Raw genomic sequence first — 60948 nt, forward strand, 5'->3', positions numbered from 1 at the left:
ACTACTGTCGTGATCTAGACAAGAATGATGGAAGCTTACACTTAGTGGCAGAGGTGGAAAAGGGGAGAAATGGTAGGATCTGCAACACCTTCTGGAAGTATTTGTTGATAGTGGAGTAAGAAAGTATGAGTCCAAGATTTTTGGCCTGAACCACTGAGTGAACTGTGGTACCAGTCAGCGATAAGGAACACTGGGAAAGCAGCAGATTTTTATACAGGAAAAGAGACCAATTTTGGACATGTTAAGTTTCAGAAATCCACTAGACATCCAAGGGGAGATATCTGTTGCCTGTTCCACCATGATGACTAATGTTTTCCATTCCAGTAAATGGCACCACCATCCCCCCAGATATGGTGTTCATTCTTCAATCACCCCATCTGGTCACACTAGATATCTGACACTGATAAAACTTCTCTAAGCCCAAATTTCTAAATCTGTAAAATAAAGACATCACCTGCTTCATAAGGTTATTATAAAGATTAAATGAGGTAATATGGAGAAAGCATCTAGTAGAGTGTTAATTTCTCCTAAAATGAAAGATGCGCCCTAGATAAAGAGAGCAGCCAACTGGATATATTCAGAGGAGAATAATCTGGAGGGTGAAAGAAGATAAATTAATGTCCTAGGAGGAACAGTACAAAGAAAAATGGAAGTGTTGGAAAGAAAAGATTCACAGGACACAAGGCAGCTACCTTTCAAAATAAAATATAAAACAATTTAAAGAATCCATAAAAAATAAAATAAATAAAAATGGAAAAATACCATGTCTTCATGGTTTTAATAAACAGAACTAGGCCCAGAACAAGGAAACCTCAGGCTGACAGGATTCAGCTTAATATGTGATGGTGAACTGTATTTTCTAATTTGGAGGTGAATAATTATGAGATATTATTCAAATAGTCTTTAGACTATTTAATTTTCAGAAAGAGATATGTTAAAATCTCCATGTGATTGTAAGATATGTCATTTCTTTTTGTAATTATGACCATCTTTGCATTATGCTTCTGAGTCTATGTTATTAGGTGCATCTAGGTTTAGGACTTTTATCTCTTCCTGGTGATGTATCCATTTCACCATTACTTCATGACTTCCTATCCTGCAAAATGCTTTTTCCTGTACATATACACAATGGAATATTATTAGTGTTTGCTGGTATATCTACTTTCAGTCTTATACTAGTTGTGTCTTATTACCTATATTCTTCCTCCCTAAAGGTAACAGATGTCTTGACTTCTAACACTGGTTTTAAAATGGAATCATAAAGTAATGGGATCATACCATAATACTACTACTAATGGGATCATACATAAATGGAATCATACATCATGTTTTATGTCTGGCTTCTTTCATTCAGTATTGTGTGATTCATCCATGTTGTTGTATATAGCTTTAGTTTGTTTACTTTCATTGCTGCATAGTATTTTGTTGTGCTATTTTGTGACATCTATTACTTATTTGTCATTAGGCTGTTTTGATTTTTCAGCTATTATGAATAAGCCTGCTATGAACTGGAAAGTAAGACAAACAGGGACAGTTCAACTAATGAAACTGACTAGGAACAGGGATGAGGCAGAGGGGACTAGACCAAGCCTTTAAAAAATGATTTTATTTATGATACAGTAATATCTCACACCTGACAGTGATTCATTTGGAACAGAGCTGAGAACCTAGGAAACCAGAGGCATTTCTAAGAAGCCAAAGTATTACTGGAAAGTTCACATACTTTACTCACAGGAGAATTTCTTCCCCAGTTTATTTACACTTATTTTACAAAAACTTCTAAATACTTTGGTTTTCTGGTAGCCTGGTCCTCAGCAAATTAGAAGTTGCCTGTTAGAAGAAATTGTTCTGGGAGGCAGGCATATGAAGGTCAGAAAAAGTGCCAATTAACAACTAGGGACAGGACAATATGTATTTGTAAAAAGCAGACACAGGAATGCAAAAGGCACAGCAGTTTGGAGTGATTCTTTGAAGGGCCAAACTATCTAATAATTTCCTAAAGGCATTACCACATTATTAGCCAGCACAGTAACACATCATAATTATGTACAAGTTTTTAGAGCAAAGGTTGAATTATATGTATTATGTTTAAAGTGGCCAAGTGTAGCAAGCATTTTATAAAGATTACTAAACAAATGGTTAAGACAAAACAAAACAATAAAAAACATTTTAGTACATAAAAAACTAGCATTGTAAATGATGCTAGATAAAGTGCGTTAGTGCACTATCAGACATTCCTGATAATGGCTAAAAGTGCTGAGGACAGAGTAGATGCTCAATCAATTAAGTGACTGATTGCAAGCAAAGAAACAATGGAGGTCATCTAAAAACACCCCATAGCTAACATCATACTCAGGGATGAAAGACTGAGTGATTTCCGTCCAAGATCAGGAATAAGACAAGAATGTCTGCTCTTACCACTTCTATTCAACATTGTACTGGAAGTCCTAGCCAGAGCCATTAGGCAAGCAATTAGCAATTAGCCAGAGCAATTAACAATAAAAGGCATCTAGATTGGAAAGGAAAAAGTAAAAGGTCCTGCAAGTTTAGATGACATAATTTGATATACAGAAAATCCTAAGGAATCCACTAAAAAACTATTAGAACTGGTAAGTGAGTTCAGCAAGATCAATATACAGAAGTTAAACGTATTTCTATATAGGTGCAACAAACAATATGAAAATGAAATTAAGAAAACAATTCCATTTTTAATAACATCAAAAAGAATAAAATACTTAGAAATAAATTTAATAAAAACAGTACAAAAGTTATACTCAAACTACAAAACATTGTTAAAAGCTAGTTAAGAAGATAAAAACAAATGGAGAAGACATTTCATGTTCATGGATACAAAAGGTTAATATTGTTAAGACGGCAATATTCACCATATTGATCCACAGATTCAGTGCAATTCTATTAGAATCCCAGCTGGCTTCTTCGTAGAAGAAGTTTAAAAAATAAAATAAAAGTTTAATAGATTTTTAGGGGATCCCATATAACTAAAACAATCCTGAAAAAGAATAAAGTTGGGGGACTCACACTTTTTGATTTCAAAATGTAATACAAAGCATTTACAATAGCCAAGAAATGGAAGCAACCTAAGTGTCCATCAGTAGATGAATGGGTAAAGAAGATGTGGTACATATACACAATGGAATATTATTCAGCCATAAGAAAACAAATCCTACCATTTGCAACAACATGGATGAAGCTGGAGGGCATTATGCTCAGTGAAATAAGCCAGGCGGAGAAAGACAAGGACCAAATGATTTCACTCATCTGTGGAGCATAAAAACCAAGCAAAAAGTGAAGAAACAAAATAGCAGCAGACTCACAGAACCCAAGAATGGACTAATAGTTACCAAAGGGAAAGGGACTGGGGAGGATGGGTGGGAAGGGAGGGAGAAGGGAAATAAGGGGCATTATGATTAGCACACATAATGTGGGGAGGGCAAGGAGAAGGCAGTATAGCACAGAGAAGACAAGTAGTGACTCTATACAGGCATGTGGTGGGGAATTAATAATGGGGGAATCTAGTAACCACAATGTTGCTCATGTTATTGTATATTAATGATACTAAAAAAAAAAAGTAGTACAAAGCAATAGGAATCAAGTCAGTGTGGTAATGGCAAAAGGATAGACATACAAGATCAATGGAACAGAACTGAGAATTAAAATTAACCACATTTGTCTGCACTCAATTGATTTTTGACAAGGGTGCCAAGACCATTCAACAGGGAAAAAATAAGTCTTTTCAACAAATGGTGCTAATACAATTTGATGTCCATGACAAAAAATAAGATTGGAACCTTACCCCCACTATATGCAAAAATTAGCTAAAAAGTTATAAAAAATGTAAGGCAAGTATATTGAAGACCTAAATATAAGAGCCAAAACAATAAAACTCTTGGAAGAAAACATAGACGTAAATCTTTGTGACCTTAGATTTGGAAATGGATTATTAGATATGACACAAAAACATAAGCATCAAAAGAAAATACATGTAAATTGGACTAGATGAAAATTAAAAACTTCAGTGCTTCAAAGGACATTATCAAAAAAATGAAAACACAATCCACAAAATGAGAGAAAAATTTGGAAATCATGTATCTGTTAAGGGACATGAACCCAGAATATATAAATATATAAATAATGTAGAATGCAATCCAGAACATTTAAAGGATATATAACCCAATAAGAAGATGAAAAAATTCAACTTAAAAAAATCAGCAAAATATCTGAATGGACATTTCTCCCAAGAAGATATACAAATGGCCAATAAACACAGATAAAGAAACTTGACATTAGTCATCAGGGAAATACAAATTGAAATCACTGTAAGATGTAACTGTATATCTAGTAGGATAATCAAGAAGTCAGATAATAAGTGGTAGCAAGGATATGAAGAAATTGGAACCCTCAGACATCGTCAGTGGGAATGTATAATGGTACAGCTGCTTTGCAAAACAATCTGGCAGTTCTCAAATGATTAAAAATAGCTACCATATGACTAAGCAATTCCACTCCTAGGTATGTAGCTAAGAAAAATGAAAACACATGTCTACACAAAAACTTGTATATGAAAGTTCATAGCAGCATTATTAATAATAGCCAAAGTGTGGAAACCCAAATGTCTACCAGCTGATGAATGGATAAACATAATGTTGTAGATCTAAAATTGAAATATCATCCAGCCATGAAAAGGAATATTTGCTATAAATTCAATGAACCTTGAAAATATTATGCCAATTTAAAGAAGCCTGTCACAAAAGTCCACATATTATATGATTCCATTCATATGGAAGTCTAGAATTGGAAAATCTGATACAAAAATTAATGGTTTCTTAGGGATAGGAAGTAGGAAAATGGGAGATGAGAGAATGAGTCTAAAGAGCACGAGTTTCTTTTTGAGGTGATGAAACTATTCTAAAACTGACTGAGGTGATGGCTGCACACATCTGTTTATATACTAAAAGCCACTGAATTATATAGTTTAAATGGGTGAATTATATGGTTTGTGTGAATTGTATCTCAATAAAGCTATTTTAAAAGGCAGCAGCACCACTAAGGATAAGCCCATAAACAAAAAATAGGAAGGAAAAAAAAAAGAATAGAAAAATGCTAGTTTAACTAACTTTAGATTTTAATCCCTTAGTCAGTGGCACTATATTGCATTCTAGCGCTTTTCTATCTTTGCTTGCCTGTACGCTCTCCTGCTCTGACGCTCTTACCTTCCTCATTTCAGTACATGCATACTCTGTATGAATATTCTCTCCTCCTCTCTTACATGGATGCTGGTAACTAAAATATCTGTTTAAGTATGTTAGATGAATATGCTCCCTACATTATGTTCTACAGCACTTGTCTGTGCCTCAAATCATCTTACTGGTTTATATGCTCATTGTCTGTCTCCCTCCATTGTCTTGTTCAGTGTATACCTATTGCTTAGCAAAGTGGCTGGCCATTGGCAGATGCTCAAAAATTATTTGTTGACTTCTTGATTAGCAAAATATTTTTGGTACAAGGCAACAATGCTTAATAAGCACCATTGTTAAGTCTCACTGGTAGATAACAGAGACACGAAAATTAAGCCTGCCCTTTCAGGAACAGGAGTGATGGATGAACGAGTGAGTAACAACATGATTTGGTAAGAACGATACCAGTATTCTTGTTTTAATGGCATAGCATTAGCATTTTTCCTGCTTTCAGTCTCCTAAGCTTATGCATTTATTTCTCAGCTCCCTTCTGCCTGGATACATACCACACTTCATTCAGATCAGACTAAGATAGGAGTATATGTATCATTTGTATTTAATGTGGTGAAATTACTAAGGTATTAAGTTTTAGGGAAGCCACGTCTTACTTTTTCTCAAAATACATAGTGTTAGAAGGACTACAACTTTAGGTACTCTGGTTTAGACAAAACCAAAGTTAACACTATACTCCATGTCCCTCAATATACACACTCCATGGACAAATATTTAGAGTACTCGTGATAGTGCCCAGGCATAGTAGTGGTGATGAGGATTCTCAGCTCTTCATCTATTGAGGGATGAAGTAAGTAAAAAGAGAAATACAACTTCATGCCAAAGGGACTTTAGGGTGCTCTACCCAGGGTATTACTTTCCAAAACTACCAAAGAAATAAAAATCCAACAGAGACCTTTGTGTCAGGGACATCCTTACCCAAGCTTGACACTCAAATGAGGGGACTGTTTTTTTTTAACATGGGCATTAGTGCATAACTCATACCTTGGAGAAAGATGTGAGGGCTCACAGACTTGAAAGAAGTTGAATTCCTGGTAATAGGTTGACCAAATAGAGAATCCAATCTATTTTCATTGCCTGCATACTGAATCTACCTTCCATTTTTGATAAAAGAGAAATAGTGCTGGTAAGTTTTTGAACTTATTTGCTAAGTTGCTTATTAAACTAAGCAATCAAAACCACCCAGTGACTATAATACATTCAATTCTAACTTTAGGTCTTTTGGCATATTATACCCCTCAAGTCTTCCCTTGAGAATAATAGGCTCACTTCTAGGAAGATAACATGGTTGTGGGAAAGGATGGAATTTGAGTCAGAAGACCTCTGTTTAAGTCCTACTCTGTTACTGGCTGTGTAACATAAATGAATAATTTAACCATTCCAAACCTGTCTCTATACCTGTAAATGAAAATATCATCTGCCCTAATTCATCTCAGAGGTATGAAGTAAGTACTAAGATAGTAGATGCCAGATTGTTAGAAAACTAAAGCAATATATAATGATTATTATTCTTATCTGTATGCCAGGGCTTAGCCAAGTGCCTGGTACAAATGTACTCAATAAATGTTTGCAAAATAAATTAGTATCTCAAGTGCTCCCAGAGCACAGATCCATGAAAGCTCTAGTTGGCTACAATTTAGCAGCCCCAATAGTTACATTTTTTTCAAGTGATGTTGAAAGATTTACTTGTTTATAACCCAATCACTTGTTTAGTCTTGATTTGAATTGATATTTAAATTCATGGGTTGTCAAAATGCCTTTTACTTTTGTTGATTTTTAATCATTTTTATGCCTATCTGCACTTCCACCAGATGGTGAATAGAAACCAGAGAGTAGTTCAATTGTGGATCAGTCAATTTTGCAAGTTTTTATAAGTGTCAACAAAGACCAGTGAAGATGTGGATGCTACTGGCCAAAAACTGTGTCCTTTGTTTCTCTGACTTCAATTTCTATTGATATTGAGAGTAACTGGCTTTATTATCTGACTAAGAGATTATAAATTATGGAGAACAAATTAAGAATTCAGGCATATGCTTGAAGAAATGAAGTGGAAGAGTAATTTCAGCAAAATACTACTTACTCCATTTTTTGCTTTTACAGATTAAAAGGGTGCCTCAAGGTAGTGCTCCACCAAGTCCAAGCCACACTTCCTATTCATAGGTGCTCACTGAGTCTAAAAATGCTTCTTTTTTAAATTTAATTGGGAACAAATTTCACTATGCATCTCTTGACAGCAGTGATTTAGAATGAAAATAATAGGAGGCTGAGGCTGACTGCAATGCCCTCTGGTGGCCTAAGGTTTCTCCACATCTGCAAATGAAAAATAAGAAGCACACAAAAAAGCCATTTTCTATCAAATAGGAGATTTTTTTATAAAATAAAAAGTCAACAAAATAAATTATAAAAGTCTTCTATGGTTTTCATAACCATCACAATCATAAAGCATTTCTACAAAGGCACCCAATGTAACCTCTCCTTCATGGTAATTCACAAAAGGATTACTAACAAGTCCCTGCTCTCTAGAATTTGACATCTAACATAGGCGAGGGAGCTAAGAAGTGAACTTGGAAACAAAGCTGGAAGGGGAGAAGTGTATAAAGCGCACAGGCTTTGGAGCTTTTGCAGGAAGACTAAATAATATACAAAAGTATCTAGCACGGCAATTGGTGCATAGTTAGGTGCTCAATAAATGGTAGCTTGTTATTATTATACTTTAGTATGTGATATTTCATGATCTCAGCTACCTGCTGGAAGAAATCTAATTTTTAGCTCTAACTCCTAAAATACTTACTTTTGATAATCCTCATTTAACTATGTAGTTCATAGGACTTGTTCAGAGAATTAAAAGAAAAAGCACGTAAAGTCCAGGCCCCTCATCTTACTACACTGATGGACAGTGACTGCAAAGGGTGTGGGTGGGGACTTGATAATATGGGTAAATGTAGTAACCACATTGCTTTTTCATGTGAAACTTTCATAAGAGTGTATATCAATAATACCTTTATAAAAGATTAAAAGAAAAAAAAAAAGTCCAGGCCCTGGTGTACACTTCTTCGCGATCACACTCGAGTGGGGCTCTTCTGCGGCTTGCCAAAGCAGAGATGAAGAGAGAAATGAAGCATTTACATAATCCAGTGTGACAAGGAACATAAAGGAATAGACAGGATGAAGGTTAAATTTAATACACATAATGCCACAGTAGGCATACCTTTTGACCCAATAACTGGATTCTTGGAAATTTTTCTTAAAGAGATTATCAGGGAAGTATAAAAAGATGCATATATTAAGAATTTTATAATTATATTATTTCTAAAGGCAAAAAATGGGAAACAATCTATCAATAAGAGTTCAACTAAATAATACATTCACACCATGCAATTCTATGAAGTAACTAAAATTATGACATATCAACATTATATTTGAAATGAAAATTCACAAAATTACACATAGTTTGATCTCATTAAAAAAAACCTCTATAAAGATAGCTAAGTATGTATACAATTAAATCTGAAAATAGATAGCCTGAAATATTAGCAGTGATTTCTAGGCAGTAGGAATATAGGTATATATTTCTACACACATATGTATAGGAATGTATCTTTATTCTCTTTATTCTTTTCTGTATTTTCTGTAATTTTTACAATGACTGTATTATTTTTATAAGAAAAAACAAGAGTTACAGGAAAAACTTTAAGCCAAAATAGAAAGTACAGGTATCTCCAAGCAGTACAAGCCAGTAAAAGATTATTGGATAGAATATCAAGAGGTTTGAATTCATTTTCGACTCCTAATCCTTTGCTTTGTGACCTGATTCATATCTGTGTCTCAATTTCCCCATCTATACAGAATAAAAGTAATTAAAATAAATCTCACAATAGAGAAGGAAATGAAAATGTTAGAAAAAAATTTGCAAATGTCACACCTATAAACTAGCTGTAAATTAAAAAAGAAATAAAGAGGACTTACTCTATTTTAAAATTTCCCTTAAGTCTTCACTGTATTTATGACTTTTAATATACTAACAAACACATGCTAAAGTACTCCAGAGTTTTAGCCTCTACTAGGCTCTGCAATATTTTCCAAGTAAACAGTTCCTTATTGATCAAGATAAAGTGCCAAGTCTAGACATTAACAGAGATTCACAGTTAAGCCTAAACTGCTCTTGCTGGCAGAACATTCCTATTACGTCTAATTTTCAAAGTAGTTTAAAATTAGATTTTAAACATGCAGAGTACAGGGAATGTATCTTCTCTCTTTGGATCCAAGTCTAACTGTAGATAAAACCGGTAAGTAGGACGGGTCCTGATCACCTCTTCCCTCCTGCTCAGGCCAACATGTACTCAACGCAAGAGATCTAGGTTTTGGATCTAACTCAAACCAGTGTACAAATAATGAAGCATCATCCTCTTTCTACTTTGCAAGGTCCTCTACTTACTACTTGGTGTGTTCTTGATCCAAATGTTGCTTTCTGATCACTTAGACCAAGAGAGAGTTGGGCTGGGCCCCTCCATACTTCCAAAGCAACCCCCATTTATGTTTCTTATCAGAACTTACCAGGGGTAGAATTCTAAGTTGTTTTTGTCCGATTCCCATGCTGAACAATGAACTACATGAGGGCAAGAGTGAGTACTATGCATCTGGATAATCCCAGCAATTATAGTGCTTGGATATGGTAAACAAAAAGGACTTCTTTAAGAAATGGAATGTTATTCCCAAATTGCAATTTAATAAGGCCTTCCATACAATGCCCACGTAGGGAATCATCTCCATGGCTGGCCAACTACTCTGCCAATGGGATCTACAGAAACTAAAGCAAAACAAAAATGAAGTACACACGAAAGAATTAGATAATGATATCACTAAGGTAGACAATTTTGGTGACTAATTAAAGCAAAGAAATAATGAATCTTTAAAGTTTAAAAGAGCCAGCTGACTAGTAAAATATACTTCAAAAAAGTGTCAATTAATTAAGGAAATCTGAAAAATGGTAATCAGTAACCAAGAAAACACCAGAGTGCAAGAGTTCTAAAAACATGTAAACTCTTAATTACCAGTATTGATTGGAGAAAGGTCAGTACTGTCTTTAGCCAAAAACAGTTATGAAACAAATGAGTGCCTACCGTGACCTAACTAGAAAGACTCATTTCCTGCCCTGAAAGAACTCCGTATTGAGGGGAACACAGAGATACAGATGGACTACTGCAATTCAAAATACAAAGTAGTAGGTATGATGATAGACATATGCCTAAAATATTGCAGGAACACAAAGGTCTTTAGGGATGGGTGGGTGGGAGGGAGCAAAATCTCAGAAAGGCTCCCAGGAAGAGCTGACGCCTGATCTGAGCCAGAATTTACCAAGAAAGGTAGAAAGAGATTCTTGACCTTATAGAAATGAAAGCATAAACACAGGCACTAAGGCAAGGAACAGCACGGATTCAAGGAGCCATCCTTGGATAGGAGCCACAGGTTTCTCTTGAGCCTTGTGACTTCACATTCCAGTACAGATAGTCCGTTACAGAAATAATCATACATCTTCGATTATACGACCCTCTAGGTTGTAAAAGAGAAGTCTTTTAAGGACATCTGAGGGATGTAGTGTAGCAGAATAGAAAGTTCTAGAGTCAGCCTAAATTTTAAATCCTGACCCCCTTTTGTTAGGTACGTGGCCATATACATCCCTCTTGAAGCCTCAACTACCTCATTTGTTAACGGGGATGAATCTTATATATTTAGAGTTATTACAAGGATATCAAGATGTACGTAAATCAACTATGCCTGGCATTTAGTAGGCACTCAATGTATGGAAGTTTTATTACCCATTCTCATTAGTTCCAAACTGAGTTTTCCTTTCCTTTCCATGTCATTACAGATTGGACCTCAGTTGATAGGTTCCACAGTTCACTGCCCAGTTTATGTACCTGTCACACATTTTTGGACATGTATTCTTTGAATACTGGGCTAGGTATCAGTGCCGTGACCCTCCCTCCTCCAGACCCACATATCCATCTCCTAATTTCTTTTTCACTTTCTGTCTTTAAATTGTAATTTTCTTGTCTTCTCTCACCCAGGCATGGAGAACTTTTTTTCTTGTCCCTTATGTCTCACTGAATATACTTTTCAGGGGCTACCAGTATTCCCCACAAACTAGCATTAACCCAAGGTCCTTTCATTTCTATAATGGTAAAATATTATCTCAATATATTCTATAATGTTATAATATATCTCAATATAAAACCCCTGCAGAGTCACAACCAGCTATGTTTACTATTACTACAAACATAAATATCCTATAAATGAGCTTTCATGTATATTTGGTATTCTGGTGACATTCAACACTGCCAGGTAAGTAATTCACCTGCCCAGAGGGAGGGCTCTCCTTAGATGGGTGGCATTGACTCCATGAAGTCACTATTCTTTTCCAAGAGCCAAGATGAGACACTACTTCAGCCATGTGACTTCAACTTCTGTTACTGAACCAGCTGATATTTTACTGATCAACTTGTAAACATTTGGGGGCTTAATTTGAATACTCAATAAAACATAAAATTACTAGATTTGGCTTCTCTTCTGAGGAGATAACACTGAAAGGTTCCCAGAATTGTTCACAATTAAAACAAATGCCCCAAAGTAAAACCTAGTTGATTTTCTTGGTTCAAACAGCATTCAGCTGATGGATATTTTGATAGATGCTAACTAGACTTATTGTAGTGATCAATTAGCAATATATACATATATTGAATCATTATGTTGTACATATAAAATATGTTAGATGTCAATTATATCTTAATACAAAAAACCCCAGCATTTATTAAGCACATATAAAGGTCATGTACTATGCCAGTCATGGGCTATTCATCTGTCCAATAGAAATGATTACTTCACAAGGCTGTTTTGAGGATTAAAGAATCCTCAGATTAAAAAATCTGTTGGACAGATGAGGACATAAACTCAGAAAAGTGAGGAGGCTTGTCTGTGGCCATAAGGCTGTTAAATGATAGAATGAAAATCTGAACCTAGGTCTGGCTCAAAATTCAGAGTGGTTTCTACTGAACCATAGTTATATTGTTCAAACTGCCACATCCCTCATCAATAATAATATTATAATAGTTGTTGCTAACATTTATCTAGGTCTTCTCATGTGGCAAGCACTGTGCTAAGCAATTTATGTATACAATCTCATTTAATCCTCACAATTACCCTGGGAAGTAGGTTTATCATCATCTCCATTTCACAGATGAGGAAACTGAATTTTACCCAAGTTCAGTAATTGCTTTGTTCCTATAGCTAATAAGGAATAGGGTTGAACTGGGGTCTAATTCTAGTACCCATTGTTTCCATTATTACTTAGACTGCAGGAAACCCAACACTAGTCTTGGCTCCAACCAACCAGGCAAGTCATTTGATATTTCTGTCTCAATTTCCTTGTTAATTAAATGGGGGATATTGTTACTTGTCCCTACCTATTTCACAAAGATATTGGGATTATAAAATAGGAAAGTGTACAAGCTTTAAGAAGGGAAATTGACTATATAAATCTATGCACTGGTCACAAGTTTCACTTAGATCTTCCCTCTTCCACTATCATAAAGGGATTTAGCTGACCTCATTAGCTCTCAAACGTCCTCTGAAGTGGTAGCAAGTATTATTATCTACACTTATCAAAAAGCTAAAGCACGAGGAGATGATGTCATCTGCTAGTTAGTGGCAGAGCTGGGAATAAAACTGACGATCTGAACTCCCACTACTCATGTTCTTATGGTAAATCCTATTTATGCATTTCAAACTTAATTGCAAAATAGATGGGGTAGAAATATTAGTATCTACTTCAAAACACAGATTAAATACTTACAGAAATTAAATTTGCTACTGCAGTGACACTAACATAATCTCTAAGGCTCTTACTCTCACATTCTAAAGAAACTGCACAAAGAATCAGAAGGAAAAATTTTCCATTTCCGTGGTATAGACTTTAGCTCTTTAGTTTTCTCAAATAACTTATTAATCAAGGATTACAAAACTGGGTGAGTCATTACCTAGCTTCAGCTAGTGAGCCTGTAAGCTTCCAGAGGGGGCATAAAACCTCAATATTAAATTGTTCCCTCATAAAGTGAGAAAAAAGCAGCATCAGATACGTTCTCACATCAAAACACCTAATTTAACTATGTAATCTGACTTGGCAATTATTCTAACACACCAACCCATAATACCCTGAGCTCAAAATTCAAGTTCCAAAGTGAACTGCATAATTAAAACAACAAAAGTGCACACAGCACCTTTATGATCATTCTTCTCCTATACAAAAACCAAAATCAGTTTTGTACCTCCCACCCAAGTCCCATCACACACACACAAAACTTAAAGTAAAATAAAAAGTAGTAGTGGGGCCAATTCTCTATCTTCAACAGGGCACAGGTGTTCAGTCTAGTGCCCAGATTATTGGCTGCTCCTAATCCTTGTTTTCTAGAACACGAGAATCTTTCAATTATTATTAGTTTGATAATCATGTATGTTGACATTACCACAGAGACCAGAGGAAATAAGAGAAATTTCTATTCTTGAAACAGAACTATATTTTGGAGTGAGAGAAACTTCATTATTATTACTCTGTCTGACTCTGATTGAGTTAGACTTAAGTGAAAACTTGTCACTTTGTTATAGGGACAAAAACTAAGTCACAGGAACCCAAAGAGCTGTTCTACGAATGTCAAGAGAGTTTGCTTCTTGAGTAGCTTGAGATCTGAAGCTACTCCTAACTTCTTCATAGAAGTCCTACCACCCGTGCCACATGCTCTGAGGTGAAAGTAAATGATGACACAGGATGCCTCATTTTTTCAGAGGTTGTTTTAGTACATCAGTCTATCTTCCCTTTGAGAAAAGTCTTTGTCTTAGCTTCTGTAATGAAACCAATCAGACCTCTGTTGTGTCAGGGGCTCTAAGGTCTCAAACTTTAATGTGCATATGAATCACCTGGGGATCTTGTTAAAATGCAGTATATGATTCAGAAGGTCTGCGACTGCATGTGCAATGAGCCCCCAGGTAATGCCAGTGCCCCTGCTGGGTGTAACACACTTTGAGCAGCAGGGCTCTACAGAATGTTTCCAAATAGAAATAATCTCAACCGAATGTTAATTCTGAAAATACAGAGCCTCCACCAAGTCTGTAAAGGGAGATAGTATTTCAGAGCCTAAACAAGGTATGCGCTCCTTCTCCCTTTTCTGTGATTTTTACCAGCTGGTTGTAAACCTAATGTAATACCTTAATCAAGGGCAACTTTTAAGAAGGTCTTTTGAGCTTACAATTTATTAGGGCTTAGACTTGATTGGAGCTTGTATAGATGAACATAAAACTTAAAGCCTGTATAATGAAAGGGTTGATTAAAAATAAATAATTTTTAATTATGTCAAATACTAATGAATAAGTGATGTTTACAAATAGTTTATACCAAGATTAAGACATACAAAAGTATATGAGGAGAATCACAGGGTATTAAATTTGTCCTAGAAGCTGAGGGAGGGTGCGGAGAAAGGGAACAGCTGGAAGTGGAAGAGTTTAACTGGAAAAGATTACACCCGGGAGCGATAGCCCATTCCCCTTAAGAAAACCAGTAAACCTCCACAAACTTTCATTTTTTTAGGTTTTCAATGTTTCTTTTCATATGACCATTAGTTCAACCTCCCCCACAAAATTCTAACCACCATCATAAAAATTAAGTTGGCAATAGGTCCAGCTGGCTACATTCCCCATTTACCCTTAGATGTTTTTCAAGCAAATAAGGATAAAATTCACGGTGGAAGTAGCGAGAGTAAGGGGATAATCACTTCTCTTTGCACAGAAGGAGCCCCATCTCGAGCACTGTTCTGTCTGCCACGTTAGGTGTCTCAGTGCTTGCGTGCACTCTTCAGCCCCATAACCGTGAAGGTAGCCGCCGTCAGTTTCTCATAAACAAGGAACATGAGTGCAGCAGTAAGGACTGTCTGCAGCAGTTTGGCTTCAAGGCCTTTGTAGAGTCCCATTATTCCAAAACGCCTGAAGGGACAGAGGTTTGAAAAAAAAAAGTTTTCTTTATTAGAGTCAATTCCTGCATCAAAGAAACATGCTACTGTAGTCTCTGCTTACCTGTGGGGCATATGTTCCAAGAACCCCAGTGGATGCCTGAAACCACGGATAGTACCCAACACTATATACTGTTTTTTCCTACACAGACATGCCTATAATAAAGTTTAATTTACAAATTAGGCACAGAAAGAGATTGACAATAACAATAAAATAGAAAAACTATAGCAATTTACTGTAATAGAAGTCATGTGAATGTGGTATCTCCCTCAGAACATCTTATTGTACTGCACTCAGCTTTCTTGTGATGATGTGAGGTGATAAAATGCCTATGACGACAGGAAGCAGGTGAGTGATGCAGGCACTGTGATACAGCGTTAGGTTAAGCTACTCTTTGCATCATCATCGTCATCATCGTTATGATAACAATCGTTACTACTCTTTCTATACCCCCCTCCTTGCTCACTCTGACTACTGCCCTGTATCTGCTTCTCTCTGTCTACCAGAGAGAGGTCGAGGGAATGCCACTGATGGAAACACCACTCAGGCAGAGTAGTCTCTCTATTAAATCACTGGAGCATTCCCTTTCGAAAGTTCTGCATGTTTGTTGAGTAACAAAGAATAAGGGCTTGAGCTTTTCCATAATGTCCCCACATGTTGTCATACGCACTAAGCCCCTAAAATGCAAGGTGAGCATAGAACACAAGGGAGAGGTTGGTAGGCTGCTACTGCCAAGGCAGTAGCACAAATGCAGCAAATCCAGTCCTCCCTGGAAAAGACGGCTGTTGCAAGAGGACAGAATGTGAAGCCTGCACAAAGCTCACTTTATTCGTTGGTGAAGAAGATAGAGAACATTCCGAAGACTCCCCAGTGTTCTGTTTTCTGGATTTAGTCTGTGACGTCCAAACTAGGGAAGAAGAAAATAAAAATAATTACTATTTATTACTGCTTTATCTTGATTTCTCCTGCAGAAATTATCTTGGAGCAATGTCTTACAGCATGTGGTAATAAAAATACCACATTAGTATGGAGATTTCATTAATAATAATAATATTTCATTCATAAGGAGTATTTTTTCAATGAAACAAGCATGAGAATTTCCATTTTTCAAGGACCTCTGGGGAAAATTCTATCTCAAAAGAAAGTAAACATGCCCACAATGGAGATTTAGATACCGATGGCCTGGCTTAACTTCCAGTTCTTTAAGAAGTTCTAATAAACACTAACCAATTAGGACCACTGCAGTCTACATTCTTCACATTATATGTTTACAATATAAGTGTCAAATACATTTAACTGGATACTATTGAATTCCTTTATATTAAATACCAATTTTAAATCCGTATATTAGTAAAAATCCTTTTAGCACAAGGTAATTTTTTTAACTGAAGTAACTATCATCCCCATTCTGTCCATCAGTAAGTCCTCTGAATGTTTTCTCTGCATCTTCTCTCTACTGTTACTGCCTTAGTCTAGGCTACCATCACTTCTCACTTGTATTGGTCTCCTACCTGGTTGCCCCTCTTCGTTTCTCTGAGCCTTCAGACCAATTTGCCACAGTAATCTCAAATTGCAAAATCACACCTTAGTTTAAATCCTCTCAAAGGCTTTCCACTGCAGTAAGAGTAAAATCTAGAATCCTCACCTACAGCCTACCTTGCTGCATTTCTAATCACATTCCTAGGCACCCTCCCACCATAGTGGCCTCCAATCTGTTCCTAGGAGTCACCAAGCTCTTGGCACACCATACTCCCTCCCCCTAGACTGCTCCTCACATGGCTGGGTGTGCTTAATGAAGATTTCAATGAGTGAATAGCCGAATGAAAAAAGCAGAAATTTGAAAGTGCTTCAGAAAAACTAAACATTAATACCTTCTGAATGAACTAAAGGAATCAACCTCTGCTTTTGCAAAGAATAATACCTAAGCAAATCAACTAGAATGAGAAGGAAGCGAACTTACACATTTCTAAAGTCCTTAAAGAATCTTCCTTCATTTTTGGGTTTTCTGAGACTCTACATTACCTAGGAAATTGCAAATCTAAACTTTATTCCAAATCAAATGGGAACCCAACTGAGAGCCAGCCTGGTTAGGAAAATATCAAACAAATGGAAAAATAGATAGTGAATGTTTATTGCTATATTAACATTGCCTTAAACCGAGGAACCATGTATTTTAGAAAGCTGTTTGACCACATGCAGGGAGAACCCCAGGACTCACCCTCAGAATTGACTGTACTGTCTGCATGGGATAGGTGACTGTGGTAGCAATTGCCTTGGCTACTGCACCAATGATGAACACATCCACAGAAGAAAGCTGGCAAGAAAAGAAAGAACCAACTACATCAATCCAAACAAGAAAGTGTCAGAGATTTTTATTTGCTGCTTTCAAAATCAGGAGTTACCTTCATTCGTTTCTTTAAAAGCTGCCGTTTTAAACCTTCATAGAACATGAACTGGATGGCAGGATTGAAGACCAACAGCAAGGAAGGAAACGTGCCATTCCATAAAGCCAAGATTCCTTCATCTCGAATGATTTGGTGAAAAGCATCTAAGAAAGAAATCAAGGACTTTTGATGACAATCCCCTAACTAGAGAAGACAACATGAATTCTGTTCAGATGTACCCAGAACACAAACCACACTTGGTTCTATCCAGGTTTCCTTCTTGCAGTGATATTTTCGGGACAAATTCATCAGTTAACTACTTTCCGATAATCATCAGACACTGGCAGTCACCAAGTTATTGAGAAACCACCTTCAATCACTGGCAATTCTTCCTGACAATCCGGGGTTAGAATGTTAAGTTTTCCTAAGTGATGACTTCCACTCCCGGGAACTCTGTGTCACAGAGAACTGTGAACTGGTACTTTTGTGTTTCACGACAAAGTCCAGTACAACAAAAGATAAGATACTTCCCTAGAGTCCAATAAATAGGATTCAACTTCTAATAAAACAATTTTTCTCATTACAAAGATGGAAACATGAGAAAAGGGAATCTGGCAATGTAGTACTAGTAAGCTCAAAAATATCAGGTGCTACCTAGTATCTTTGTCCAAAGATAACCCTAGGAAAAAAACATAGACTGTTCTTTAGAAATATTCACCCCTTCCCACCTACACTCCATGGGAACAGTACATTTCTCTAGCCCTTGTCCTTGGGCTAGGCCATGGGATGTACTTTAGCTAAGAGGATGTTAGCAGACAAGATGCAAACAGGGGCTTGAAATATGCTGTACAATGGGGCATGTCCACCTGTGCTTCTGCCACGACCAAGAGAAGAATAAGCTCAGGTTGGTCCCAGGAAAAGGATGAGAGACATGTGGAGCCAAGACTCCCAGACTGGCTCAGCCTAGATGAGTCAAATCCTTGTCAACCCATAGACACGTCAGCTGAGCAGATTCTTACTGTTAGGCATTGAGATCTGAGGTTGTCTGAGATGTGGCAGTACCATGGTAATAAACTCCAGAAAAGAAACCTCTTATATAGGAATTCATGCAGGAGACACTTACCAATAATTCCTTTGTAGTTGGTTGGTACAATGTCTTCATTCCTAAATTTTGCCCCCTGCAGCTTCAGTCTGGTGTTTACCACCCAGAGTGGAGTTGTCAGCAACACATTCACCACTCCTTTAAAAAGAAAGAGGGAGAGACAAAGGAAAAGCAAAATGTAACCTTTAAAGCTTTGTGGTCTTATATTAATATAGCAATGTTCTGTTTATACTCCTGCCACTGACCTACTAGGAGACCTGAGGTAAGTGTCTCTCTGTGACAGGATACACAACATAAGCCACTACTGTTAGAAGCAATTCGGAAGCCTTGATGACAGCAAAATGGCTGGCAGCAGTACATCTTCACACGAGAAGAGTAATGAGTTTCCTCATTTGTATAAAAGGAGGCAAACTATTTGTCAACTTGCATAGCATCCAAAGTAGCAATTCTGATGTAGTTTTAATAGCTTTAAGAGAGGGGAAGTGGCTGTTGATCACAGGCTAAGCCCACAACATTACCACATTAAACACAATTTATAACTCTCATGTAGGTGGTTCACATGGTTTTAGGTGAGTATGGATCTGGTACAAAGGGTGAGAGGTGGGAGAAAGTGGTGACATTTGAAAGTGCTTCAACAGGGACAAGAGGCCCCTAGAAGAGTTCCTCATCATGTAGAGATTAGGATAGGCAGGCAGTGAGCAGTAGTTATGGACTGTCACAAAACATGAGGCAGCTTCACAAGAACTGTGATCCTTACAGGTTTAAGGATGGGGATCTTGGCCCCCAAGGTTGCCTCAGAGTGGAACAATACAATGAGCCAGGTGCTTCTTTTTTTGAAAACACATGATCCCAATTTAACACCATCTTGAGAGATTAAAATATTCACCATTCCTGAAATGATTAAAACAAACAAACAAACCAGATAGAGTTGTAACAAAGTGCCTGACACATTGTATATACTTTCTATTTCTTAAATAAATACTGAACCAATGAGCCAATGACCACGCTTGGCAAACAACCATACACTGGCTCTAGCAGTGCTCTGAGGAACCAAGAGGCATAATCTCAAGGAAGAGAAATCTTTTCTAAAGGTCATTTAAGCATAATAGAAGAAAGAATGTTTTGATTTAAGGAATCTCAAAACATACTATACAGAAAACACAATCTAACCAGGGTAAGCTTGGTGAGACAGCCAAGAATTCGAATTCTGTTTTTTCATTTGTTGCATACAGGGTATTTTGTTACCTATCTCTTTGGAGCATTATGAGAACACATTTCTCAAAATAAAAGACATCAAATAAGTTTATGAATTGTATTTGTTATATTTTTATAGTCACATAACACCAAGGAGTCATCTTCAGTTATGACCCAATATAATTCATATATTGTCACTTGAGGCATTGATCATAATCTGACAAAGTCTTAGCTGGAGACTCATTCAGTCTCATTTTTAAAAAGAGCCAGTGCCTACGAGGTGGAGATAGAAGAACATTAATACATCCATTTGCCCAGACTTCATGATGTGCTCTCCTGTTTAATGCAATGCACACATCACTTAACAGAAAAATCAATAGCCAGAAAAATCAGACTAGCAAGTGCTAGTGAGCAGTCTAGTGCACTTTTTTTAAGATGAAGAGGAGATCTCAGAGCCAGAAATCACAAGCTTCCATGGATACTGTAGACAGGTATGGTATACATACCTCTCTAAACAAATGAAATAGGTAGCTCATCATACAAATTTTTTAGAAACAAAAATTCCCTTCATGTTCTATTCAAGAGGTAGGCACATACAAAACCCTTCAGAGGCAATGCAGCTAAGATTAAAATTTTAAAGTTATTTAAAATTTTGCTTTCACATTTCCATTATTAACATGAGCAGAAGGCTGAGAGGATTCAAGGATACTCTCAAGTACAAAAATGCACTACATCATTTAAAGAAGAGAACATAAAGTCCTCATAAAAACATTTTGTATTTCAAAGCTTTTTATCTGAGGAATTCAAGTACTTTGTTCATCCTTTATGCCAAAATAAATGAAGAGGTTTTAATCACTACAATTTTATGAGTTCTGGGAAGAGTTCTGGGAATAGACACTCAAAGTATTTGTGGATTCAAAACTTTACTTAAAACTTCTGACTTATATAATCAAGCAAAGGACAGAATTCCACGAAAGAAAAACAAGCTACAAACAGTCATGATGAGCAACTCCAATTCTTACTAATGCACCACGGATATGGCTGAAGGATAAAGAATGTTGCTTATTTATGAGCCTGTGTAGAAAATTCTTCTAGTTCCAAGCTGTGACAACTGTCACACATCTACAGCTCTAAGATGGGCATACCAATACTTTACCTGTTTCATGACAGAAGATTGTTTTTCTACCAATTCAAATAATTCTACTTTCTTTTTTTGGTAAAAATCATTTACAAGGAAAAAACCAAAATTAAGAGATGAAGAACAGTAACTGAACACATGCACTAACATTTTTCATTGATTCAATAGATAATTGCAACATAGCTATTTGCTTCTGAAATCTTGAAAACAGATAGTTTTAACAGTAGTGAGTCTCCTTTATTAAGGAGAGAAAACAGACATGAGGATGCTAACTAGGTACGCATTTCTGGGAAGTATGCATAATGACCACTGATAGAAGGAAATGGCAGATCAAGGCTAGAATCTAACCATTTGGCTCCTTACAAAGGAATGCAATTTGATACACAACAAGAACAAAATGCCTTACCAGATTTAAGGCTGAAGGGCAAGAAATGACCTGTCACAACAATTATAACACCATTCGGCATTCAAAAACAGTTACTGGTAAAAACCCGTTTCATGAAAATGGCATTTATCTTCTTCATTTAAGTTATCTGTAAGTTCTGTTCCCAAATCCTTCCTCAGGGTATCAAGCTATATGACTTTTTTCTGTAAAAGTACAGTAAGTAATAATAAATTTCTAAGTTTCAAGCAGAATTTGAGGAACAATAATACTGCTTTTAGCTCTCCTTGGAAATAATGAAACTCATTTCTATAGTGATTATAATACAACGAGAGGACTCACAGCAGGAAGAGAAAAGGCTGTTCTAATTATTTTAAGAATGCCTAAGTATGCCGAGAGAGGACCTATCATCAGGGAATCTGGCAACTACAAAGGACTGTAAAATTCATTTGCCCTTGGATCTCTCAGGTGTGACACTACTGACATTTGGGCTGGAAATTGTTTGGGGTGAGGGAATACAGACTGTGTAGGATGTTTAGCCATTTCCCTGGCCTCCACCCACTAGATGCCAGTAGCACCTCCAGTTGTGACAACCAGAAATGTCTCCAGACATGGCCAGATGTTCTCATGGGTCAAATCAGTCTCAGTTGAGAACCACTGATCTAATCCAGTCACTAGGTGATTATTCACTTTATTTGGTAAGTCTCAAAAGGCAGAAATTTACACTCACCCCAATGGCCTATTTTGTCCAAGAGCTGTTAGAAATTTTATTTTTATTGCTATTAAATCCACTTTCTTAAAGCAACTAGAAACATAAGAAATTAGCTAGCAGACGTTTTTTACCTGAGGTATGATTTAGCGATTCTGAAATGGCTTTACGTATACTTTCAGATAAGCAAATGTACCATGATCCTGGCCCAATTCCTTTCGGTAATACATAACAAGTACAGTCCCTCTTCCACAAGCCATTCATCCACGGTCTGGTCATCAAATATATATTGTGTGTCTAATATGTGATAAGCCCTGTTATACATGCTGATTCTAGAGCAGTAAATAAAAAAGAAAATCCCTGTCCTAGTGAAATCTACATTTCAATGGTATGTTAGAAGACAAAGGTTAAAGAGAAAATTTAAGCAGAGAAAGAGGCTAGAGGTATTGGGGGTAGGGACACTATTTTATTTTTTCAAAGAACCAACTATTGGTTTCATTGATTTTTTTCTATTGCTTTATTCTTCTCAATTTTATTTATTTCTTCTCTGATCTTTATTATGTCCCTCCTTCTGCTGACTTTATGCCTTATTTGTTCTTCTTTTTCCAATTTTGATAATTGTGACTTTAGACTATTCATTTGGGATTGTTCATCTTTAAATATGCCTGGATTGCTATATACTTTCCTCTTAAAACTGCTTTTGCTGCATCCCATAGATGTTGGGGCTTTGTGTGTTGTTGTTGTAATTTGTTTCCATATATTGCTTGATCTTTATTTTAATTTGGTTGTTGATCCATTGATTATTTAGTAGCATGTTGTTAAGCTTCCATGTGTTTGTGAGCCCTTTTGCTTTCTTTGTACAATTTAGTTCTGCTTTTATACCTTTGTGGTCTGAGAAGTTGGTTGGTAGGATTTCAATCTTTTTGAATTTACTAAGGCTCTTTTTGTGGCCTAGTATGTGGTCTATTCTGGAGAATGTTCCATGTGCACTTGAGAAGAATGTGTATCCTGCTGCTTTTGGGTGTAGAGTTCTATAGATGTCTATTAGGTCCATCTGTTCTAGTGTGTTGTTCAGTGCCTCTGTGTCCTTACTTATTTTCTGTCTGGTGGATCTGTCCTTTGGAGTGAGTAGTGTGTTGAAGTCTCCTAGAATGAATGCATTGTATTCTATTTCCTCCTTTAATTCTGTTAGTATTTGTTTCACATATGTTAGTGCTCCTGTATTGGGTGCCCATATATTTATAAAGGTTATATCCTCTTGTTGGACTGACCCCTTTATCCTTATGTAGTGTCCTTTTTTATCTCGTTACTTTCTTTAGTTTGAAGTCTATTTTGTCTGATACTAGTACTGCAACACCTGCTTTTTCCTCCCTCTTGTTTGCATGAAATATCTTTTTCCATCCCTTGACTTTTAGTCTGTGCATGTCTTTGGGTTTGAGGTGAGTCTCTTGTAAGCAGCATATAGATGGGTCTTGCTTTTTTATCCATTCTATTACACTGTGTCTTTTGATTGGTGCATTCAGTCCATTTACATTTAGGGTGATTACTGAAAGGTATGTACTTATTGCCATTGCAGGCTTTGAATTTGTGGTTACCAAAGGTTCAAGGTTAGTTTCTTTACTATCTAACCGTTTAACTTTAACTTACTTATTATGCAATTATAAACAGAGTCTGATTATTTCTCTCCCTTCTTATTCTGCCTCCTCCACTCTTTATATGATTGGTATTTTATTCTGTACTCAAGTGTTTCCCTTGACTGCTTTTGTGGACAGCTGGTTTTATTTTTTGTCTTTAGTTAGTATTTGGTTGGTCTGCTTTCTTTGCTGTGATTTTATTTTCTCTGGTGACATCTATTTAGCCTTAGGAGTGCTCCCATCTAGAACAGTCCCTCTAAAATACCCTGTAGAGGTGGTTTGTGGGAGGCAAATTCCCTCAACTTTCGCTTGTCTGGGAATTGTTTAATCCCTCCTTCATATTTAAATGATAATCGTGCTGGATACAGTATCCTTGGTTCAAGGCCCTTCTGTTTCATTGCATTAAATATATCATGCCATTCTCTTCTGGCCTGTAAGGTTTCTGTTGAGAAGTTTGATGATAGCCTGATGGGTTTTCCTTTGTAGGTAACCTTTTTTCTCTCTCTGGCTGCCTTTAGTACTCTATCCTTGTCCTTCATCTTTGCCATTTTAATTATTATGTCTTGGTGTTGTCCTCCTTGGGTCCCTTCTGTTGGGATTTCTGTGGGCTGAGAGACTATTTCCTCCCCCAATTTGGGGAAGTTTTCAGCAATTATTTCTTCAAATATACTTTCATCCCTTTCTCTCTCTCTTCTTCTGGTATCCCTATAATGTGGATATTGTTCCATTTGGATTGGTCACACAGTTCTCTTAATATTCTTTCATTCCTGCAGATCCTTTTATCTCTCTCTGCATCAGCTTCTCTGCGTTGCTGTTCTCTGATTTCTATTCCATTAACGGTCTCTTGCACCTCGTCCATTCTGCTTTTAAGTCCTTCCAGAGATTGTTTTATTTCTGTATTCTCCCTCCCAACTTTATCCCTTAGCTCTTGCATATTTCTCTGCAGGTCCATCAGCATGGTTATGACCTTTATTTTGAATTCTTTTTCAGGAAGATTGGTTAAATCTATCTCCCCAGGTTCCCTCTCAGGGATGTCTGGGTTATTCTTGTCTGTATCAAATTCTTCTGCCTTTTCATGGCAATAGACGTAGTCATAGGCAGTTGGCATGTGTGTCAGCTGGGAGAATAAAGTCCCTTCCTGCTTGCCTGTTGCCTTCCCTTCCTTTGAGAACAGCAACCCTCAGTGGCTTGTGCTGGGCAGCTGTGCACCGATGGGGTCTCTGAGTCTGGCCTGGGAGGCTGTGGAGGAGGCTCTGTGCGGCTGCTGTGGGCATGGCCGGTCTCAGGCTGCTGATCCACTATGACGGGGCCGCACCGGAGGAGGAACAGGCAGGAGGCTGTTTATCAATGTGAGGGGCCTCAGAACTGCATTGCCGCCCAGGGGTTTAGGGCGCCTGGAGTTCCCTGGGTTTCCCAGCTGCTGGGCTGAGTGTGCCAGGATGTTTCCGTCCAGCTGTGAGGCTCCTGTCCCTTTAAGACTTTCAAAAATTACTCACGTTTCTTTTCTCCCGGGGTGCTGGCTGTGGGAACCTGCTTGCAGGTTTTACTGCTGCGTTTCCCTAGTATCCAGCACCCCACACACTGTGTGTCTGTGCTCCCGGTGCAGATGACTAGGGCTGGGTATTTAGCAGTCCTGGGCTCCCACTCCCTCCCCGCTCCAACTCCTCTCCTCCCCCTGGGGAGCTGGGGTGGGGGGTGCACTCAGGTCCCGCAGGGCTGCGGCTTGTATCTTACCCCCTTTGTGAGGCACTGGTTTCTCGCAGGTGTAGATGTAGCCTGGCTATTGTACTGTATCTTCTGGTCTCTCTTTTAGGAATAGTTGTATTTGTTGTATTTTCAAAAATATATATGGTTTTGGGAAGAGATTTCTGCTGCCTTACTCATGCCACCATCTTGGCTCCTCGGGACACTATTTTAGACACTGTGGCCATTTAGGGAAAGACCTTAAAGAAGGCGGGGGAGTGAACCATGCAGTTAGCAGCCAGAGGACAGAGTAGGCACAATGGCCCTGAGGCAGAAGCATGCCAGGAGTGTTCCCAGGGCAGAAGAGGCCAGTGTGGCTGCGGCAGGATAACAGGAGGGCCGGGCCACACAGGGCTTTGTCACACAAGGCAAGGGCTTTGGCTTTCACTCAGAATGAAACAGAAAGGAACCAGAGGGCTCCGAACAGAAACGCAATATGCTCTCGTGTATGTTTTGACGTGATCACAGTGACTGCTGCGTTGAATACAGACTGAAGGGGGAGAAGGACGCAGGTCTTCAGTTAGGAAGCTCTGATGGTAATCCGGGCACGACTTGATGGGGTTTGGATTCAGGTGCTGGTGGAGGCAAGTGGTTGAATTCTGGATACCATATGGAGAAAGAGGCAACAGAATTTGCTTATAAACTGGAGATGGGGTCAGAGAGAGAGAGAGGATAAATTCAAGATTTTTGGTAGGGCAACTAGAAGACTGGAATTGCCACTTAGTAAAATGGAGATTACAGGAGGCACAGTCCTTTAAATGTAATTCATTTGTTCAACATTTAATCAGCACATTCTATGTATTAGGCACTGTGTTAAAACAGTGGGGATATAGAACAAAAGGTAATCTCTGCCTTTAAGGGGTTCACTGTCTAGTAAAAAATAAAGACAAATATGCAAGCTATTATTATACAGTAGAGCAGGCACTTAGACAGAGGTATATACCCTGTTATTAAACAGAGGATGGGCACCTAACCTAGAATGAAACCTGGGGGTGGGGGATAAACAAAATGGGGAAGACTCCCTAAGAGGAGGTAATTTGAACTGAAAATAAAAGGAAGAATAGGAATTAGTAAAATGAAAAGAGCAGTAAGACTGTTTCAGATAGGCAATAAAATATACAGAATATTTTAGACAAACAGTAGAAGTACAAGAGTGGAGTTACTGAATGGCTTGGTACAGTCAAAGAATCACGGCTTGCAAGAGAGAATGGAACAGTAATCCAGAGAGAAAAGCATCATCACAATGGATCTTGGACATTAGGCTCTTACCCTGTAGATACATATACAGTGTACCGTGCGGGCCTCATATGCTGGGGGCACCATGACTTTACGCTATAAGCAAGCAGCAGACATTGAAGGGTTTGAAGCCAAATCAGAAAATACAAACAGGCTTAGGTTTCAGAATAGCAGTTTAAAACCACCTCTCTGACAAGACATGTACACAGATGATGCTCACAAATAACACAGACCCCATCAGCTCTCTGCTGATGCAATTGCAATTCCACCCTTTTTTCACACACTCAAGAAAACTTCAATTTTTTCAATGAATGTGAGGGATTATAAGTGAATCAGATGTTATTAACTAGCTTCACATAATGGACATACCAGATAAACCTGTGTTCTTCTTTCCCTTCATTAAGAAATACTGACAGATGCCCACATGACACTGAATACCTGTGGTCAGCAGGCTATGATCTGGTATGCCCATGCTTGTCTACTTCCATCCCACAGGGTTTTAGGCTTACTAAGAGTTAATTATGTCTTTTATCAAACCTATTTATGTCAGTTGTATCTGTTATGATAGGCAAAAGCATCATGGGTATGGGTTAAGTAAGAAAAAAAAGCACAAAACTCCTATCAGTGAACCAATATGCCTTATGTACTAGTCTAACTGTGTTACATATGGGGTACTTTACTGTATATAAATTGTGTTAGCATTAGAAAAGAAATGAACATAGTGAGAGAAAACAACAAGGGCTGGTGTGTATCTGGTGGAAAATTATAAGTCTGATGGAGCAAATAAACAGTTATGAGACATTAAAAAGGATAAGATTTCATTGTGTATTTCATGAATGAGTTGTTTCATGAGTTAGTCCCTGACAGTGAGTCATATGAGTTAACCCCTGACAGTGAGTCATAACCTTTTAAATGAAATATAAAATGTGTTAAAATCAAGGTGTTACAAATACTTGATCTCAAGTACTAAAGATCATACTAGAGTGCCATTTATTTCAATTATGTAAAAAAAGGTTTCTTCCATAACAGGATAACCTTGGATCTATTTGATTTTTTTTTCAAGTGAACAAACCCTAAATTTGAGTTCTTTGAGTTATGACACTGTTTGAAATCTATTCTTCTAGAAAAGCTACTTGAGTAAGACTATGCAAAGCGGGTTAGTGAGGAAGACCTCAGTGGCGAGGAGATCAGAATAGAGCAATGGTTCAGGTGAGAGATGATGGCACTTGGTTTTGGGAAATGGCTATGGATACAGAGAAGAGGGAATGGATCCAAGAGATATTTAGAGACAGACCGACAATTTGTGGTGACCAAGCAGACGTGAAGGGTGAGACAGCATCCTCTATCAGGACTCCCAGATTTCTATTCTGAGTTATTTACCTACTATTAATGAACTATTCATTTGTTTCCTCAGAGAATGAAATTTTGTGTGTTATAGTCTGTGTGAAGAGTGGCAAGGGGTAGAATGTGAAGGGGTCAAAAGGTACAAACTTCCAGTTCTAAGTAAGTCCTGGGGGTGTATTGTATAACATGGTAACTATAATTAATGATACTGGATTGCATATTTGAAAGTTGCTAAAAGAGTAGGCCTTCAAAGTTCTCACCACAAGAAAAAAAAGTTTGTAACTATATAGGGTGATGGATGTTAACTAAATTTATTAGGATGATCATTTCACAATACATACAAATGCTGAACCATTATGTTGTATACCTGAAACTAATAATATAATAAGTCATTTGTATTACAATTAAGAAAGAAAAAGTTGATCCAAGTAAATTTAATTAAACTCAGCCTAAAACTATTACCTAGAAGAAAGGCTCAGAGACCAAACCAAACACAGGTGAAGAGGAGAACTTTGGGGACCTGAATATTCCTGGCCTGACAACTACTTTTCACTCAAATAATTTTAATTTCAAATGGACTTTTACATTATTTGATTATGTGGTTCCCAAATTAGTAATTTTTCAAAGAATATATCAAAAAGTGATTCCACAAAATACTAACACTAAACATGCAACATTTAAATTGATTTAGTTACAGAATTAAAATGGATAAACAAAAAAAAATCAGAGGAAACAGACCTACTTTCTTTCCATCTCTTTAGTAAAACCCTAATTCACAAATATTTTGTTCACTCAGCAAATATTTACTGAGTATCCACAAGCTAGGGGGAATATGCACACACACACACACACACACACACACACACACATACACACACTCCATAAAAGCAGGCATCATACATATATATAATCTTTATACACACACAGAGGAATAATTATAACATATGCATTATCTTATATATAACATATATATATATATATGTATGTAAATACATACCTATAGATACGATAACTGCTCCGTATCTTACATATATCTTTGTAAGTTGAAATGTTCCGGCGAGCTGTTTCACAACAATGTGAATAGATTTACTACTGAAGTGTACACTTAAAAATTGTTGAAATGGCAAATTTTATGTTATGTGTTATTATCACATACACACACACTTACACAGCCAAATCAGAAAATGAATTACATTCTTTGTAGCAAAACTCGGTGCTAAAATAACCTCTCAGAGGACATACGGACTGCAATATCAAAACATTTTGTACTCAGAAAACTTTGTTACCTGCAACAAATCCAACTACCAGATCTTTCCCAGTAGTAGAACGTTGACCTTTAACCCAGACTGCTTTGAGGCTATTAAAAGTGTAGAAATAGACAAAATTGGAGCAGCAGAGACTGGAGATCACTGGAAACCATCCCCGATATGGTGCAAGGCTACAAGAAAAACACAATAAATGAAGTAAAGATGCTGGACAAAAGCCCTAAGAAATAGGAAAGTCCTAGGAAAGGCTGATCATCATTCATATATTCTGTAAGTTCATTCCTACACTACAATGTACTCTGAACAGTACACATACCTTACTTTCTGAAGAATGCTTAAACTAAGAAATCTTTTCAAGCGTTAATAATATCAAAGAAACAATCAATGACTGATTTACTGATTTCCTTTTAAATTAGTAAATTGCCATGTAAAATTAAAGACAATTTCCTCATGGCTGTTAGTTCATACAACATCATCCACATTACTGTAGGGTAAGAACATTTTAAATGAAGTGTATATAGAAAATAAATGCAAAAAAAAAAAAAAGTGATGGGAACATGTTATAATGTCATAGGAACCAGACTGAAGAGGCTCCCAGTGGCCAAACCTGGGACAATTTGAGCCCCAAAATAAAAAAGTATAGCAATCAACTATAAACCATTGAAAAAGACAAATTTCTGAGTTTATATTGGTACTAAATAAAGTACCTCCTCATAGATTGTTTATAGTTGCAAGAGAGGAAAATAAAATTATTTGGTGGCTAACTCGAATCTCAGAAATCATTAACCAATGGTAGGTGGATAATATGTGACTCCAGATGTAATGCCAAGAATCATCTCATAGCTTCAATTTACTCATGAAGAAACATGAGGCAAACTTAAAATGAGAAACATTCTGTTTAAAAAAAGGGAAGTGGTACTATGTTCTTTAAAAATATCAACATTATAGGGGCAAAGGGCTTGATGTATGGTATGTTACTTGTTCCCAAATAATTCTGAAAAAATTTGTGTGTGGTGTGTACATGTGAATGTGTAATAAAGAGAAGCAGGGAGGGATGGAGGAAGGAGGGAAGAAGTATGAGCACAAATGGTAAAACAAATGGGGAAAAGTGCTAATAAAAGGTGAAATCCGGGTAAAGAATACACTGGTATTCTTTGTACTATTTTCAGTTTTGCAGCTTTTTGTAAATTTGAATTCCCAAATAAAATTTTTTTTAAAAAGTATACAATATGTCTGAATGCATATGATAGGAGTGAACTAAACAACTATACCTTCTGTGGATTACTGTACATAAAACAAGATGTTGGTTTTATGGAAGACTCTATGGTCAAGAGTCAAAATGGGCAACCACAGAACTTGGAAATGAAATGAAAACAACTGTGTATCTGCAAGTCAGGCAATTACAACTCCCAACACTGTTAGGCTATGAGAGTGGGTAGAAAGTAAGTGGAAGTGTGTTGGAAGCCCACGACTCTCCTAACGAGCTGCTCTGTCTTACAGGGATGAATGAGGCAGTACTCACAGGCCCTCTTCTTTAATGATCTCCAGGAGCACCATGTGTGTAGTTTTGGACTTTCTTTTCTCATCAACTACAAGAGAATATACATTTAATCATTTAATTCTTAATCCTTTGAAAATCATCTTCAGATCAGCAAGTTTCCCTGAAATGCCATCTGCCCCCCCTGAGTGAGCTCCCACACTATACTTTGAGCTCCCGAGTTTGCCTCAGAATTCAATGATCCTCTGGTGTCTCATGCGCTAAATTCCCTACTGTAGATTGCTTGGCTTTCCATCTGTTATTAATGAACCATAAGGTATTTTAACTCAATAACTAATTTCCAAAGTAAAAGATGTGACAGGAAAAATTTATTTCTTACATTTCATAAGGCTCTCTTGTCTTTTTTTGAAGTTATATATTCTCATTTTTATCTGAACATCTTACAAAGTAGAGAGGTAATAAATGACATTTCCTCATTACAGAGGTTATGACACAAAAGCTGTGAAGGACACATGCAGTTGACAGCAGAACTGGGATTAAAACTCAAGTTTCCAAAGTTTTAGCCTGTGCTGTTTCCTGATCTAAAAAATAAAAGGTCTCAAAAGGATGAGAACTCTGCTCTTTCTGGCATTCTCACTGCAAACAAAACCTACTTCTATTAACTTCAAATTTTCTACCCATGTATGAAGAATATTAAGAATTAAAATTACACCTGTATGGCTCATGGGATGGCAAATGAAGAAACCCCTATAGTAGGCAATCTGACAATAACTATCAAAATTTTAAAAAAAATTAATCCTTTGATCCAGCAATCTCACTTCTGGGAATTTATCCCATAGAACTTACAGGAACAAAATGACATAGGAACAAGTCTAGTTTACAAAAGAGAAGAAACACCCAAGAATCTACAAAAGAGGAAAGGGTAAACAGGTTACAGCGCGTTCACACTACTGAACACTCTACAGCTAGAGGGATGAAGCAGCTCCCAATGCATTGACTTGGAAGGCATTCAAAAATACGCTGGTAAGTGAAAAATGCATGAGAGAGTGAAAGGTACGCTTTTTGTCTAAAAAAGGAAGAAATTTAAGAAAAATTATTTGCTTGTTATTTCATAAAGAAAGTGTGTGAAGCTATTTGAGAGACTAATAAAGACATCTGCAGGGGACAGAAATGGGGGATGGGGCAGACTATAGTGAATTCACTGTACTGTGTATGTATCTTTTTATACATTTTGGATTGTGAGTCATATGAAATTTTTAGGTATCTCAAAACTCTTACTTAAAACAGCAGTCATTCTGAGAACAGGGTGTGGCACTGACCAGGTGCTCCATAAATATGTATGAACAAATCAATGACGGTCTGCTCATCAGCCACCCTGAGCAGTCAGACACTAGTCTATGCCTGGCTCTGGGATCACAACATCCCTCAGGACTTCTGACTGAAAAAACTGGATTGAGATTAGACCCCACCTTTCTAAACCATGATTAGGTGGGCTGGGGCATGGAGACCTTTAAGAACCTTAAACTTTTTAAAGCATTGATGCCAAATTACCAAAAGTTTGTACAACTTAGCGATACATGACTTTATTTTTTTTTATGTAATAAAATTTATATTGTAAAGAAAAAAATAGTAGGAGTGGTTTTAACACAGGAACTACTTTATCAAAGCTAATCTTATTCTTAACTCTTCATGTAGGTTCTGATACAGGTTTATAATTTCAACTTGAAAACCAGTGAGGAAAAAAACAAGCAGGAGTTATAGAGATCTGCACAGCACTATAAAGTGAAAGAGGTGAACTAGGACTACATGTCTAGATTAGCAGTGACAGTAAGTATAGGTATTTGGCTCAACTATGTTTCCTATTCTCTATTCTCTCCTGAGAAAAGCTGCCCCCAGGAGAAACTCCACAGTGTGCCTTTAAAAAGTCATGTTGTTTATTACAAAGAATTGTAATGATTCAAAATTATCAATGTAAACCCACTCAGGTTCTCTCAGATTAGCAAATGGCTGACGCTATGACTCACCCTTGAGCACCTGTTAATTAGGAAACAGCAATGGTAATCAGAATTTAAAGTTAGTGAAAATGAACAGCAGATCTCTAATGAAACAAAATATCTTATGTTGATTTAGAATTCAGTGGAGAAATACGTTACTTCCTGACACCAAATGAACAGGAATATGACTAAAAAAGACACTCACCTTGAAGCCGAAGTCGAGCTGTATCCAAGGGAAAAAACACAGTCATCGCTGTCACACTTCCCTGAAAAGTTTGAAAGGCCTTTAGCTGTTACAGTTTGATAAAAATGATGAGCTACAACTTTGAAATGAACAAAAGTTCATTATTAACACTGGGTCAAATAAGATTTTTCAGTGAACAAATGTATACAGTATTTTCATGTACTGAGATGATTACTGGTCAAACTTCTATAGTTATGTACAAATAGAAGTATTTAATTTTCCAGAAGAAATTTTATTCTCTCTCTCTGATATTGAAAAAAAATGTATGGGTACCTGGAGATAAGAAACTTAGGGGGCCTAAGACACGTGTCAAAGCTAGCAGGTAAACAGATTTTTGAGCTTTTATAGTTGCTGCTCCTATGCTCTCTGAAACCAAAATACACAGAAATCAAACATACATACTTCTATTTTCTGTGCTTAATCAATATATTTACTACAAAGTAAAAGAGGTCTAAAGATCATGTTGTTCTTTAAAAGAGTTTTGTTTGCTTGTATTTTTTTTTTGAGAGGGCATCTCTCATATTTATTGATCAAATGGTTGTTAACAACAATAAAATTCAGTATAGGGGGGTCAATGCTCAATGTAGAATCATTAATCCATCTCAAGCCTAATTCTCGTCAGTCTCCAATCTTCTGAAGCATAACGAACAAGTTCTTACATGGTGAACGAATTCTTACATAGTGAATAAATTCCTACATGGTGAACAGTACAAGGGCAGTCATCACAGAAACTTTCGGTTTTGATCACGCATTATGAACTATAAACAATCAGGTCAAATATGAATATTCGTTTGATTTTTATACTTGATTTATATGTTGATCCCACATTTCTCCCTTTATTATTATTATTATTTTTATTTTTAATAAAATGCTACAGTGGTAGGTAGATGCAAGATAAAGGTAGAAAACATAGTTTAGTGCTGTAAGAGGGCAAATGTAGATGATCAGGTGTGTGCCTATGGACTAAGTATTAATCCAAGCTAGACAAGGGCAGCAAGACATCCACGGATGCAGATTTCTCTCAAAGCAGGGGGGGTGAGGTTCTGAGCCTCACCTCTGTTGATCCCCAATTTCTCACCTGATGGCCCCCCTGCGACTGTGCCTGTCTTAGGTTGTTCCTCCCTTGAGGAATCTTACCCGCCTCTGGCTAACCAGTCATCTTCCGGGGCCATACAGGGAAATGTAAAGTTGGTAAGTGAGAGAGAAGCCATATTGTTTGAAAAGGTTAGCTTTTTACTTCTTTGCAGATTTATGCCCTGTGGCTTCTATGCCCAGCACTTGTCTCGAGGTATCTTTACCACCTGGAGGAATTATGATACTCGGTAAATTCGATATGAGGCATGACTTCTATTTAAGGGTTGTAATTAGGAAGAAAGAAGAAAAGCTATAGAGGTAGCATATGGAAGGAAACATGGGAGGATTGATTATTTCTTTGACATATCTTCTTGTAGAGTAACTTAAGTATGTATAGGTTTTAAACTACTAACTAATTTGCACACACATATTAACATAATAGGAATACGGTGACAGAAACAAAGCAAATCTATAATTACCATCCATCTCCAGTGAAGCCAAGAAAACCATTTAGGCACCCTAGGCATTTGTGAAAATTTATCTATGATATGATGGATATTGTCCAACTGTACTTGAACCATCAGACAAATTAAAGCAGCCCATTTCTGGGATCTGTTCACATCCCATATGTTCTTTTAACCATAGATAGTCTATAGTCATGAGATTTTGGAGTGCTACAACTTGCACCCCTTCCAACTCCTGGTTGAGTTCCAACAGTACAAATCCGGTCAAATTCGTTGTCTCACTGTATGCACATGCCAGCCTAGACATCTCCCTCCTCATTCCAATGGCAAGTCCAGGAGACGGTGGGGTGGATGCAGCCCCAACCGCAGCATTGCCCAGATCCCTGTGGAGGCTTTTTGATGATCATCCCCCGGCACAAGTCCTCCAGAGAGTGCTGATGCCAGAAGCTCCTCCTCATATCGTATCTTAGTTCATTTTCTGGGTATCCAAGGTAGGCCTTGATCTTCTGCATAGAAACAAACAGACCCTTTGCCCACACTTTGGCATGCCCTCTATACCACTGTGCAGAACTCATTGGAGGTCAGCACACAGGAACTGCTTTTTTTTTTTTTTTTTATTAAGAGAAAGGAATATTATCAGAAAAGAGTACCTCCATAGCTGATCATCTGACACCCTTTAAGTGATCAACATTAAGGATATTTAAAGCATGCGTTGATCTTTGATTTACCAATAGTTTATCCTATCAAGGAGTAATCCCCCTTTTCTTTCTTTCTTGTTTCCTTTCCTTTTTTTTTTTTAATCTTTAATCTACACTTACATGAAGAATACTATGTTTACTATGCTCTCCCCTATATCAGGTCCCCCCTAACAACCACATTACGGTTACTGTCCATCAGCTTAGCAAAATGTTGTAGAATCACTACTTGTCCTCTCTGTGTTGTGCAGCCCACCCTCCCCTTTCTCCCTACCCCCCATGCATGCTAATCTTAATACCCCCCTTCTTCTTCCCCCCCCCTTATCCCTCCCTGCCCACCCATCCTCCCCAGTTCCTTTCCCTTTGGTACCTGTTAGTCCATTTTTGGGTTCTGTAATTCCGCTGCTATTTTGTTCCTTCAGTTTTTCCTTTGTTCTTATACTCCTCAGATGAGTGAAATCATTTGGTATTTCTCTTTCTCCGCTTGGCTTATTTCACTGAGCATAATACTCTCCAGCTCCATCCATGTTCCTGCAAATGGTTGGATTTTTCCACTTCTTATGGCTGAGTAGTAATCCATTGTGTATATGTACCACTTCTTCTTTATCAATTCATCTACCGATGGACATTTAGGTTGCTTCCAATTCTTGGCTATTTGAAATAGTGCTGCGATAAACATAGGAGTGCATCTGTCTTTCTCAAACTTGATTGCTGCGTTCTTAGGGTAAATTCCTAGGAGTGGAATTCCTGGGTCAAATGGTAGGTCTGTTTTGAGCATTTTGATGCACCTCCATACTGCTTTCCACAATGGTTGAACTAATTTACATTCCCACCAGCAGTGTAGGAGGGCTCCCCTTTCTCCACAGCCTCGCCAACATTTGTTGTTGTTTGTCTTTTGGATGGCAGCTATCCTTACTGGTGTGAGGTGATACCTCATTGTAGTTTTAATTTGCATTTCCCTGATAATTAGCGATGTGGAGTATCTTTTCATGTGTCTGTTGGCCATCTGTATTTCTTTTTTAGAGAACTGTTCAGTTTTTCTGCCCATTTTTTAATTGGGTTATTTGTTTTTTGTTTGTTGAGGCGTGTGAGCTCTTTATATATTCTGGACGTCAAGCCTTTATCGGATCTGTCATTTTCAAATATATTCTCCCATACTGTAGGGTTCCCTTTTGTTCTATTGATGGTGTCTTTCGCTGTACAGAAGCTTTTCAGCTTAATGTAGTCCCACTTGCTCATTTTTGCTGTTGTTTTCCTTGCCCGGGGAGATATGTTCAAGAAGAGGTCACTCATGTTTATGTCTAAGAGGTTTTTGCCTATGTTTTTTTCCAAGAGTTTAATGGTTTCATGACTTACATTCAGGTCTTTGATCCATTTTGAGTTTACCTTTGTATATGGGGTTAGACAATGGTCCAGTTTCATTCTCCTACATGTAGCTGTCCAGTTTTGCCAGCACCATCTGTTGAAGAGACTGTCATTTTGCCATTGTATGTCCATGGCTCCTTTATCAAATATTAATTGACCTTATATGTTTGGGTTAATTTCTGGAGTCTCTAATCTGTTCCACTGGTCTGTGGCTCTGTTCTTGTGCCAGTACCAAATTGTCTTGATTACTATGGCTTTGTAGTAGAGCTTGAAGTTGGGGAGTGAGATCCCCCCTACTTTATTCTTCTTTTTCAGGATTGCTTTGGCTATTCGGGGTCTTTGGTGTTTCCATATGAATTTTTGAATTATTTGTTCCAATTCATTGAAGAATGTTGCTGGTAATTTGAGAGGGATTGCATCAAATCTGTATATTGCTTTGGGCAGGATGGCCATGTTGACGATATTAATTCTTCCTAGCCATGAGCATGGGATGAGTTTCCATTTATTAGTGTCCCCTTTAATTTCTCTTAAGAGTGACTTGTAGTTTTCAGAGTATAAGTCTTTCACTTCTTTGGTTAGGTTTATTCCTAGGTATTTTATTCTTTTTGATGCAATGGTGAATGGAACTGTTTTCCTGATTTCTCTTTCTATTGATTCATTGTTAGTGTATAGGAAAGCTACAGATTTCTGTGTGTTAATTTTGTATCCTGCAACTTTGCTGTATTCCGTTATCAGTTCTAGTAGTTTTGGAGTGGAGTCTTTAGGGTTTTTTTAAATGTACAGTATCATATCATCTGCAAATAGTGACAGTTTAACTTCTTCTTTACCAATCTGGATTCCTTGTATTTCTTTGTTTTGTCTGATTGCTGTGGCTAGGACCTCCAGTACTATGTTAAATAACAGTGGGGAGAGTGGGCATCCCTGTCTTGTTCCCGATCTCAGAGGAAATGCTTTCAGCTTCTTGCTGTTCAGTATAATGCTGGCTGTGGGTTTATCATATACGGCCTTTATTATGTTGAGGTACTTGCCCTCTATTCCCATTTTGCTGAGAGTTTTTATCATGAATGGATGTTGAATTTTGTCAAATGCTTTTTCAGCATCTATAGAGATGATCATGTGGTTTTTGTCTTTCTTTTTGTTGATGTGGTGGATGATGTTGATGGAATTTCGAATGATGTACCATCCTTGCATCCCTGGGATGAATCCCACTTGGTCATGGTGTATGATCCTTTTGATATACTGTTGAATTCTGTTTGCTAATATTTTATTGAGTATTTTTGCATCTACATTCATCAGGGATATTGGTCTGTAATTTTCTTTTTTGGTGGGGTGTTTGCCTGGTTTTGGTATTAGGGTGATGTTGGCTTCATAGAATGAGTTTGGGAGTATTCCCTCTTTTTCTATTTTTTGGAACATTTTAAGGAGAATGGGTATTATGTCTTCTCTGTGTGTCTGATAAAATTCCGAGGTAAATCCGTCCAGCCCCGGGGTTTTGTTCTTGGGTAGTTTTTTGATTACCGTTTCAATTTCTTTGCTCGTAATTGGTTTGTTTAACTTTTGTGTTTCTTCCTTGGTCAGTCTTGGGAGGTTGTATTTTTCTAGGAAGTTGTCCATTTCTTCTAGATTTTCCAGCTTGTTGGCATATAGGTTTTCATAGCAGTCTTTAATAATTCTTTGTATTTCTGTGGAGTCTGTCGTGATTTTTCCATTCTCATTTCTGATTATGTTGATTTGTGTTGATTCTCTTTTTCTCTTAATAAGTTTGGCTAGAGGCTTATCTATTTTGTTTATTTTCTCAAAGAACCAGCTCTTGGTTTCGTTGATTTTTGCTATTGTTTTATTCTTCTCAATTTTGTTTATTTCTTCTCTGATCTTTATTATGTCCCTCCTTCTGCTGACTTTAGGCCTCATTTGTTCTTCTTTTTCCAGTTTCGATAATTGTGATGTTAGACTATTCATTTGGGATTGTTCTTCCTTCTTAAAGTGTGCCTGGATTGCTATATACTTTCCTCTTAAGACTGCTTTCGCTGCATCCCACAGAAGTTGGGGCTTAGTGTTGTTGTTGTCATTTGTTTCTATATATTCCTTGATCTCTATCTTGATTTATTCATTGATCCATTGATCATTTAGTAGCATGTTGTTAAGCCTCCATGTGTTTGTGAGCCTTATGTTTTCTTTGTAGAATTTATTTCTACTTTTATACCTTTGTGCTCTGAAAAATTGGTTGGTAGAATTTCAATATTTTGGAGTTTACTGAGGCTCTTTTTGTGAGCTAGTATGTGGTCTATTCTGGAGAATGTTCCATGTGCACTTGAGAAGAATGTATATCCTGCTGCTTTTGGATGTAGAGTTCTATAGATGTTTATTAGGTCTATCTGTTCTAGCGTGTTGTTCAGTGCCTGTGTGTCCTTACTTATTTTCTGCCCGGTGGATCTATCCTTTGGGGTGAGTGGTGTGTTGAAGTCTCCTAGAATGAATGCATTGCAGTCTATTTCCCTCTTTAGTTCTGTTAGTATTTGCTTCACATATGCTGGTGCTCCTGTATTGGGTGCATATATATTTAGAATGGTATATCCTCTTGTTGGACTGAGCCCTTTATCATTATGTAGTGTCCTTCTTTATCTCTTGTTACTTTCTTTGTTTTGAAGTCTATTTTGTCTGATATTAGTACTGCAACCCCTGCTTTCTTCTCACTGTTGTTTGCCTGAAATATGTTTTTCCATCCCTTGACTTTTAGTCTATGCTTGTCTTTGGGTTTAAGGTGAGTTTCTTGTAAGCAGCATATAGATGGGTCTTGCTTTTTTATCCATTCTATTACTCTGTGTCTTTTGATTGGTGCATTCAGTCCATTTACATTTCGGGTGACTATTGAGAGATATGTACTTATTGCCATTGCAGGCTTTAGATTCATGGTTACCAAAGGTTCAAGGTTAGCGTCTTTAGTATCTTACTGCCTAACTTAGCTCGCTTATTGAGCTGTGATATACACTGTCTGGAGATTCTTTTCTTCTCTCCTTTCTTATTCCTCCTCCTCCATTCTTCATATGTTGTGCGTTTTGTTCTGTGCTCTTTTTAGGAGTGCTCCCATCTAGAGCAGTCCCTGTAGGATGCCCTGTAGAGGTGGTTTGTGGGAAGCAAATTCTCTCAGCTTTTGCTTGTCTGGGAATTGTTTAATCCCGCCATCATATTTAAATGATAGTTGTGCTGGATACAGTATCCTTGGTTCAAGGCCCTTCTGTTTCATTGCATTAAGTATATCATGCCATTCTCTTCTGGCCTGTAGGGTTTCTGTCGAGAAGTCTGATGTTAGCCTGATGGGTTTTCCTTTATAGGTGACCTTTTTCTCTCTAGCTGCCTTTAAAACTCTTTCCTTGTCCTTGAGCCTTGCATTTTTAATTACTATGTGTCTTGGTGTTGTCCTCCTTGGATCCTTTCTGTTGGGGGTTCTGTGTAGTTCCATGGTCTGATCGATTATTTCCTCCCCCAGTTTGGGGAAATTTTCAGCAATTATTTCTTCAAAGAGACTTTCTATCCCTTTTCCTCTTTCTTCTTCTTCTGGTACCCCTATAATACGAATATTATTCCTTTTGGATTGGTCACATAGTTCTCTTAGTGTTGTTTCATTCCTGGAGATCCTTTTATTTCTCTCTATGTCAGCTTCTATACGTTCCTGTTCTCTGGCTTCTATTCCTTCAATGGCCTCTTGCATCTTATCCATTCTGCTTATAAATCCTTCCAGGGATTGTTTCACTTCTGTGATCTCCCTCCGGACTTCATCCCATTGCTCTTGCATTTTTCTCTACATCTCATCCCATTGCTCTTGCATTTTTCTCTGCATCTCTGTTAGCGCGTTCATGATTTTTATTTTGAATTCTTTTTCAGGAGGACTGGTTAGGTCTGTTTCCCTCTCAGGTGTTGTCTTTGTGATCTTTGTCTGCCTGTAGTTTTGCCTTTTCATGGTGATAGAGATAGTTTGCAGAGCTGGTACAAGTGACCGCTGGAAGAGCTTCCCTTCTTGTTGGTTTGTGGCCTTCCTCTCCTGGGAGAATAGCGACCTCTAGTGGCTTATGCTTGTCAGCTGTGAGCAGACAGGGCTTCTGCTACCTGCTGGTTTGCTATGGAGTTTATCTCTGCTGTTGCTGTGGGCGTGGCCTCGCTGGGGCCACTCCTCCAAAGTGGTGGAGCCCCATTGGAGGGGGAGCGGCCGGGAGGCTATTTATCTCCGTAAGGGGCCTCTGTGCTCCCTGTTGCCCAGGGGGTCAGAGTGCCCAGAGATCCCCAGATTCCCTGCCTCTGGTCTAAGTGTCCTGTCCTGCCCCTTTAAGACTTCTAAAAAGCACTCTCCAAACCAAAACAACAACAGCAACAATGAGAGAGGGAACAGAAAAAAAAAAAAGAAAAAAACACGCGATTTTTTTTTTGTCCTCAGGCGCTGGTCCCAGGCACCCGCTCAATGGTCCTGCTGCCCTGCCTCCCTAGCACCGGGGTCCCTGTCCCTTTAAGGCTTCCAAAAAGCACCTGCCCACCAGTCCCGCAGGGAAAAACGCGCGATGTTCTTTGTCCTCAGGCGCCGGTCCCAGGCACCCGCTCACCGGTCCTGCTGCTCTGCCTTCCTAGCACCGGGGTCCCTGTCCCTTTAAGGCTTCCAAAAAGCACTCTCCAAAAAGAGAAAAAAAAGGGGAAAAACGCGCGATATTCTTTGTCCTCAGGCGCCGCTCCCAGGCACCCGCTCACCGGTCCCGCCACCCTGCCTCCCTAGCAACGGGGTCCCTGTCCCTTTAAGGCTTCCAAAAAGCACTCGCCAAAAAAAAAAAAAACCGCTCCGGTTTCTTTCCACCCGCCGGGAGCCGGGGGGAAGGGCGCTCGGGTCCCGCCGGGCCGGGGCTTGTATCTTACCCCCTTCGCAAGGCACTGGGTTCTTGCAGGTGTGGATGTGGTCTGGATGTTGTCCTGTGTCCTCTGGTCTCTATTTTAGGAAGAGTTTTCTTTGTTATATTTTCATAGCTCTATGTGTTTTTGGGAGGAGATTTCCACTGGTCTACTCACGCCGCCATCCTGGCTCCACCTGTTTGCTTGTATTTTAAGTAAAATAGGGATGATCTCTTTGTTAAAAATTCTATAATCAATCCAAGGTGACACAATGACAAACATTATCAGGGGACAAAAAAAGCCAACAACCAGTCTTTCTGTTCATAAGACCCTATGACAGATAGAAACTATAGGCATATAGTTCGGGATGAAATTATATGTATGAAATCTCCAGTTGGGTTTGCGGTTCTCACTCTAGATGCAGGCCCACTGGGTCTCAGGCCTAAGAGGTATATACAATCAGGCATATATTCTCAGGCATAAAATCAATTTTTAGGTTACTAATCTAAAAATGGTTACATACATTATTTTAATCATGGTAACAAATGGAAAGGTCAACTTTATAGATAAGAACAACTATGCATGAGGTCTCTTATCTGTCAAAATAAATCAGCCTGCTTGACAATGGAGAACACTGTACTGTCCTACTAGTATTCTTCAAAACTCAGATTAAATGTTATCACCCCCTACCCACAGACTACAAGTGGTTGTTCAATCCTGTGTTCCCACAGCACTTTTTTATATGTCTCTACTACCAGACTGTAAGATTCATTCCATCTCTTTGTGTATCATAGATCATTAATTAACTTTATCAAATTCACTCTACTTTCCGTTATGCTTTTTTGATGACTTCAACATAAATGTTCTTTTCTAGTAAGAAATAGGTAATATTTAATATCTTAAGAAACACTGGACCCAAAAAGGTTTATAGTCTACAAATCTGTTTTCACTATTTTTGCTCATGTTACAGGCAATTTCCAAGAGAAGTTGGGGCTGGAAAGCTGGAGAATGCTCACTAAGGGTTGTGGCATTTATTTCCTATTGCATGGTACATGCCCATGCAGGGTACTGCACAGACATCTCCAGGCAGAAATGTCCTGTCTCAAAACCACTTTTTCAAACAACCAGGCTACCTCCATTCCTCTTAACTGCCAGCTTTAAATAGACACCAGGAGGTTCCTAACTTAGAAGCCTCTGCCCTACCTACCTTAAAATCTTTAAGTACATCTTACACTAAGATAAAGAGAGCGGTTAGTCCAAATGGTGAAAGGTCTATTACCTCCTCAAGGACTAGCATACAACATTCAGATTAGTAAAACTAAATAACACTTCCAAAAACTTATTAGTACTGGAAAGATTACATCAAGATGGTGAACTGAAAACCAGTGACTGCCTCCTCCCCATGCCAATCACCAGCAATGAAAGAAAAGATTTATATATAAAAGTGTTGTGCTGTTGTGTAGAAAAACAAAGGGGTCTGATTGGTAGGCCAGAAATTAAGAGGAATGTAGAGTGAGGCTGTTTTGAAAGAAGAAATCACAGGCCAAAACACACAGAAGATAGGTGTGTTAGGCAGAATAATGGCCCCTGAAAGAAGTTCATGTCCCAATCTCTAGTACCTGTGAACATGCTACATTACATGGCAGGTCGCTTATCAGCTGACTTTAAAATAGGGAGATTATTCTGGGTTATTTGAGTGGGTCCAATGTAATTACAAGTGTGCTTACAAACTGAAGAGAGGCAGAAGTTAGGTGGGAGTGAGGCAATGTGAGGACCCCACCCATCGCTGCTAGCTTTGAATAGAGGAGGGGCCTCCAGAAGCTGGAAAAGGCAAGGAGATGAATTCTTCCTCCTCGTCTGCCCTCACCAAGCCTCCAGAAAGAAACATAACCCTGCTGCCACCTTAATTTTTAGTTGAGTGAGATCTGCATCAGACCTCTGACCTATAGATATTAAATTTGTGTTGTTTGAAGCCACTCAGTTTGTGGTGATTTGTTACAGCAGCAAAAGAAAGCTCAACAGGATTATTACAAATGGTGGAGACAAGCACTGGGAAGCAGAAGGCAGCTCTGGTTGTAGTGACTTTCCAGTTGACTAGCTGGCTACCATGACAATTGAAGTCAGGCAGTCCAGTCCCAGGCAGTAACTGTGAGAATGGAAATCTGAACTTGCCTAGAATGAGAAGGAACACCTAGAAGAGGAAACTCCAAGCCCAGAAGGCCAGCCACTGTCATGTCTTGCCACAAGCCCATGTCACCTTTGCAACATAGTCCCTGGAGGCCACCATCAGTAAGCAGAGGAGGGGTGTGGCGGAGGAAAGAAAAGCTCACCAATTTTGCCCTATTTAAGGAGAGGATACACACACACACACACAATTTATTCTAGGCTTTGTTAGGAAACCTAAGTTTAATTTGAGAGTTGAAAATGTAAAGGTGAAACGGAGGCTTCCATTTCGAGCAATACAGCAGCAGCCTAGACAATATGCTACAAAATACCAGAATTGTTAAATAAAATACAACACTTTTTTAAATATAAAAAAAAATATAACAAATATACTTTAAATGCTTAGTTGAGCCAACAGGAAAGTAAGGGAAAACCCCTAGGGCCAGAAAGAAAAGTAGAGACCCACAGGATTAAGCAGGATCTTTGACTTTGGTTGCCTAAGGATTTTTTGCCAGTTTAAGCAATCAAGGAGCTTTATTATTGTTTTTAATTGAAGTGGAATTCACATACCATAAAATTAATTGTTCTAAAGTATACCATTTCAGACATTTAGTACATTCCCAATGTTGTGCAACCACCCCCTCTATCAAATTCCAAAATATCTCCATCACCCCAAAAGGAAATCCAGTACCCATCAGGCAGGCATGCCCCTTGTCCCCACTCAGCCCTAATAACCACTCACCTGCTTCCTGTCTATATGGATGTAGCTACCCTGATATTTCATATAAAAGCAGCCATGCAACATGTGACTTCTTATGTTTGGCTTCTTTCATTTGACATAACGTTTTAATGTACAGTCCTTTTCAGGCCGAATAATTGTCCACTGTGTATATGTACTTTATTTTGCTTATCCATTCAACATGTTTTGAAATGTGACAGAGGTAGTGGCTGTACCATATGGTGGATATACTAACAACTGAATGGTACACTTTAAAATGATTAACTTCATGTTATATGAATTATACCTGAACTAAAAAATTAATCCTCACAACAACCTGACGATTCAAGCAGTATTATTCTCTCCACTTTATAGATGGGGAAACAAAGACACTAAGAAATTTTACAACTTTCCTAAAAAAGTTCTAAGTGGCAGCCTGGCTCCAGAGTCCACACTCTTAACCACTATTATAAAACTTCAACAAATTACTATTACAGAAATAAAAATTAGTAAAAAAAAGAAAAAAAAAGGTACTAATATGAAATCTATCTTACGCATCATACATTTTTTTTGTGGACTAGTCTGGAAACCCAGCATAAATGGTATAGCATAAGCCCTGAACTTGTTAATGAATGTAGAACTATATGCACCTACAAGTAAACTTAATACCTATGAGAAAATGTATTCCAAATGCTAAAGGTAAATGTGGAACACAGCATTCTGTACATTGGGAACTTGCTGTAATTGTCTTCTCCCCAAGCAAACACACAACACACAGATGACTGTTTGCATAAGCAGCTGTTACCTGAAGGGAAATATTTTATATGCAAGTCTTATGCCAAGCTAGATAAGCACATAATTTTTCAAAATTTGAATTACAGTCCTCTTTTCATAAATTCTCAGTGTTTTTTTTTTTCTCTAGGCTGCCTGTTCATGTAAAATTAGAAGGCACAAAATACAGAGGCATAAAAATAAATCCATTATTTTAAGTACCACAGAATTCTAACCATCTGAGTGGGAATTCTATTGCTGACAACAATTACAGTTTAAAAGAAATCCATTTCCAGAAAAACACCCTTCTAGCATGTCCCCCAAACCAAACATTTTTAGTCAACATTCTACCACCTGCCTTTGTCATATAACTATTGTTTGGGAAAACAAATTAATTCCTACATCACACAATGGCTCCTGGGCTGGAGAAGCTTTGACAGACCACCTAACAGTGGAGTCCCTTCACCCGGGAAGTGAGGAGTCTGGGCGAGGGTAGTTAAGAGTTAAGGGGTCTGCCCAAAACTGGAGTGGCAGAGGCAGAGTCAGAATCTAGACCTCTTGGACTTCTAGTTCTACCGCTCACTGTACTTCCTCAGTTCTTAACTTCTTTGATTCAAGACATAAATGACTTAAATTTAGTCTTCTATTTATAAAAGTGCACACAAACCATACAAACACACACATACAAAATCTGGAAAAATCAAGCAAGAAAATCATGTGATTATATGAGGAGAAGGAATTAAAGGTGGCTCCATTTCACTTATTGTGTATCTCTGCATAATTAACTTTTTAAAACAATTAGCATGTGTTAGTTTTTGTTTTGAAGTGGAGAAAAAAGTAAACAGATATCAGAGTACAAGAGAATAATACAGCCTAGGGATTTTCAAAGTATGGTCTAGGGATCCTTGATAGTCACAAGACCCTTCTCAGGGGTGTGCAGGATCGAAACTACTTTCATAAGAATACTACATAAGATGTTATTTGCCTAAAATTCTTGTTTCCTCAAGGTGTGTAGTGAGGTTTTCCACAGGCTACATGATATGTGATATTGTAACAGATTGAATGCAGAAGCAGTTAAAAGGATCCACCTATTTTCTATTAGGTCAAACATTAGAGAGGTTTGCAAAAATACAAAACAATGCCACTCTTCTTACTATTACTTTGGGGAAAACATAGTTTTAATTAAGTTATATATGTTAACATGTAACAGTTTAATATTTTTAACAAGTATTTTAATGATTTCTCAATTTTAGTTTCTCATACAGTAAATACTAACAGCTATAACTGAATAAACAAGCTCTTCACAGTCTGTGGTAATTTGTAAAAGTATAAAGAAATCCTGAACAAAGTAGTTTGAGAACTGCTGTTATAAACATGCCATTAAATATGAAAAATGGTACATTAACAAACTTTATTATTTAACACATCACTTCTAATATTCCTTTCACTGATGTTATACCAGTGTGAAATAAGCAGTTAAAAATATCACACTATCTGCAAAAGTACTCAAAAAACTATTAGCAAACTGAATTCAAAAATACATCAAGAGGACCATACACCATGATCAACTGGGATTCATCCCAGGGATGCAAGAACAGTACAACATTTGAAAATCCATCAACAAAAAGAAGGACAAAAACCACATGGTCATCTCCATAGATGCTGAAAAAGCATTTGAGAAAATTCAACATCCAATCATGAAAAAACTCTTAACAAAATGGGTATAGAGGGCAAGTACCTCAACATAATAAAGGCCATATATGACAAACCCACAGCCAACATCATAGTTAACAGCGAGAAGCTAAGAGCTTTTCCTCTAAGATCAGGAAAAGACAAGGATGCCCACTCTCCCCGCTCCTATTCAACCTAGTACTTGAGGTCCTAGTCATGGCAATCAGACAACACAAAGAAATAAAAGGCATCCAGATCAGCAAGGAAGAAGTCAAACTGTCCCTGTTGCAGACGGCATGATATTGTACATAAAAAACCCTAAAGAATCCACTCCAAAACAACTAGAACTATTATCTGAATTCAGCAAAGTTGCAGGATACAAAATTAATACATAGAAATTTGTTGTATTCCTATACACTAATGATGAACTAGCAGAAAGAGAAATCAGGAAAACAATTCCATCAAAAAGAATAAAATACCTAGGAAAAACCTAACCAAGGAAGTGAAAGACCTATACCCTGAAAACTACAAGACACTCCTAAGAGAAATTAAAGAGGACACTAGTAAGTGGAAATTCTTGGGTGGGAAGAATTAATATTGTTAAGATGGCCATCCTGCCCAAAGTAATCTACAGATTCAACGCAATCCCTATCAAAATACCAACAGCATTCTTCAATGAACGGGAACAAATAGTTCTAAAATTCATATGAAACCACAAAAGGCTCCGAATAGCCAAAGCAATCCTGAGAAGGAAGAATAAAGCAGGGGGAATCTCGCTTCCCAACTTCAAGCTCTACTATAAAGCCACAGTAATCAAGACAATTTGATATTGGCACAAGAACAGACCCACAGACCAGTGGAACAGAAGAGAGAGTCCAGATATAAACTCAAGCATATATGGTCAATTAATATAGGATAAAGGAGCCATAGATATACAATGGGGAAACGATAGTCTCTTCAACAGCTGATGTTGGCAAAACTGGACAGCTACATATAAGAGAATGAAACTGGATTACTGTCTAACTCCATACACAAACGTGGATGGAAGACCTGGATATAAGTCATAAATGGATCAAAGACCTGAATGTAAGTCATAAAACCATAAAACTCTTAGAAGAAAACATAGGCAAAACTCCCTTGAATGTAAACATGAGCAACTTCTTCATGAACATATCTCCCCGGGCAAGGGAAACAAAAGCAAAAATGAACAAATGGGACTACATCAAGCTAAAAAGCTTCTGTACAGCAAAGGACACCATCAGTAGAACAAAAAGGCATCCTACAGTATGGGAGAATATATTCAGAAATGACATATCCGATAAAGGGTTGACATACAAAATACATAAAGAGCTCACATGCCTCAACAAACAAAAAGCAAATAATCCAATTAAAAAATGGGCAGAGGATCCAGACACTTCTCCAAAGAAGAAATTCAGATGGCCAATAGGCACATGAAAAGATTCTCCACACTGCTAATCATCAGAGAAATGCAAATTAAAACCACATTGAGATATCACTTCACACCAGTTAGGATGGCCACCACCCAAAAGACAACAACAAATGTTGGCGAGGATGTGGAGAAAGGGAAACCCTCCTACACTGCTGGTGGGAATGTAAACTAGTTCAACCATTGTGGAAAGCAGTATGGAGGTTCCTCAAAAACTCAAAATAGAAATACCATTTGACCCAGGAATTCCACTCCTAGGAATTTACCATAAGAATGCAGCAGCCCAGTTTCAAAGAGACAGATGCACCCCTATGTTTATCACAGCATTATTTACAATAGCCAAGAAGTGGAAGCAACCTAAGTGTCCATCAGTAGATGAATGGATAAAGAAGATGTGGTACATATACACAATGGAATATTATTCAGCCCTAAGAAGAAAACAAATCCTACCATTTGCAACAACATGGATGGAGCTAGAGGGTATTATGCTCAGTGAAATAAGCCAGGCGGAGAAAGACAAGTATCAAATGATTTCACTCATCTGTGGAGTATAAGAACAAAGAAAAAAAAACAGAAGGAACAAAACAGCAGCAGACTCATCGAACCCAAGAATGGACTAACAGTTACCAAAGGGAGAGGGACTGGGGAGGATGGGTGGGAAGGAAGGGATAAGGAGGAAAACGGGGCATTACGATTAGTACACATAATGTAGGGCCAGGGGGCACGGGGAAGGCAGTATAGCACAGAGAAGACAAGTAGTGACTCTATAGCATCTTACTACACTGATGGACAGTGACTGTAATGGGGTATGTGGTGTGGACCTCATAATGAGGGGAATCTAGTAAATAGAATGTTGCTCATGCAGTTGTATATTAATGATATCAAAATTAAAAAATATACATATCACAATACCTTTGGGTTGGCCACCATCCTCTCCAGGAAATTATTTTAAAGGTAAATCACTCAAGATAGCCTATAACTAACACCTTAGATGGAATAATTTATTAGAGACATTTTTTTTTTATGACAGGGATACTAGATCGTCGATGAAGAACATCTAATAGGATGCTGAAAGGGGAAGCAAGTGTAAAGTCGAAAGTTAGTCGATCATTCTGGAAATGCAAAGGCTATTGTCAGAATACAGAGAGCAAAATCAAGCGGAATGAAGCCTGTAGAGTAGGCGGGGGGGCAAGTAAAAAGCTTTTGCTAGCTAGGTATTATTAAGGACTATTTTAGTGACAAATTGGACAGACATACGAGAGGAAGAAGAGGAATTGCAAGGATGACTCCCAGGTTTCTAGCTTAAGGAATCAAGTAGACAGTGTTGTCGTTAACTGAGATGGTAAACACTGCAGGAGGAGCAATTCGGGGGCAAGAGAGAGTGATTTTTGGCTTTGTATTAGCTGAATTTAAAGTGCCTTAAAGAATTCTACTTGAAGATGTCCAGCAGATAGTTCAGGAAATTCTGGGATAGAAATGTGGATTTGGAAGTCATTAGAATATAGTATATTTCCTCACCTTTAAGATAATAATGATTATACTATGACTTCACAGATTTTTATTTGTTAGGGGTGGGTGAGATCATTATTTTTCCAACAATATGTGATTACATATCATTTTATTTTCATAATCTAATTTTCACTGTCAACAAATAATTTCTACTGCAAACACACTACATGCCAGGATATTTTGTGTTTGTATTTTCTATTTCATTAAATTCTTCTCTACCTTTGTTACTTCCTTTTTCCTTTCTTTGGGTTCTTGAGACAGATGCTTAGCTCATTAATTTTAAGTCTTTCTTCTTTTCCAAACTTGATTTAAGGGTTATTCATTTCCCTCTAGGTATCCTAGCTGTATCTGACAAGTTTTCCTTTTCTTTATAACTCAGTGGTTTTTAATATGTTCACACAGTTGTGCCACGATTTCCAGTATCTAACTCAAGAACATTTTTATCAACCCAAAAAGAAACCCATGCCCATGAGCAATCATTCCTCATTCTGTCTTCCTCCCACATCCTGGTAACCACCAATCTATGTTCTGTCTTTCTTTTGCCTGTTCTAGATATTTCATATAAATGGAATTAAATAATACACAATCTTCATGACTGGTTTCTTACACTGCAGAATCAGAAATTCATTTTGTATTATGGGTGAAAAGTATTCTATTGTATGGCTACAACACATGCTGTTTATCCTTTCATTAGTTTATGGACTTGAACTGCTTCCACTTTTGGCTTTATGAACTATATGTTCATATAGTTCCACTATATGTTTATGCTATGAACATTACTGTACAAGTTTTTGTGTGGATATATCTTTTCAATTCTCTGGGAGTGGAATTGCCAGGTGATATGGTAACTCTATGTTGAACATGTTGAGGGACTACCAGTTTTCCACATCAGCTGTACAATTTTATATTCCCATCAGCACATTATGAGGTTTCTAATTTCTCCATATCCCTGCAACACTTATTATCTGTCCTTTTGAGTACAGGCATCCTAGAGGGTATGAAGTGGTATCTCATTGTGGTTTTGATTTGCATGTCCCTGATAACTAATGCTGTCAAGCATCTTTTCATCTATTTATTGGCCACTTGCATATCTTCATTGGAGAAATATCTATTCAAATCCTTTTGTTACTGGTGGAGATGTTACTGTTCTTCCCAGGATAGTGTCCTGAGGGTGATGAAAAATGAAGCTGACAGACACGGAGCTACCAGCAAAGCTTTTAATGAGGAATGAACGAGTGAAAGGAAAAGGACTCCCGGCAACTGGGAGGGGCTTCAAGGGAAGATGCCGCTACGGCAGCAGTGTTGAGGAACTTATAAACACAAAAAGGAGGAGGTTTACATAATTGGCTGGGGTTGTTTCTAGGGCAAAATGGGATCAGAAAACTCGTTTCTCAGGCTGGATTTTCCACATGTCCAGATGTGGCTTTTTGTTTATTGCAGAGCCTTGACCCTAGTTCCCTTCTGACTGCACCTTACTGGGGCCTTGAACTCTATATACCTATGTCTCACTAACATCTGCCTCACTTTGTCCATTTTTTAATTGGGTTGTTTGCCTTCCTATTAATGAACTGTAAGCATTCTTTATTCTGGATACTAGACCTTACCAGATATATGATACAGAAATATGTTCTCCCATTCCGTTGTCTTCACTTTCCTGTTAGCATTTTTGAAGCACAAAGAGTTTTTAATTTGGATGAAGTCCAATTTCCTTATTTATTTTATTATGTGTGCTTTTGGTCTCATGTTTACAAAACCACTGTCTAATCCAATAAAATGAAAATTTATGCCTATGCTTTCATCTATGAGTTTTGTAGTTTTAGCTCATACAGTTAGATTTGTTGTTAATTTTTGTCACGTGGGGATTCAACTTCATTCTTTTGCATGTTGTCCCTGCACCACTTATTGAAAAGACTATTCTTTCCACATCAGTGTGTTGGCATTCTTGCCAGAAAATCAATTAACACAAATTTGAAGGTTTACTTTTGGACTCTCAGTTCTACCTGTCCTTACGCCATTACGACACACGCTTCATTGCTGCAGCTCTGAAAGTTTTGAAATTGGTAAGTATGAATACTCTTTGTTGTTCTTTTTCAAGATTGTTTTGGCTATTCTGGATCCCTTGCATTTTTTTAAATTAATTAATTAATTTTGTTGTCATTAATCTACAATTACATGCGTGCAGATGGGGCTTCTGATCTTGCCCAGCCGCTATGGAGTTTAGCGCTGCAGTTGCTGTGGGCGTGGCCTGCCTCAGGTTGCTTCTCCAATATGGTGGAGCCGCGTCAGAGGGGGAACAGGTGGGAGGCTGTTTATCACGGTGAGGGGCCGCTGCGCTGCGGGGGTTTGGGTGCCCAGAGTTCCCTGTGATTCCCAGCTGCTGGGCTAAGTGTCCTGGGATGCTTCCGTCCAGCTGTGGGGTCCCTGTCCCTTTAAGACTTTCAAAAAGCATTCGCTTTTCTTTGTCCCAGGTGCGCCGGCTGCGGAAAACCGGTCACAGGTCTTACTGCCGTTTCCCTAGTTTCCAGCACCCCACACACGCACTGTGTGTCTGCGCTCTGGTGCGGATGGCTGGGGCTGGGTGTTTAGCAGTCCTGGGCTCTCTCTCCCTCCCCCAGGGGGAGGGAGCTGGGGTGAGAGGCACTCGGGTCCCGCCGGGGTGCAGCTTGTATCTTACCCCCTTCGCGAGGCGCTGGGTTCTTGCATGTGTGGATGTAGTCTGGCTGTTGTCCTGTGTCTTCTGGTCTCTCTTTTAGGATTAGTTGTGTTTGTTGTATTTTCAAAAATATATATGGTTTTGGGAGATTTCTGCTGCTCTACTCATGCCACCATCTTGGTTCTCTTCAGTCCCCTTGCATTTTTATATGAATTTTAGGATCAGCTTATCAATTTTTGCAAAAAAGCAAACTGGAATTTTGATAGGGATTGCACTGAATCTGTAGATCCTTTTAGGAAATACTGCCATCTTTACACTATTGTCTTCCAGTCCATGAACATGGAATTTCTTTCCAATGATTCAGGGTTTTTTTTCAATGATTATTTATAGTTTTCACTGTAAAAATGTTTTAATATGGACTATTTGCATTATCACTCAGTTCTGAATATTTTCTTCTATCCATTATGATTTCTTTTTTAATTCTTAGATCATTCAGGAATGTGTTTAGCTTACAATACTTTAGCTTTTGGGGTTTCAAGTTACCTTTTTGTTATTGGCTGCTAGCTTGATTTCACTGTGATTCAAAAATTCATTCTGTAATATTTTTAAATGTCTTCAAAATTTAAGTTTTGTTTTACAGCCATGTAAATGGTCAATTTTGATAAATTTTCCATGTTTGGCTTGAATGTATATGCTGCAGTTGTTGGGTACAATATTCTGTATATATCAGGTCAAGTTTGTTAAATACATCATTTTATCTTTTATATTTTTGTTGCTTTTCCTGCACAGCTTATTCTACCAATTACTGAGGGATACATTAAAATCTTCCACTTTGATGATGGATTAGTATATTTCTTCTTGAAATTTTGTTAATTTTTCCTTTAAACACTCTGAGATTGTTATTAGATGAACATAAACTTAAAATTGCTTTATTTTCCTGGTATAGTAAGTATTTTTCTCTTCGATGCCACCCTCTTGATCTCTCGATATGACTGTAACGTCTACTTGTCTTATGTTAACAGTTTTATCAGCTTTCATTTGGAGAAAAGAAAGTCTTAAGAAGTCTTTTAAATGATAGGATACAGTGGATATTTGATATTTTGGGCCACAGGGCATCAGTCTCTTGCCCTAAGGGCCCACTGATTTTCTTTACCTTTCCCCACTGTATACAATCTTAGTAGGATGGTAAATCCAGGTGCCTACCCTCCACTACAACAGCTGAAGAGCCCCTAACGGTTCTTTTTGCCAGACTCTTTCTTTCTGCACCTGTTACAAAGGGTAGGCACATGGTCATGAGCATGGTTAACAGAGACTCTTAGGACCTTGACTTCTGTGCAGAACGTGTAGCGGAACAGAGTCAACTGACTTTAGAGATGACAGCCAACAGACACTCTCCAGTGACTGCTTCAGAAACCTTTTTGGAGCCTGTTAGTTCTTTCCTATTCTAAGTCTTCAACTTAGCCACTGATCTTACAAGCTCCCACAGAGCCTGCTGTAAGCTCCCTTTTTGTTACATCACCCAAAATCTGTTTCTCTGGCTTACAAAACACAGAGAAAACAAACAATAAGAAAGATAAAACCACATTTTTGACACTGTCTCTGATAAACTTTAACTCAAACTTCTTTGCATAGTATGAGATTCTCCAACTTCATATCTTTCTACCTACCTTCCATCTTTAACACCAGTTATATCAAAACGAACTCGAAGTTCTCTGAATGTTGAGTTTTACCTTCGGGCCTTTGAACATGCTTTCTGTTCCGTCTAAAAGTCTCCTATTGCCCTCTTATTTTATTTGGCAGGCAAATTCCCCACTCTACCTTTAAGACTGGGTCTAAATATGTCAAACTTGGGGGCTTCCTATCACCTTCACAGGTGCAGTCCACCATTTCTTCCTTGGTACCACCAGGGGCCTGTGCACACCTCAATTACACACTTAAGAATTGAGTTTCTTGAGGACGCAACTCTTTCACTGACCATTATATTCAGAAAGCCTTGTATAAAGAATCAACAAGTCTCTCTACTTGGTTTCTATCTCTAAAAGGCAGAGACTGAGTTTATACGGTAAAAAAATCCAGTGTAATGTTAAGTGTGTGAGCTACAGAGTCAGGCAGTTGGGCCTAATTTTCTCCACTGATACAACTGGAGAAAAGTGCTCCAATAAGTCTTCTTATACAGTTCTATGGAGATGTATGCCTGGTCTCTGAGTCACAGGGCAATAGGTAGAGTGGGAGGAGAAAGGAAGACTCATATTTCTGTAGGATTTGGATGTTTTAATAATTAACATTTATTCAATGAAATTAATTCTTTTAAAATAAAAATTATGTAGCTAAAAAGCAAAAAATTAAAAAATAGACAATAGAGGAAAAAGTCCCCTGAAAATTACCAATTAGTTATTGGTAATACAATTCCAAAGTCTGTATTAGTGTCTAAACCCTCTAGGCAATTCCAAACAATCTCATTTTGTCAACTGTAGACTAGTAAAATCTCTCTTAATCACAAATGCACATTTCTACAAGTAAAATCTACCTTTCAAAGCTAATAAAACTGAAAATATAAAATTGTAAATCTAATTACATTTGAAATTTTGAAAATTATTTACATGTGAGGCTATTTATTTTATCATATACTATTCATCAATTGGAGATAAAGCATCCTCCTGAAACAGCACAATTCTGGTTTTCAAATACTCTAGATTATCTGCAATTATCCCCGGTGTGCCACCAAACACTAATTTATTTACTTTAATTTTTCAAATGTGTGTGTGTGGATAACACCACAGTTGTGAAAAGGTGTGGAACATGGAAGTGAATAAGCCAACATGAAACATGCCAACTCAAAAAGATTGTAAATCATCATCTTAAACAATGATCCAGCGATCCTTTGGGGAGAAGCAAACTCCAGGCAGCCTTGGAGTCTGTAACAAAGTCACACAGCTACTAAGGGCTGCAGCCGGATTCTGACCCAGGCTGCCTGCATTAAGTCAGGCCCTCAAGTACTCATAAACAGTGCTAAGCCCATTCCCTTTGATCACCTCAAAGCTTTGACTGAACATCATGCTCAGGACATTTTATTAAACATGACTTATCACAATACTATACCATTAAAAGCAGTGCCATTTTTCTCATGAACTGTAGTGACATTTTTGTAGTGAATTTTGTTTTCCTTTGGTAGCAATCAGAAGAAAGTAGGGCCTATGTTGTGTAGTTTAGCCTTAATACAGACATTTGCAAAAAAAGTTTGAAAACCATTCTTCACCAAGACAGTTAAAAAAAAAATAACGAAACACAATGCAACTTCTCACCCAGATATGTGCTAGGAATGTTAACACCCTGATGTGAAGCAAGAGAAAAAAATTATTCTTATAAATATCTATTAGATAATCTAACATAGCTTATGGGAGAAGGAAAAACCATAGCAAATTCAGGGTGCGTAAATTCAAGCAGATCTTTAACAAGAAAAAAAAAGACAACAAAAAGAGAAACACATGTTTTTGTAGGTGAACTAGAGATGTATCACCTCTATCCCCAGTCACTCCGTGTAGCAGGACTCAGAAAACTATGGCCCAAGGGCCAAATCCAATTTATTGCCTGGTTTTTTAAACAGAATTTTACTGGAACACAGCTCCAACCACTCATTTACTTATTATCAATGACAGATTTTCACATATTATGGTGAGAGATCATACACAAAGTCTAAAACATTTACCATCTGCCTTCCTACAGAAAAAGTTTGCCAACCCTTATTTTTTTTAGCACTTAAAGCTATCTAAAATTATTATATTTTTGTTTATTCAATTGTCTGACTCCCTCGTTAGAATGACAACTTGATGAGGAAAAAAACTTTGTTCTCCACTAAAGTTCTAGCACCTAGAACAATATATAGTACACAGAAAACACCCAATAAAGATGCTGAATAAATGGCATTTATTGAGAGAAAGAAGAAACATTTCCCATCTTTCCATTCTCTCTTTGATGCACTCCAACTATTTACCCTACCATTCTACCAAAATGGGTCTTTTCAATTAATCATTGTCTTTATCATGCTAATAAACATGTTGGTAAATTCTCAGTCCTCACCTTATTTGCTCCATAAGCATCATCTGTCCCAGATGTTCTACACCCCCTTTCCCTAAGACGTTCAGAACACCACATTCTCTTCATTTATATCCTACTGTATGGGCGCTTCGTTAGTCTCCTCTGCTGGAGCTACTGCATTTCCCCAGCCTCTTAATGCTGGTGTGCTCCAAGGCTCAGGCTTTCACTTTTCTCTCAGTCCACACTCATTTCCTTGGTGAGCTCATCTAATCTCAAGACTACTGTTAGGCATTTCAAACTCACTCACTCCTCATCTTTCCTTCCAAACCTGCTCCACTACAGTCTTCACCATTTCAGTAAAAAGGAACATCATCCTTCCAGTTGCTCAACCCAAAAACGCTTGGTAGTTAATCAACCCTTATTCTGTTACACACTATATCCAACCCACCATTAAACCCAGTGGCTCTATCTCATAAATATATTTCAAGATAATGAACACTTCTTACCCCTTCCACTGTACCATCCTGGTCCAAGCCATTATCTCTTGTTTGAGATGACATAATAGCCCTGTGACAGTTTCCCTGCTTCCACCTTTGATCCCTTACAGTCTACTCTAAACAGCAAAGCCAGGAAGATCATGTTTAAAAGGTCAATCAGCAAATTGCTGCATGCTCAAAACCTCCCAATAGCTAGCTAGTTCTTCTCCACTTGAGCTAAAGTCTCACACAATTTGGTCTCATGAAACCTATTTGCCTTTTTGTTCCCTCCACTCCAGACACATAGGCCTCTAGGCCCATCCTAGAGCATGTCAAGCAAGCTTCCACCTCAGGGCCGTTATACTGCCTGAAAGGCTCTTCTAGTTTAATTGAATGAACTAAGACTCTTGAAGCAGGCACTTCCATGACTAGCATGTCACCAAATTTCTAAGAACAAGTCTGTAAGGTAGGTATCAATATCCCCACTTTACAGATTAGTAAAGTGAGGTTTACAGGCCACCTATCTAACAAATGATGGAGTTAGGGTTCAACCCCTATTAGTCTGCACAGAACATGAGCTCTCAGTGAAATTTTGGGGGGCTAAGAGAAGACTCAGTGAATTTCTGAGGTCACAGTGATTACTACTGAAGGTGAAGTATTGACAGCGATTGAAGGATATGAGAAAGCCCAGTTGGAGAGATTAAGAGGACAACTAGAAGAGGAAGTTATCCAAGCAAAGTGGAAAGTTTCAAGGAACAGGGAAAGGTGTAAAATGGAACTGAGACATCCAGAAGCCCAAAAATCAAGCACATACCTCACAGTAAACCACACCTCCTGTGTGTTAGACAGCAACTCTGATCTCGATTTAAAAAGAAAGAGAAAAAAGAGTATCTTCTCCTGCCACTACTGACCATAGATACCCTACTGCTACTTGGCTGCGGGAGGTGGGTGAAAACAAGCTATATAGTTCAGTATGTGCTGACGCAACAGAGTTTCACACTTAACGTGTTCCTCCGGCCCAGGGAGTCAAAGTTTATGTCGAAGGGAGTGAGGTAGGGGGATGACCGACCTTCAAATTTCAGAAGGCAAAGAAAACAGCAATTTTTTTCCGACTCCCTGGGAGTATGTGGGACCCCCGCTGTCGGCACCCCAGATATTCTCTAGACCAGAGAGGTAACCGGCGGCTGGGAGTCCTTCCAGCAACTTCTCGTCTATGCCCCATTCCTCTCTGTCCCACCCTCACGACAGGAGACCCCAACCCACACCATTTCCCTCTCATCCCCACCCCGAGCCCTGTCTCGGGGCGCACCCCGCAGTGGCCCGGACGTGAAGACCCCGCCTCACCACGGCTCCGGCCACGGCGTGGACCAGGCTTTCGTAGGACTGCACGGAAGCCATTGGTGCGGTTCCCCGCAATCCCAGCCAGACTTTTCCACAGATGCCGCCGGCTACTCAGTGAGGAAAGAAGAGCCGGAGCTCCAGCCGTTAAGTGTCATAAGCTCCACCTCCTCAGGCCGGCCCTCTCCGAACCAACACTTCCGGGTCGCAGGGCGCCTGCCTCCCGACCGAGGCCTGCATGACGGGAAGAGGGTAAGGGCGGCCTGAACGCCTCTTGGTTGTGATTGGCCCTCGGGGAGCGCTCGGGGCAGTGCAGCGCAGCGCGGGCCCAACCACGCGGAGCGTCTGGCTGCCGGAAGCCAGCACCTGGCTGAGGAAGACGGAAGGTCCTTTGCGTTCCCGGGACCTGGTCCGTTGGGCTGTACACGTACTGCCCTGGCGCTGGGGACTTCAGAAAGCCCGATTGGGCCCCTTATTCTCGTTTTCTCCGTAAAACGAGGTCGTGAGAAACGAGATGGGGGTCTCAAATATCCCGGTTTCTCTGACTTAACTCCTGTTTCCTCTCGCTTTTACTTTGAAAGTCACACTTCGGCCAAGAGGAAATAAATGTTGACTGGTCAATGTTTTTTCCTCTGAAACAACGTGGGGTGTGGTTGAAAGAGAACGTGAACTTCAGATTAGAATGATCAGTTTCAGGTAGGTAACATACTGGTCGGCAAACGGGAAATCATTTAACCCCTTTTGGTTTCCTCCTTTGTGGAACTTAACCAAAATTGGTCCTTGTCACAAAGCATACAGGGTTTTGAAGAAAGGAATAGTTTATTTGCCAGCAAATGAGGGAGAGGCAGGCTCATGCCTTAAGAAGCACAAGCAGTTAAGGCTTTTAAAAAATCATGGGAGAGAGGGTGTGGTGTTGGTGACCAGACACACAAAGTAGCAACTTGGAAGGATTGAAGCAGACATTCTTGCACCCATTCAATTGCTTTTTGTTTTTCTCATATAGGCTCCTCCAGCACCCTGGGACCGAATGTCATGGTTCTGCAAAATCAGCTTTCTGCTTTATCTCTGACCCTAAGACTCAGAATATAGGAAGAACAAAAAGAAACTGCCACCTTTAAATAGTTACAAGGCTTTAGTTACTTTAGTTCAAGTCAATGTTAAATTTTAAACCCAGGGATATAATTCAGTTTTCCTGTTACAAAGAGTGTTAATACTAACAATCCCACTTGTAAGGATTACTAAAAGCAAATTTATGTACATACTTTCCAAAATACTAAAAAAATGTTTTACTGTGTTGTGAAGAACCACAGAACAAGTCAATCTAGATCACACTCTCAATTAGGTCATATTGAGACACGTTTCAGGATTTCCAGCTTCACTTTACCAGGGCACTGTTATCACATATCTCTGCCAGTTTAAATACCAAGTTTACTTTTATAACACTAGTGAAAAATGTGTGCTTACTACACATCACGGTCAGTGCTTTATGCCCATCGTCACATTTACTCCCCAGGAGAGGGTCTTAACAATGTTTACCTGGTCATACTTCCACAAAATTTGCAGAAAATATCTAAATTGCCATTGGTTAAGTTGTGTTTAAGTTAATCCTTGCAAACTGACTACAAAGTGCTTACACAGAGTTAAGTACTACTTATCTGATATGTGCACCTAATTGGGTAATTTCAGGTATTAGCATATCTCTAATGTAATGTGTTTCTCTTATCCCACTAAGCCAGTATTTCCTATCCGGACAGAACTCTAGTTGTTACCGCAGGCTTTTTTCCCATGTCTTCTGTAGTAATTTTTCTGTTGGGCACATGACTGCACAAGCAACGACTATTATTTCCTAGCTTTCTTTGAAGCTAAATACAGTCTCAAGACAAAAAAAAAAGCTGACCAGTAGGATACAAGCAGAAATAAAAAGCTAATTCCATGTTTTAACCCCAGTGTATGCTTCCTTGGTGCCATGTCCTGTTTCCTCATGCTACATAAACATGAGAGCCAACTACCTTTGGACTCAGATTAGCTACCTTCTCAGTATGGTATGGCAGAATGGCTTACCTCTAGACTGCTACCTGAAGAAAAAGTTTTGTTTTACTTAGGTTAATGTATTTTTAGGGATCCTTGTTAAGAGCTTTTTAAATCTGAAGCCTACTATATTCAGTAAAAGTGAGCACTAGAGACAAAATAGAACATGTGCTTTAAAAAAAGGTGGGGGGATCAATATTCAGCTTGAAACCATACTTTATTTTTAATATAGCTAGGAACTGAATTAACTATATTTTTAAGCAGAAAACAAAATCCTTTGCTTTTCCTTCTTAGAGCATTACTAGCACAAGAATAGACATCTCTGGTTTAGAAATGACATCGAGTTTCTATGGAAATGAAATTGAAATTTAAAAGTCTAAAAGCACAGGACACATTTTCAGACCTATTTTACTTTTTCCCATTTATGGTAATATTTGCAATGTTAGAATGTACTTAGGTAATGTATAGTTAAGTAAATCAAAAAA

The 60948-nt window shown here is 38.2% G+C and overlaps 1 protein-coding gene across 3 annotated transcripts; it reads right to left on the reverse strand.

The window, feature by feature from the left end:
* Window positions 1-7613: 7613 nt before the first annotated feature.
* Window positions 7614-58632, reverse strand: SLC25A17 (solute carrier family 25 member 17). 3 transcript variants are annotated; one of them, XM_073213917.1, is made up of 10 exons: window positions 58442-58581; window positions 41682-41857; window positions 33149-33209; window positions 30974-31040; window positions 29473-29624; window positions 18828-18944; window positions 17723-17868; window positions 17539-17634; window positions 16145-16227; window positions 7614-15293 (listed from the first exon to the last, which is right to left on the reverse strand). In XM_073213917.1, exons 3-10 carry the CDS (start codon window positions 33192-33194, stop codon window positions 15146-15148), a joined length of 855 nt encoding a protein of 284 aa, XP_073070018.1. In that variant the 5' UTR covers window positions 33195-33209; window positions 41682-41857; window positions 58442-58581; the 3' UTR covers window positions 7614-15145. The 3 variants fall into 3 exon arrangements, with proteins under 3 accessions (XP_073070018.1, XP_073070019.1, XP_036862793.1); XM_073213918.1 differs by having other exon boundaries at window positions 41682-41751; window positions 58442-58574; XM_037006898.2 differs by lacking the exon at window positions 41682-41857 and having other exon boundaries at window positions 58442-58632.
* Between the last annotated feature and the right edge of the window lie 2316 nt (window positions 58633-60948).

The sequence above is a fragment of the Manis javanica genome, chromosome 10 (assembly GCF_040802235.1).
Source record: "Manis javanica isolate MJ-LG chromosome 10, MJ_LKY, whole genome shotgun sequence".
Lineage (NCBI taxonomy): Eukaryota > Metazoa > Chordata > Mammalia > Pholidota > Manidae > Manis > Manis javanica.

What these genes read in the sequence shown, in the direction of transcription:
- SLC25A17 (XM_037006898.2), bottom strand. Translation starts at nt 58,495, where the DNA reads ATGGCTTCCGTGCAGTCCTACGAAAGCCTGGTCCACGCCGTGGCCGGA. An exon ending in CAGTACAGTCAATTCTGAGG is followed by an intron (nt 16,228 to 17,538) that starts GTGAGTCCTGGG and finishes CTTCTTCCCTAG; the next exon opens with TTTGGACGTCACAGACTAAA. An exon ending in CTTCTTCACCAACGAATAAA is followed by an intron (nt 15,294 to 16,144) that starts GTGAGCTTTGTG and finishes CTGTCCCTTCAG; the next exon opens with GCGTTTTGGAATAATGGGAC.